At 32.7% G+C, this 72,089-nt stretch overlaps 2 protein-coding genes across 2 annotated transcripts; one reads left to right on the plus strand and one right to left on the minus strand.

Moving 5' to 3' along the window:
• Nucleotides 1-23,761: 23,761 nt before the first annotated feature.
• On the minus strand, nucleotides 23,762-41,381 carry LOC107851420 (meiosis regulator and mRNA stability factor 1). The gene is made up of 3 exons (XM_047401016.1): nucleotides 40,723-41,381; nucleotides 33,287-34,637; nucleotides 23,762-25,338 (listed from the first exon to the last, which is right to left on the minus strand). The coding sequence occupies exons 1-3, from the start codon at nucleotides 41,093-41,095 to the stop codon at nucleotides 24,174-24,176; spliced, it is 2,889 nt and encodes a 962-aa protein (XP_047256972.1). The 5' UTR covers nucleotides 41,096-41,381; the 3' UTR covers nucleotides 23,762-24,173.
• Nucleotides 41,382-45,489: 4,108 nt separating this feature from the next.
• Nucleotides 45,490-53,909, plus strand: LOC107851682. The gene is made up of 2 exons (XM_016696761.2): nucleotides 45,490-45,986; nucleotides 53,598-53,909. Exons 1-2 carry the CDS (start codon nucleotides 45,771-45,773, stop codon nucleotides 53,685-53,687), a joined length of 306 nt encoding a protein of 101 aa, XP_016552247.2. The 5' UTR covers nucleotides 45,490-45,770; the 3' UTR covers nucleotides 53,688-53,909.
• Nucleotides 53,910-72,089: the final 18,180 nt, after the last annotated feature.

Here is a 72,089-nt window from a genome sequence, read left to right on the forward strand (position 1 = left end):
CCTTCAAACATTCTAGGTCCCTTGCAAGAGCTTGCTTTGGAATCATTAGAAGATAACATGGCAACCTCACCCTTCTCCTTTTTAATTCTTTTTTTTTCAATAACACATTTGGAGATGAGATCATTAATTGACCAAGATTCATCCTGAGTATTATAGGCAGTTTTCATTTGGCTAAACTCAGAAGGCAAAGAGTTAAGAGCAGAGTGAACAATATAAGTTTCAAGAAGAGTTATTTTAAGAGTTTTCAGTTTGGACTGCATATGGACCAACTTAAGTATGTAGTCTTTAACACCCCCAATAAAGTCATACCTTATCCCTGCAAGTTCATTCATTAGATCTCCAATCTCAGCCTTATTGAATACAAGATACCTTTCTTCCACTTGGGCAAGAAAAATTTTGGCATTGGTAGTTTCAGGAAAGTCACTTTTAAGGTGCTCAACAAACGACCTCCTAAAGGCAAGGATGCATAGCTTATTAAATCTCTCTCACTTAGCATAAAGTTCTTTTTCAACAGTTGTACTAGAATTAGTAAGAGTTGGAGGCTCATCCTCACGCAAAGTTTGATTTATATAGTCATGCCCAAAGCAAATTCAAGATCATCTTTCCATCGCTTAAAGTTAGAGCCCGATAGAACCACAACTTCAGAATTGTTATTGTTCAAATAAATGGTAACTTTTCACAACATACATGAATGAATTTATCAATCTAGCAAGGTATAAGAATAATAATCTTATCACAACGATGAGTCCCACAGCATCAACAAGTTGCCCCCCGTTGGGCAAGACAAGAAAATATTTTCAATATTAGAAATCTATCCCCTTTGGGCAGATAAATTTACTAAAATCAAAATATTTTCACATAATGGGGCTCATCACAATACTAATTTAAAACACACAATAAATCTCCTTTGAGTAGATCATTGTATGTTCTAACTTAGTGATATTCCTCGAAATAGATTAAACAAGTCTCATAAAACAAAGCAAATAGGTCACTTTGGTGTACACTATTTACCCTATTTTACAAAATAAATTCAATCTCAAGGATTCAACATACCATTGCTTGATTTACTCATGTGACACAGTAAGTATCCACTCAATTAAAAATATTATAAATCTGATTTAGATACAATTCAAATGAAACTAAATTCAAATAGAATCAATAAATAAACAAATAGCAACTCGATATCTTTTGTAAACAATAGCTTAATTTTAAAAAAAATCGTAAAATAAATAACCTTTTATATTATTTAATCTAAGCATATGGAACTAACTAAATGAATGAATCTTTAATAACATAGCCACCAGAACACATTCTTAAGATGACTTTAGTTTAGCCGGCTTTACTTCAGCCAATATCAATAAATAAAATTAACACTCTATAAACAAGAAATGTAGCGGAAAAATACTTCAATAAGGCACATCTTTGATAGAATCTTTATCAAGATCATTTTTGGGACACAAATCTAGGTTTAACTTATTACTTTTCACCACAGGGACATCACCGGGCTTACAATTTTTCATTTGAAATCTTTTTCAAAATACGGTCAATATAGGTCTTTTGTGAAAGCCCCAATAACTTACGAGATCTATCTCATCGAATCTCAATGCCCAGAACAAATGATGCCTCTCCTAGATCTTTCATATCAAATATTTTGTTCAATGAATGTTTAGTTTCATGCAACAGTCCCAAATTATTACTACTAAGTAAAATATCATCAACATAAATGATAGAAAAATCTACCATAATATAAATATCAATTCAAGAGATAATATTACCATAAGCCTGAAACAATAAGACGAGTAGTCTAATGACAAATGAATAATACTATTAAATACTCCCACTAACCCAGCAAATCAAATGACTCAACAACACCCATATTCTGAACATGTTGCAATAAAGACTATGGGTCTTAGCCCCTGGTTAGTGGATCAACATGCATCAAATCGGTAGGGATATGTTCAATCACAGTGTCCTCCTCTTGTCTTTTAAGGTACGGTTTTGCCTTTTAAGATAGTGAAAAACTTTTGAAAATATTTAAATTTGCAAATACTAACGATATACTTTAAAACATATTTAGACACTTTTGACAAGGGAAATCATTTCAGATTTAAGTTTAAGACGGAGTGCATCACGATCATTATTTCCAGTTATTTTTCTCATGAATTGAGTAATAGGATTCAAGATCTATGTGAAAAACTCTGATACCAAGTGTTATGTTAAAATAGAAACACACTACAAATTCACATAAAACCAATAACACCTATAAAGTAGTGGAATATGGGAGAGGAAAGGTACGTACTTTTGTCCGTTATTGTATCACGTAACCGAAGATGAACAAGGCTGAGTTTTCCTCTCCTTTGCTTATGACGGCTGACAGATTATGAGAATACGTCTTATGTTAAAGTCAGGAAAGGAGACCTAGCCTTATATTTATAGGCTTAAAAGTCTTAACCTAGTGCACCCCCCATTTTGGGCTCACATGTCTACTACAGGCCTATACTATTGTCATCCCACATCAATAACATGAAATGGATACAGGCCCATATGGAATCCGCATGAATACGTGGCCTGTGTCTTGTCCACCAACTAATAACATCAACCCATTTTACTTTAACGTAATTAAAAAGTTAATATTAAGTCCACATAAAATAAATAATTCTAACAAGATTGTGAAGTAGTCTATTTTACGTAGTTGCATGCATTGCTGAAGATGAGCTTGTGGCATATTTTAAGGCCACGTTTCAACCTAATTAGTTATGGAATTTTTTTTATGGGGATTTGAACTAGACGACAATATCATCAGTCTGTTGAAAATTTATTGAAATAATTTTGAAATAGTTTTTTTTTTTTAAAAAAAAAAGTATTTGAGGGTGTTAAGCATATATATAGAGTTAAAACACTTTTTAGTTAAATAAAAAGTCCAAAATATAAATTATCAATGAAAAACATTACTAGCATCAAACTTTGGATTGTCGATTCTTTGACGAAAGGATTATCACCCAAAATATTTATTAAACGTGTAGAGAATGATGATGATAAGTAAGCTTAGATAAAATTACTCTAAGCATTATCCGTATACAATGGAGTATTACTTTTACACATTGTGTTAGTCTAGTATTATAGCACATGAAAGAAACTATGACAAGTAGGAATATATAACCAAACCGTCTTGACTCATATAAGCTAACTAGAGAACTGGGCCGTGCTTCGCGCGAGCATTAAAGTACTTGTGTTAGAAGTAATTTGATTTTTTAATGAACTTTAAGTTTGCTCTGTTGTTCAACTGCATTATTATTTCTTAATTTAATTATCCTATGAAATCATTTTGAAATGATGATAGAAAATGTAGCTTATCAAATTAAATAAGGAATCGTAAATTCTTAATTAATTGTTTGAATATATTCTCTAATAACAATTTTGTTTTATTATTATTACACTAAGCGGGCATCTGACAATAGATTTTGTTGGCACTACAATATATATTTTGGTATACTTTTTTGTGGATATGTATGAGATCTGTCGCTATATAAAATAATAGTAAAATAATATATAAATACATAAGCACGTCCATTGTCAGATTGATCTAATAGAACTCCTTTGTATATGTCATTTTTAATTGCTCTTGTTCCTTTTCAAATATGCAATTTGCTTTTGTATGATTTTTGCATATGCCACATTCATTTGTTATGTTCTTCAGTTACACCTATATCCAAGGATAAATATTCTGTTAATTGTATAGAGAAGTAAATAAAGTTATCATTAATAAGTTACCTTGATAATTATTCGAACTAATTTCATGTATCCACTAAGTCATTCATACATTCGCACACCCGCACGAACACCTCAAAAGAAGATATAAGACAAATCTTATTTGGTGTAAGGAATAAGAGAATAACTAATCGAGAGAGGATAACTACATATATAAAAGCTATAGCTTGGCATCAACTCGAAAATGGACTCAATTACTTCAAGCACTAAATGAAATTACTAAAGGGGAGTACAAACCCATTAATTACTTCCTTCAAGCCACAAACATTTATGAATATGGAAAGTGAATTAAACAGATGATATCCAAGTCAAATAAATTGAAAGGTGAGAAAAGGAAGTAATTGATTGCTCAATTTATCAATTGGATATAAGCTCAAACACCAAATGAAGATAATTTAAAAAAAATTATATTGCATAGAACAATTGGATAGAAGTCATCCTAATATGTCAACATTGTTATGATATATATCAATTATAATGAATGTCTATCAAGATCTATTTGATGTCTATCAGGATTTGATGTATTTGTCTTTTAGTGTGAAACTAGAGGCAAATTTCCCCTATAAATAGAAGGGATTTCTTCATTGTAAATCACCCCTTAAGAGAAGAAATAAGAATTACTCTCTTTATTCTCTCTACTCTTCTTCTTTATTCTTTCTTGTTTTATAACAAACATTGGATAATATATCTTGCTTGTAATTGATTTTGATTCAAGAGCCTAATATATCTCGCTTGACAACTTTTTGGTGCGGTGTATATGTGCCTATAGCACCACCAAACCGCAACAAGATGGGCCCCAAAGAAGGTTAGGAATTTATGTTGGGCCCCAAAGTATCTCGGTTTGATGAGATACTTTTTCCAAAATTAGGGGGAGAAGATAGTGATATCAAAAGAGAAATTTTATGGAAAAATCAATCACTATCTCATCTTGATCCACGTGCTTCTATTTCTGAGAAAGAAGTAAAAAAGATTATTCATCTATAGAAAATTGCAAATCAAATGCCTGACGCATTTACAGATTTGAAAAGGATCACTAAATCACATATTTCTGTAGAGAATGTCCCAATTCGAATTGATGCCCCTAAAGGACCATCCACTAGTGTCATAGCTAATGAATCTAAAGCATGCTTAAAGCGTGGCAAACCATTAGGTTCTAAGGATTGAAATCCTAGAAAAATAAAAACTAATGGTCAAGATGACACTACGAAAGATCCACATATGGAAGTTCAAGATTTGAGCAATGTTGATATCTCTGAAGGAATCAATAAGCCTGAGATTCAAGAAAATAAGGGACTATCCATAAATTAAAGTGATGTTGAAAATAATTTGAATCGATTTGAAATAATAGTGGATTATGTCTTTGCATATAATGTTTCAATTAAAATCATGCAAGACAGTGAGGATCTTGAACCTCAATCTGTCACAGAATGTCGACAAAGAAATGACTGGCCAAAATGGCAAGAAGCAATTTAATCTGAATTGAATTCACTTGCCAAACGTGAAGTTTTTGAACCTATAACTCAAACACCTGATGGTGTTAAGTCCATTGGCTATAAATGGGTCTTTGTGTGAAAAAAAACTAAGAAAAATAAAATACAAAGGTATAAATCACGCCTTGTTGCATAAGAATTTTCACAATGGCCTGGTGTCGATTATGATGAGACATATTCACCAGTTATGATGCAATAACATTGTGTTATCTTATTAGTTTCACTGTCCATGAGAGATTTGAAATGCATTTGATGGATGTGGTAACAGTCTATCTATATGAATCACTTGATGATGAGATATACATGAAAATTTTTGAAGCATTTAAAATGCCAAAAGCATATAGTTCAAATCCTCGGGAAATGTATGCCATTAGATTGCAAAGATCATTGTATGATTTGAAGCAATCTGGACGCATGTGGTATAACCATCTTAGTGAATATTTATCTAAAGAAGGTTATACGAATGATGAAATTTGCCCATGTAATTTCATAAAGAAAACAACGTCGGAATTTGTTATACTTGTTGTCTATGTCGATGACATAAACCTTATTGGAACGCCAATAGAGTATCAAAAGGCAATTGATTACCTAAAGAAAGAATTTGAGCTGAAAGATCTCGGAAAGACAAAGTTATACCTTACGCATTTGACAAACGACATCTTTGTTCATCAATCTGTCTACACAGAAAAGGTATTGAAACGATTCTATATGGATGGAGCACATCCATTAAGTACTCCGATGGTTATTTGATCACTTGATGTGAATAAGGATCCATTCCGACCTCAAGAAAAGAATGAGGAACTCCTTGGTCCTGAAATACCATATCTTAGTGCAATTGGTGAACTAATGTATCTTGCAAATACTACAAGTCCTAATATTGTCTTTTTAGTAAATTTTCTAGCAAGGTATAGTTCTGCTCCTACTAGGAGACATTGGAATGGGATCAAACATATAAACGGTATCTAAAGGGCACTACCGATATAGGCTTATTTTATTCTAAAGATTGCAGTTTCGATCTTGTTGGTTATGCTGATATTGGGTACTTATCTAACCCGCATAAATCTCGATCTCAAACAGGCTATGTATTCATATGCTGTCATATCTTGGAGATCAATAAAGCAGTCTATCATAGCCACTTCATCGAATCACGCTGAGATTATAGCTATTCATGAAGCAAGCCGAGAGTGTGTATGGTTGAGGTCCATAATACATCTCATTCTAGAAAAATGTGGATTGAAATGTGATAAAGTACCCACGATTTTATATGAAGATAATGCAGCATGCATAACACAACCTAAAAGAGGATTCATAAAAGGAGATAGAACAAAGCACATTTCGCCAAAGCTCTTCTATACACATGAGCTCCAAAAAAATGGTGATATTGACGTACAACAGATTCCTTCAAGTGACAATGTGGCTGACTTATTCACCAAGTCTCTTTCAATTGCAACTTTCAAGAAGATGGTGCACAAGATCGGAATGCAAAGGTTCAAGAAAGTTCTTATTAGGGGGAGCTAATACGCGTTGTACTCTTTTTTCCTTATGAAGTTTTGTCCCACTGGGTTTCCTTGTAAGGTTTTTAATGAGGCATCCTATATGCGTATTGTTAGACATTCAAGAGGGAGTGTTATGATATATATCAATTATAGTGAATGTCTATCAAGATCTATCAAGATCTATTTGATATCTATCAGGATTTGATGTATTTATCTTTTAGTGTGAAACTAGGGGCAAATTCATCCTATAAACAGAAGGGCTTCCTTCATTGTAAATCATCCCTTAAGAAAAGAAATAAGAATTACTCTCTCTATTCTCTCTACTCTTCTTCTTTATTCTTTATTGTTTTATAACAAACATTGGATAGTTAAATGATTTATCCACAAAGTTGATAATAATACATATATATACCTGATAAGATAGTGTTGTTGTTCACCCTTGGCTCAAATTATTTTGACTTGATAAAAAGAAATTCATTTATAGAAATATCAACAATATCTTCAGATAAATTCTTGATCGCGGTTGAAGTAATGAAAATACTTTTCATTGAGTTTTTGGTAAGTCTATATCCACTACTACTTTCAACAACTTTGAAATTCTTGATGATAAATAAAAAATCGTCACTAAACATGTGTTTGAATTGCTAACTTGATTAGCATGCACCAATTATCCTGATATAATAAAGTCGCAAGTTATTTGAGACAGAGGCGGATCTAAAATTTAAAGTTTGTGGGTTCCTTGCTCAAAATAAAAATTAAATACCGTTGGTGATGGGGTTTGAACCCACAACCAAGAGGCCTAACAAAAATTTAGCAAGCTCCATCTTTACCACTAGACCAATAAACACAATTCATTTATGGGTTCCCAACTTATAATTTTTATATATTTACTAGTTTTTTCAATATAAATTCAAGAACAGTAAGAAAGTTACTGGGTTTCCGGGAACACCCATATAATACTCTAAATCCGCCCCTGATTTGAGAATTAAGAGTACAACAAAGCTGCAAGTGATTTAAGAAATAAAACTTTCAGAAAGAAAATGTATTAAAACAAATTAAGAATTATATAATGAGGTAGCTTTTATCAGCAAAAAATATATACAAACTTATCAGCTCACTATTTTTCTTAAAATTAGAACATTGTATAAATCTCAACTCTTATCATTATAATTATGAAATAAAATGAAAATCAATTAGAAGCAAGACAATATGAAAAAAAAAATCAGTTCTTATCTCTATATATAACACAAAAAGTAGAGAATGAAAAGGCACAAGAATTAATTAAATGAAATTGAAATTGAAAATATATTATAAATGAGATGTCTTTCAACTGAAACTTGATTATTTCATTATTATTTTTTGAATGCATGTCTAATCTCTTAATGAGTAACAAATTTAGAATAATTTTAATATTGAAAAACGGTTCTTTTGTAGCAGCTTAATATAATTTAGTGGAGAGAATGAAGGGTAAAAGATGAGAAAATCACTTAAAAGATGATTTTAAAAGGTTGCATTATCTCTAGATTAAGGTGTTGCATGAAAATAGGTGTTTTTTGTGGGACTACCGTTTTTTTTTTTTTAAAGTTTAACTATGTTAATTATGTAGAACAAATAATTAAGTGGAGGTTACATATTGTGTAAATTATGGAGAACACATAATTAAGAGGCTATTTTTTTACCCACATAAAATGAAGAAAAAAAGTGGGAAAATTGTCAAAATTTTGATAAAAAAGATAAATAGCAATACTCAAATATTACAGTGCCATGTCATCGAGTTGAAGATTCTCTTTTATTGTTATATATTGATCTATTCAAATATGAATACTGTTTTCAATCAAAGAAGAATTAGCATTTAATTATATATAAAATAAAATGAAATATTTATTAAGTCATTAAGTGACGTGTGTCAAAGTGGGAGAATTTAAGATATGGTACACGTGAATCATGCTTATATCTAATTCAATAAATAATTAATTAGCAAAATTTCAATAGGATAAATTGGAGAAGTTAATTTTAGTCATAACTCCCCAACTACCCGTTATGATGGGGATTGAGATTATGCATTGAACTGTAGATCCTTTAATTGTCTTTAAAAGAAAAGCGAAATATTTTCCATCGCTATCATGAAAAAGAATACACAGAAAACAAAAAAAAAAAAAAAAAAAAGAGAGGAAAATATTAATCTTGTTATAAATGTATTTACATTATATTGAATGTATATCAAGAAGATGTAGTGAATATCTATCAATATTATAGTGAATATGTATCAACATATATTGAGTATCTATAATGATTTAATGAGAGTCAGATGGAATGCCTATCTTTTAGAGAGAAATTAGAAGGAATTTTCCTCTATAAATAGAAGAATTATTTTCATATAGCCGTCCAATATTTTTGATTGATAACTAGTGTTACTAGTTCAGGCAACATGTTCCACGCATTGTTCTTTTTTCTTTGTTTTGATGGATCAGTTGGGATTATAACAATTACGAAAAAAAAGAGAACAATACAAAATTTTCCAAGAGTTTTGTTGCCACCTACCAAGCTAATCACTTATATAATAAAATAAAGTGTCAATTGCTTTATATAGAGAGAGAGTGGGTCAACTACTAATGGTCATAGTTATATTTTTCCTTTCAGTTATTATATTCTGTGATTCTTTGTGCATGCCTTATTCTTTTATTTATTCTTCACTGTGATATAGCCCATAAGTAGCAGTTGATTGAAATTTAAAAGTACACATTCAGTTAGTACTATTTGAGGGCTAAAAGTATATCTTTAATTTCTTATCATTGGCTTGGATGATTATACTCATCTTGAGTGTTTTCTTTCTGTTCATTGCTCTTTCTAGATGGGATTTGAGCTCTTTCTGTCCATTGCTCTTTCTAAATTGGATTTGAGTCGTTTACAGATTATATTATAATATTTTTAAGGACATGAATTGACAGCCTTATTGCACTTTGAACTATAAGTTGATTAAGGGTAAGACGGTAAATTCAAAGTCTCATCGCACCAAAAAGGATAAGACATCAGGTTAGAGTCGCAATGCACAACAATGATATGATGTTGGGTTCAAGTTCCACCGATTTATGGCCTAAGATGTCTTTATATGGATAAGACTGAGTTTGAATCTTAATGCACCATATTTTAAATGAATAAAACGTTGAGTTTGGATCTCAATTCACCATATTGATGATATTATGATGGCTATGACTAAATGAGTTTTCAATAAAAAGTCATGAAATTTATCCAATTAAATATGCTTTATTCCCTAAAGTAAATGTGGTAGCAGTGTCATTATATATATGGAAGAAGACAAATAGTTAAACTTCATAGTAGTAAGACCCCACAAAATCCTAAACTCAACTCAGTCTTTTAAGCTTGCTAAGGGGTCCCAGACTTAAAAAATTCTAGCTAAGTATTCAGACTTAGTAGTATTTTGACCTTCATAAGTTGAAAACTCTATTTTATGACTCTTATGACCTTTAAGTATCGATCTTTAGATTGATTCATGATTAGGAATGTTAGTAGGTATCCCCGGACAAGTTTTGAATTTTTTGAACCTCGTTTAGACCATGTTTGAGTGACCAAAATAGTGAGTCGACGTGATCTCGACACGTTGTGTCGTCCCTCGCGCCGACAAATAATTTTTCCCTCAGCTCAGTGAAAATTCCAATGAACTAGCGTGGACTCGACGCGGCGCTTTAATGCCAATGATGCGGCACATCGGTCTGCGCGTCGACAGTTCGGTTTTCAGTCATAAAAAGCCGCGTCCTTATTTAGGTCTTTTTTTCCACCCCTATTTAGCCCTAAAACACGAGATTCAGCCCTCATTAAGCAACATACACTCACTTTCTCTCAAATTTCTCAAGAACAAGAACCCTAGGTGATTTAATCTCTAAGCCAAGGCTCAAGATTTCGCCATTGTTCTTCAAGAATTAAACAGCCAAGGTATGTCAAGTGTTCATCCAAGGGTTCCTTCCACCCTTGGAGTCCAAGAAACTCTTTTAAACTTTAAGTAAAGTGATTTCATGATTTTCATGATTTGGATTCAAGTGTATTCATGATTATAATGTTGATTGGATGCCTATTCCATGATTAAATGCAAAATTTATGTAAAAACAACTATTATGTATGTAGTATCATGTAAATTCGTGTTAAAGCCTTGAAATTGTGATGCTCATGTGTTGATTAGTACTATGTGCATATACAATGCCTTCCAAGTGTTTGATGAGTTGCTCATGAGAATTAAATAATGAAATTATATCATGTTAGCATGTATTCAAAAGTTCATGTTATGCAAGTGTTTGCTAGAATGTTCCAATGAATGAATGATGATCAAGTAGTTATTTATCGTGTTTCAAGATTGTGCCATGTCTTATAATTTATGCTATCGAGTCCTGGGGGTATTTAATACCCGATAATTTAGCTGATTACCTAGAGCCATGGTCAGTCTCACGATAGTACCAGTAATGTCATGATCAGTAGTACTCTCAGTCAGTTACAGAACTCAAGAAAAACCCAGTAATATTCAATTCAGAACTCAGTAGGCTCAGTCAGTTCATAGAAATCAGTCAGTAATCAGTGAACTCAGTCCAGTTCAGTTAGTTAACACGAACAGTAACAGTCCAGTCCAGCCTAGTACAGTTTAGAAATCAGTTCAATATCTTTTAGTTGGGAGTAGGATTTAGCACCGAGCGAGTGCAGGGATGACAGCTTCCCCGTCAGAGAGGCAGAGTCGCTAGCAGTAGTTCCTATATTCCAGAACTGTGTAGCTAGTGCAGGATGAGAATTCACCCGTCAGACTAGGCTTGACTACCTTCCAGGGGTCACCCGTTAGATTAGGCTTGACTCTACCCAGGTGTCACCCGCCAATTAGGCTTGGCATCCTGGTTTTTCTAGTAATAGTACCCGTGGTACGGTATTAGCACCCTTCCAACTGGGGTCACAGGTTGGTCTCCTATCAGCTCAGATTTGTGGTATGTTGGTTAGATGATTACCTCCCACAGTCTCTATTTCAGATTCAGACTTAGTATAGAACTCAGTTCAGCTCTACAGATTCAAGACTGTCAGATGCAGTTACTCAACTCAGTATAGAACCCAGATCAGTTCTTCAGAATCAGGACTGTCAGATACAGTCATCCAGTTATCAGATACATAGTATTAGTAAACTCAAATATCAGTAAATCAGTAATTCAGAACTCAGTATCCAGTGTTATCATGATCTCAGTTACAGTTTACGTATTCATGCATATACTCTCATTCAGTTATACTCATGTCATTCAGTCAGTATTGTTCATGCATATAAACCCATGCATCTCAGCCTACCTCACTTAGCATTCCAGTGCATTCAAAGTACTGACGCATACCTTTTTTTATGCTATAATGTCTTATATCATAGGTTCAAACGCACGGGCTCCCGATCATACTTAGCAGCCTGATCTATCAACAACAGACTTAGTGGTGAGTCCTCATAGTTTGAGGACAGACTTATTATTTCAGTATTTCAGTACTCAGTTTATTTCAGTAGTCGAAGTTAGTTGGGGATTTTTCCCATCAACTCCTTGTTCAGACAGTAGAGGCTTTTCAGACTAGAGTATTTCAACAGATGTATCAGTATTCAGTTTTCAGTATTTAGTATTTACTTTCAGTTTGAACCTTATGGCAAGTTTCCGCCTAGTTTTTGCATAATTACAATATCATTATTCAGTTATTGCAGCAGGTACCAGTCATGGGTTAGTTTGTGATCCCTTGGGATTATGAACACCGTGTAGCGTCCGGGGTACAGACTTGGGGCATTATAATAGTACTTCATAAGCTCATAAAGTAGTGATTACTTTGAAGTCTGGCAACTCTGAAAGATATGTTAGAGAAAAACTTTCATCATATGTATGCCTCGATTTGATTCTAAAATAGCAATATCTTAAAAGAGATTCTAAGCTATCATAATTTGATAGGCTTAAGACGTGATTATATTTTGTTTATGGGAATGAGAATTTCAATTACTATAAATACAAATCTATACTTTGGGGGTGAATGTGACTGTATTTAGTAAAGTTTATAAATTCGAACATGTTTTCAATTGTAAAGATATCACAGCCAACCTCAAGAAAAGATAGAATAATTGAAAAATTTAATATCACCAAGTTACGAGCATGAAGAGATCACATGCCACAATAAACTAAAATTTTATTGATATAAAATTCATGTCATAGTAAATCTAAAATTTATTAAAGCAAAAAAAAAGCACATGTCGTGGTAAACTTGGAGGTTACTATTATAAATAAGTTCATAAATTGACATGAATGATTGTAACATCTCAAAGGTATTCATATTGAGTATTAAACATATATTAAAGAGCTAGAAAAATTTTCATGAATTTTTAGTGTTGTTGTTCTCATGATAAGTTGGTTGGACCAACTGATGTTGGGATTGCATCCACTAAATTTTGAAAGTATTAAGGGTGAATAAGGGCTCGTTTATATGTCATGTGATATGTTGAAAAGATACATCAATAAGATGATCATATGTACATTTATTGTCAACCTGCGGTTTTACATTCATAAAGTTGCTTGTTTAATGAAATTGAGTTAAGAGCATAGTTTTCAGATTGTGTAATCAAGACAATTCATTTTGATAATATTGGTTTGACATTGAATGTCTTCGATAAATAGCTGAACCGCGGCTAATGAGAACAAAGCCTCATGTTGGTTTGAAATATGATATATTATATACAAAAGTAGTTGTGTGCATCAAACCAATAAACTGTGATTAATTTTCCCCCAAAGTTGGTTCTGAGTTAGAAACCACATATTTTCATCTAATAATTTTGATGTGCGATATACAATTAATGAATATACCATGATGTACAAAGATGGATTCCTCAAAGAAGATGGCGGATGTATATTAGTTTTTCTAACATAAGAGGGAGATTATAGGCAACTATGAAATATGTTAAGAATTATCAACAGATCCTCAATCAAAAGATAATTCAAGACAAATGCCAGAAGCATGTTCTAACTCAAACTTAATCTCATATTTAAAGTTGTAAGTGCTCCTATTGCATTTTCCTAAAGGACAAATTCCACGCATACATAAAGTTTGGTAAACCAGTTGGTTCCAAATGAAATAATCCTTGGAAAGTATAAGGAGCAAGTGATCATAATAAGAAGGTAATGTGCTCTTGAAGAGCCTACGACATAACATTTCATGAAACCTTATGAGAGGTTCAGATATCTGAAAATAATGAAGTGATGAGATCTCAAAATGTTATGTCATATTGTGAATCGATACAGAATGATATATATCATTGATGATATCTTTGATACAATATTTACGCACTATTGTAAATGATTACGAGGATCTGAATTCTACGTTTATTTAAGCGTGCTGACATAGAAATATTTATCAAGTGACATGAAAGGATGCATATTGGTAAGCATAACACTTATTTGATTTGCAGGCCAGACGCTTAAAAATGTCTCACATGAAATATTGAATATTGTCACTTGACAAAATTTATATGAAAACTTTTTTAAGGATTCAAAATGTTTGAAGAATATAAAAATTTCTGAGAAAGTTATTTATAATTCTTATATCACATAAATTTATAACTTGAAAATTATTGTAACTCTTGTAGAGTTTTCATAATTGATAGATTATCTGCTGAAACAAGTTGAAATGAGAAACATGCAAAAGTGGATTGGATCCTGAAGTACCATATATTGTGCAATTGATGCATTTACACACTTGCTGCAATTATGAGCATGATACAGATTTACTTTTACATGGAAATAGTGAAGTAAATCATTTTCATATTGCAATTGAAAGTCCTTGTATTAATGTGTTTATGCTAACACATATTGTTAAGTTTTTTAATACGCATGATATTCATATGATCGAGCTAATGGTTCGATATAGATATTACCTATTGTCATGATAAGTCACTATCATACTATGTATACATGACATTCATATTATGCTAAGACGATAGTTATTCATAAAATAAGTCAAAAATGTATGTGGCTAAGGTCAATGATACATCTCATTTGAGAAAAATGTGGTTTGAAATGTAACAAAGTACCTATGATTTTGTATGAAGATAATGCAACATGCATAGCACAACTCAAGGAAGGATTTATAAAAGAAAATAGAACGAAGCACATTTCGTCAAAGCTTTTCTACATACATGAGCTCCAAAAGAATGGTAATATCAACGTGCAATAAATTCGTTCGAGTGATCAGATGACTAATTATTCACAAAGTTTCTATCAATTACAGCTTTCAAGAAGATGATGCACAAGATTGAAACATGAAGATTCAAGATTCGAAATTGATGTTCTCATCACGGGGAGCAAACATGCATTGTACTCTTTTTTTCTTTCAAGGTTTTGTCCCTCTGTATTTTCCTTGTAAGGTTTTTAATGAGATAGCTGAAATGCATATTATTAGAGGTGTGTACTCTTTTTGCTTCACTAGATTTTTTTCACTGAATTTTTTCTAGTAAGGTTTTAACGAGGCACGTTATTTATCAATTAGACATTCAAAGGAGATTGTTATAATGTATTTACGTTATAGTGAATGTCTATCAAGATATAGTGAATATCTATCAAGATATATTGAGTATCTATCAAGATTTAGCGAGAGTCTATCAAGAGATGGAATGCCTATCTTTTGGAGAGAAATTAGGAGAAATAATTCATATAAATAAAGGAGTTCTCTTCTTTGTAAATCATCCTCAAGATCATCACTGAGAAATAAAAAGAAGTCTCCTCTCTTCTCTCCCTTATTCTTTTTGTTCTTACTTTAATATTTCATAACAAATCTCAAAAACAACAAAGAAAAGACTTATATTTAATTCAAGTTAGGATTCACAAAGAACACTATAGCTGATTCGATCACATATTCTTAACTGAATTGTTGTTTCTATAAATTAATATGAAAATCACGTAGTTTCACAATCTTAAATAATTGATAAATTTCATGTAAAATTATTTATGTACATATTATGTTATTGATAAAAGTCCTGACAAATTTCACATGATTCATATCTTTTAGACACTATTGCAAATAAATAAATAAATAAATAAATAAATAAATAAATAATATTCAACATTCTTGAATCTTTAAATTCAGATTTGAGCAATCTTACTTAGTTAGTAATTGATATTTAGACAATCTTTGATTGTCTGAAAGTTTTTGATTCTCTACCACTTAAATTTTCTTATTGAATTTGATACATGCATCTCTCATAGTTTTTCCTTTAAATAATCCCAAATGTATTGTTGTTGATTTGAGAAACACAATTCTCGTAAAATTAGTTGTTAAACCATCAGCAAATAGCGCAGCTTTCGTCTTGGTCTTTCTAAATTTCTTCCTTGTAAATCTTGGTAGTCATAGTAAATTGTTTGGCTGAAGAGAAACTTTATAATATGCTTTCACGACTTCCCAAAGATATAAAGCAACAAAAGTTAAAAGGCAAGTGAATTAGGTCTGATTGGATAACTATAAAGCACACAGTTCTCCACCTTCTCTCTAGAATACTAAAGAGAGAGAGAAACATAGTACCTGCCATAACTACCCATCTAAATGTTGTAACTGTACACAAGTACAACACCTTAAATTCAAGCAAATTTTTGACAAGATGGATAAAAAAAATGCATGTTCAAGAAGAAGATATATTGCAACAAAGTACGGACAAACCAAAGGAAGCATCATCACACAGGATACTATATCAAAAGTAAGTTTTCGAGATAAATTAATATTTGATAATAATTCTTCTTCCATAGATTCTATTCAAAAAGATTTCAACCTTATAAATCTCAACGAAGAACAAGAAAACACTTCAAACCATCCCTTTTTCATCCCTACTTCCTCCTACAACAAAGAAAGACTCTATGAGTCTTGGGAACAAGTTGTTATCATCAAGCCTCTTGGAAACAAAATAGGATATAATTACCTGTGAAACTACCTAAAAACCCTTTGGAACCTTAATGAAGACATGAACCTAATAGACCTAGGAGAAGACTATTACCTAATTAAGCTTTCACATCAACCAAACTATCACAAAGTACTTCACCAAGGACCTTGGTTCATAGGATCCTAATATCTTTCAGTCCGCAAATGGGAACCTAAATTTAATCTGCTAGCTGAAACTATACCCTATGCTACTATTTGAATTAGACTCCCAAGCTTCCCATTGAATACTATGACCTCGAAATCCTCCAAAAAATTGGGAATATGATTGGTACAATCCAAAAAATCGATAGTTGTACCAAAAATACTTTTCGAAGACGATATGCTAGATTTTGTATCCTAAACCAACTGAATAAACCTTTATCAAGAAACATTCTCATTGGATCCCACCTTCAAAAAAATTATTTTGAAAGTTCCATTATCCTTTGCCAAGCTTGTGGTTGCCTAGGTCATAATCTTTATCATTGTCCAAAAAATATTAGCACGATCAAAAATACCGAGAAACCCGAGACATCAAGCCATCAAAATAATTCCATGAAGAAGGGAATTAGCATGGAAAAAAAACTAAAAAATAAAAAGAAGAAAAAACAAAAAAGATGAAAGTGAAAAAAAAATATGTGGACCACCGTTAGCTACGGAAAAAAAGTTTAAAATAAAAATCAAATGCCCATGAAAAAATAAAAAAATATTGTTCCATTTAATTTTTCTAATACTTTCAATCATTTAGAAAATATTGAAAAAACTCAAATTGCAAATGACGTCTCTACTTCTATGTGTAATCTCACTCACCACTCAAAACCTCCTACTCTTCACTCCATCCATCCACAAAATCAATTGGAACAAAAACCCTCCACGTCCACTGCTAAAACCTACAACACTTCTAGTACCATGCAACTAACACCTCTTATGTATACCCCTAATAGGATAACTACTATACAGTACCCTAATCCTACAACTCCTACTACCAATCCTAACCTAGAAAATCTCCGAAATAATCATAGTATACTTCTAGCTCCTACTACCACTACACAGACTACGTGTACTTCATCTAATTCCCATAGCAACTCTATGTACTTGCAATCCAATCCCATTTACTCAACTAGCCCTTTCCCTAGTTCCAAGCAGAATACTACTACAACTATCACTTCCCAATTAAACTCCATTGACACTTATAGTACTAACTTTCCACGAGCTCCTTTAATTCCTTTCGAATCTTTCTATATTACTCCAAATCCTCTAAACCCTACCCGAGTCACTTCAAATCTTATAGACCCTTTTTCATAAAAAATTAGAGATGAAACTACCCATGTTTTTAATAATTGTACTCCCAATATTACTAAGGTAAGGACAAGGGAAGATTTAAAAATCTTATCACTTCCATTAATGAAAAAGCTCAAAAAATGAATCCCATAGAATGCCTAAGACATATGCGACTATAACTTCAATCATTAAGCCTACTACTATACCTATAGAACCTACTATTTCTTCTACTATATCTCAAGACAACACAATGAAAACCACCAAACTCAACTTACCAATTACTCAAAATGCCAAGAAGATACCCAAGAAAGAACAAACACTTCAACAACATTCCAAATCACCCTATAAAAAATAACATGCATGACCAAACATGGGATGCCCAAGCCAACCAATGGAACACTCTCAATCAAAATGTGTCGTCCCCACAATAAATTCCTCATAGCATAGAATATACCAGGTAAATTGGAACTTTCCGATGCCACAAAATTAGTTGTTACCTCTTCCATATCCAACAGCTTTAGATGAAATGCAATTGTTGATGAACATGAGCCATGGTCAGAACACGAACAGTTTCATCCCGATAAAATTCACGTCGCCGCTAGAGATAATGCCGAAATTAATACAAAGCTACCAGAATCTCTTGCATGCGCACTTCACTCAGAATCAACATCTCATTGAGATTGGACGAAATATGATATGCATGCAAGCAAACAACATGGTGTCGCAAATGAAAAGCTTGAACTTTATCTCACCCCAACCAACGAATTACTCCGACTGGTCACTGCTACAACTATCAGACACACTGGAGGACATTTACTCGCACGCCCATGTGGTTCCATAGATCAAATAGACACCAACCTAGACAAATTCATCGTCTCCTATGAAGGTCCCGGAGATGACACAAGAATTGAAGCAGGAGGAGCAACCAAAAGACAACGAACCAGAAATGACTCCCATAATATTAGAAGACTCTCTAACCTTCACTCTGCTCGCAAACAAAGAAGAAAGAATTCTGGTGTATGTTCCACCTCTACTATAGAAGATATCAATGAATTTACGATCGCCACCCGAATCACTGATGCACAATATGTAGAGTGATTACATCGACTCTATTAGAATATTCACTTTTCCAGAACCAATTCTCTTTAAACCTGGAGATGACCTTAGCTCCGGGAGGGTCACAACAACTACCAAGTTAGTTAGCAATGAGATTATAGTATGGAACTGTAGAGGGGCAAACAACCCCATATTTAAAAGGAATGTGTTAGATATGATTGCATTTAACAACCCTGCTATTCTAGCCTTAACAGAGACTAGAATGGTGGACCATGATTCTCTTTTGCAAAAACTACCCTATTCTGACATATTGAGGTACCCGCGTCTGATTTCTCTAGAAGCATAGCCCTTTTTTGGAATAGCAGCAAATTTATCATAAATCCCATGGCGCTGACAGAGCAAGAGATCTATGCATCTTTTAAGGTTAGCCCAAACTCAACTCCATGGATCATTACTATTATATATGCTAGAAATAGCTTCTTTTATAAAAAAATCGCTCTGAAAACCTTCAAGATATTAATAATTCTAATCTAGGGCTTTGGTTAATGTGTGGGGATTTTAACGAAGTAGCCAACTCTTCTAAAAAATTTGATGGAACCCTATTAACAATAACCGAGTCTCAACTTTCCTTGATTGCATAAATAATCTTAGTATGGTTGATTTAGGATTTACAGGACCTAGGTTTACTTGGACTAATATGAGTAAGTAAAATACGGGTATCATTATGGAACGACTTGATGGATTCTTATGCAATCCTAAATGGCTAGATCTTTACCCTGATTCTAATGTAATGCATCTTCCAAGAACACATTTCGATTATTTTCCTATAATGATTAATCTCATTAAGAATAGTGGCAAACCTAGATATGTTTTTAGGTTTGAAACAATGTAGCTTTGCCATCCGGGATTCCAAGAAATTGTCAAAACCTCCTGGCATGATAATTATAACTATCTAAATGCAGTTATAATTTTGCCAATAATGCAAACGACTGGAACAAAAAAAACTTTTGATAACATTTTTTAGAAAAAGAAAATCCTTAAAGCTAGAATTCAAGGCCTTCAAAGCATGAATCCTATAAGAAAAACTTCTTATCACCGTAATCTCAAAAATTCCCTTACTCATGATTTCAGTAACATTCTCTGACAAAAATAAGATTCTTGGAAGCTAAAATCAAGAGTCTAATGTCTTAAGGAAGGGGATGCAAATACTAAATTTTTTCATACTACTACCACCAATAGAAAAAGAAGAAATAAAATCATGGTTCTTTTGGACTCTGTGGGTAACTGGTCTTTTGAACCTATTCATTTAAAAATCTCCATTTTAAATAACTTTAAAAATCTCTGTACTACGGAGCAAACTAGATCCAATCTTAAGTATATCCCTTATGCTAGTAATTGTTTAACAGCGAACGATCATACCACCCTCAATTTAACTCTCACTATTGAAGAAATTCATAGTGCTATTAAGTACTTCAAACCTTTAAAGGCTCCGGGTCTTGATAGTCTACACCCAATTTTCTTTCAAAAATTCTGGGAAGATACCAAATTTTCTATAACTCAAACCTGTATGGATGCTTTCACTCAAAAATCCATCGACCCAAAAATTAACAGAACTAATGTAGTGCTCATTCCTAAAATAAATACTCCAGATCAAATCAATCATTTCAGACTTATCAGTCTTTGTAACACCGTTTACAAAATCATAACAAAGATTTTAGTCAATCGTATTCGTCCGTTCCTAGACAAAATCATTAACCCTGTCTAATGTAGCTTTATTCCAGGCAGACGAGCTTCAGATAAATCTATTATTGTGCATGAAGCAATCCACTCCTTTCATAAATCTAATAGTGGCCTTAGAAAAATCATGATAAAATTGATCTGAAAAAAGCTTTCGATAGAATGGAGTGGTCCTTTATATACTTCTCTATCAAACGCCTAAATTTTCTAAAAAAATTAAGTAACATAATCATGGATTGTGTCACTACTTCTTCTCTCTCTATCGTTGTTAATGGAAACCCTACAAATACCTTCAAGCCAACTCGAGGTATCAGACAAGGTGATCCACATCCCCCTATTTTTTTTTATATGTATGGAATCACTTTCAAGATTCATACATCAGACTATTGATGATAAAAAATGGACACCTATCAAAATCTCTACTTCTTCCCCAGCATTATTGCATTTGCTTTTCCCCGGATGACTTAGTCCTATTCGCAAAAGCAAACTTGGAAAATGCTAATACTATTACTTCTTTATTTCAGCAATTTGAGAACATATCGGGCCAAAAAATTAATTATAATAAATCTAAAGTTATCTTTTCTAAGAACGTTACTGTTGATACCGCTACTCCTATTGCAAAGTGCTTAAATATGAACACTTCCGAGAGCTTTGGTAAGTATGTAGGTTTGCCCATGACAAAAATCCACCTTAATAAAAATGACTATCAATTCATAATTGATAATATGATTAATAGGCTAAAAGGGTGGAAAGCAAAAATGCTAAATATAGCTGGAAGAACTACCCTTGTTAAATCGGTTCTCGCAGCTATCCCTAAATTTACTACTTACCAAAACAATTCACCACATCGATTGTATCCAGAGAAAATTTCTTTGGGGTACTACTGATGAAAAAAAGAAACTGCATCATACAAATTGGAACCTAGTCACCCTTCCAAAATCCAAAGGAGGACTGGGCATACATAAATTCGAGAGAAAAAATTCTGCTCTCATTTTTAGCCTTAACTGAAGGTTTCTTAAAAACAAATCCCAATTTTGGGTCAAAATACTCCAAAGTAAGTATAAAAATAGACGTACAGGTAACCATCTTCATCATATATCGTCTGACTCCTACGTATGAAAAAGCCTTGGTAAAATCAAAAAGTTTTTTCTCATGATATTTCTTAAAACGTAGGAAATCATAATAATATAAATCTTTGGAGAGATAGATGTCTTTATAACAACAATAACCTAAGAGAGCTCATCCAGAGACCCTTTTCACGATAAGACACCAACCAAACTCTTTCTCAAATCATTTCGAACGGTAATTGGGACACTTCTGATGTATCTGCACAAATACTGCCGAATATATTAAAAATTATCCATAATACTTACATACAGCAAATGGAGCCTAAACTAGACAAATTCTTCTGGAATGTTTCGTTTCTAGGAACTTTCACCACTTTCTCTGCTTATATGCTTTTTCTATATTCATCAAACAAATTTCTGTCTATTAACAATCCTACTAACCATTGAGTTTGGAAAACAAACACTCCTAATAAGATAAAATACTTTTTATGGCTCGCCACTTTAAATAAGCTCCCTACAGTTGAGGTTCTAAATAAGAGGAATGTAATCCCGATAAGCTTTTGTCGTACCTGCTCTACTATAACTGAATCTCTAACGCATGCCTTACTAACTTGTCCCAAAGCGTTAGAAATTTGAACCCACTTTAGGCTTTCTCCATCAGAAACTAATTTCTTAAGAGATTTCAAAAAATTTTGCCTTTCCAACAATACCATCAATTTGCACTGCAACATACCTATACCTCTCTCAGTTTTGACTCCCCTAGTTCTTTGGATCATTTGGAGGAATAAAAATGATTCTCTCTTTAAAAACGTGACCAATCAGCTAAATGTCCAAAAAATAAAATTGGAGGCTATTGAATACTTTCATTTAGGACACCCCAAAGGAATGTTGGACAATCAACGTAAAACCTTATCCATTAATGTCAAATGGATTACGCCACCGGAGGATACTATAAACTTAATATTGATGGAGCATACGACCATTCAACTAATTATGACGGCGGAGGAGTAATCATCAGAAATCAGGATGGAAGTTGTATAGCTGGAATGACATGCTCACACCTGGCCACATCGGCTCTACAAATGGAAACCTTAACAATGTATCATGGGTTACGTTTGGCTCTTGAAAAGAACTTGATCCCTATTCTTGTGGAAACGAACTCACAAGTACTTATTCAAATATTAAACTCAAAAAATGAGGATATCTCACATGTGATTTCTGATTGCAAATCCATCATTAAACTGTTGAATGAACCTGAAATTCACCATGTCTACAGAGAGGCAAATGCGGTAGCAGACAAGTTGACATCATATGGAAAGTCACAAATGCAATGCATGGAGAATAATTCAATAACTTACCCCCCCCCCCCCCCCGCACCACCACCACCACCTTTTATTTTGGAAGAACTTAAAAAAGACAAGACAATTTCAGTTTGTAATAACTTTTAAGTTTCCGTTCTAATAAAAATCCCAATTTCAAAAAAAAAAAAAAAAAAAGCAGCAAAAGTTATTTGTGCGAAATTATTTTCAAAAATTCATCTCTTTACTCAGTAGATTTCTCTCGAGAGATCTTCAAAAAGATTACTTTGATACCAAGTAGTGTTGATTTTTAAAAGAACATAATTAGCTAAAAATAATATTGGAAGATAAAATTGCTCAAGAATTATACCGGAATATGCAACAAAAGAAAACTATATTTTTCATTGATATAAAAAGTACATAAAGAAATAACTGACTTCACAAATTGCTGAAATTGGATGTACGATTGAATAAATGACACTCTCATATTTTGTCATAAAAGGACTTGAACAAAAGCACTTGAAATCCTAAAATGTAGCTACTAATAGGTTGATTTTTAGCAAAATTTTAGAGACAACACAGCTATCTTTTTTCTTTCAACAGCCAACCGAACATGGGATAAGTTATGCAACTACTATTTTTTAGCATCTTATCAAATTATCCTTAATGGTGTTGGTAACATAAAAATCCAACACTAGCAATATGTGAATCTAATAGTGGTATCACCAATGCAAGACCTAACAAAACATAGTAAATAGGAGTAGAGAAGAACAAAAACCTCTCTACTCTAAAATTCACTGATGTACTAGCCTATTAGAATCCAAGATAAATAACAAAATGATAGCAATGCGTGGCACAATATGTGTGCTATTTGCTAACTACCTATCCTATAAATTGATGTAATGTAATACGGCATATAATAGACCCTTGTGGTCCGGCCCTTCAACGGACCCCGTGCATAGCGAAAGTTTTAGTGTACCAGGCTGCCCTAAGCCAGACCACCAATGGTATTCACAACAATCAGACCTACACCCTCGTCTCAATTGACCTCGCACCTGACTTCTTTAGGTTACCCAATATATCATCAATAAACTTATCCTTGGTGTCCCCGGGTTGATCTGTCACAAATGAATAAGTCTTCTGTCTTCTCCCAGTGGGAGGCTTCTCCATTTGGTCAACTGATAAAGAAGTATCTAGTAATTTTGAACCATCAGTCGGAGATTCTACCATGCCATCAACATTTTCTGAGCCATCCTTTCTACCGTACCATGAATCAAGAATCTGTAACAATGAGCTATTTTCATCCTTCACTTTCGACTTCTCATTGTCCGGTTTTTTGGAAGATGAGGTGTCCTCATCGGAATCAGAGAAATCACGATCCAATGGGGCTTCATAGTTGCCATGTGTTAATTCACTTGATTCATCTTTGGCTTCTCCATCAGACTCCAATTTTATTATATTCTCGGAGGGGCCTGACTTAGCCACTGGACCAAGTTCCTCCCAACGGGAATCAAAGTCGTTCTCTTTCCCAGGCAAACTCGATGATTCGCTATCTAAATTGGTTTCAGTGCCACTGAGACCACTTTCTTGATCAGACGGGTCGTCTGTTTTTAGACCTGGACTTTTTGGGACTTTAATAGAGGGAAGAATATAAGTAGACTCTATTTTTATCCCAGGCATTATCTGAAGAAGATTACTTAACTTCGTGTAGCCAAGCTTATTTACATCCAGCAAGTAACCATACCTTTCTTGGAATAGAGACCTGAACAATTTGATGCTGAATCCTTCTGGATATTGCTTTACAATGTCATCCACCAGCTTCTGACAGTCAATAAGCACCTCATTTCTAGACTCACCGGAACAACTGTCCTGAATGACCGGCCGAGAAACTCCAGTGTGAGGGGGGTTTTGGTGTCTTCTCTTGCCATCAAGTTTCTGTGAGCTTTGCAAATTAGATGTATCCTTTGTATTCCTAAACACAGAACTCAACCCATTCAAATTGGAAGAATTACTTTTCATTGAAGCTCTGATAGCTTGCTGAGAGAGTTTGTAAGGGAAGGTTCGGGAAAGACATTCGTCCACCCATTTCTTATCTGAGATTAGCAAGTCTACCAGCAAAAGAGCATCATCTTCACTAAGAGAACTTAGAAACGAAGGACCTTCTTGTCGGAGATTCTGTGCCATCTTGGCCCTAAAGAAAACAACAGTAGTGCAAGATCAGTAGCCATTATGGAAAGACATAATGTGTGTCAAATTCAGAGAAATATAGTCCGGGTTGAAGCATAAAAGTAACAAGGAAACCAACTTTCTGGTAAGTATCCAGGACACCTAAAGGTGGTAATTGTAATAATCTTGAACGTAACAAAACCACTCAACTTCAAATGCAAACATAAGAAAGTGGGTACAGTATTTGGCACTGTAAAACACGATATCACAAATAAAATACAAGGAAAAGAAGTTCCAAGAGGTGATTTGCCAAACATTTTCTGAATGAGGATAACATTTTGCATAGCTAATCCAACCTTGGGTTTCCACAACATATAACTCTACTTTACTAATGCAAAATCAGCATAATGATTACACAAATCTGTTTCTGGTATAGAATTCTGCATTACCAGTACTGGTAACTTAATCAAGAATCAATGCATTTTTACTGAATTAAATAAGAATACATGTATTAGCAAATCTCTGTATAATCAACCTTCACCTGCTCCCAAGAGAGTTACTTGCCTGATTCCTCAAGCAGTCAAAAGGATTTCACGTCTCTTATCCAGTCCTCTTGGGGGGGGGCCAATGAGACAGACTTTTCAGGCTCAGGTTGGATTTTTTATGGGGCTACACATCCTAATATGAAGGATTCTTTTCAAGCAGTTAAAAGGTTTTCAACCTATATTGGATTGGATTAATGTATGGCCGCTACACATCCTAATATGCAGGATCTTTCTAGTGGTTAAATGGTTTTTAAGCGCCATTTGATTGGATTTATACATGGCTACACAACCAAATATCTGGGATAACGAGCCTGGCATTTTCAGGCTTGGGCTGGATTCACTTATGGGGCAATGCATACTAATATGCGGGATTCTTTTGCTTTAACCCATGTCCAAAAGAGACGAATTGATTCTGTGGCCAAGATCCAAAAAGGTAACTGCAACAATTTGGCAAAACCCAAAATTGATCACAGTTTGGGTCCAGATCCAAATCTTGATGTTATCACTTGTATTATTAATTGTATAATGAACTCTTCTCTATAAATAAAATTTTTTAGCAATAAGTACAGAAATCCCTAAATGAATGTTCTTGCATAACTAACAAACAACTCAAAAGTATATAATAATATCCAACAACTGCATGTGGCCTAGTGATCAATGAAGTGGTTGAGAACCATGAAGTCAAGTTCTGTTCCCAACAGAAACAAAAACACTAAGCGATTTCATTCCGTCTGTCCATAAGTATCTACTGGTGGGAGGTAGTATGAGCCTAGTTGAGGTGCGAGCAAGCTGGCCCAAACACGACAATTATGAGATGAAAAATCCAACAGCCATATTTTAGCCTCCACATTTTCACCAGGTAAAAGGAAAAGAAAGACAAATTGAAACAAATAAATTAACCAAATGATCATTCATTATGAAAGGAAAAACAAGCTTCACATTTTCACCAGACAAATGAAAAAAACAAATTGAAAAGCAAATAATAACCAAATTAGCATTCATCGCCAACGGAAAAACATGTATGCTGAGGAATAAAAACATGTTTGTTGAATTTTTGGGCACAACACAAAACTTGCAACTCTGTAAGGGGTCGTTTGGTAGAGTGTATAAAATCAATGCAAAATATAGTGTATTAGTAATGCTTGTATTACTTATGCTTGTATTAGTTATGCATGTATTATTTCTTATACATTGTTTGGTTTGATGTACAAGAAATAATACATCTTACATAATTTCTATAAAAGAAATGTTTGTTTACAAAAATACCCTTCTTTGATTTTGTACACTTTTTTGCAACAATTTTTTGTTGTCATCTCAAATATAATTAGTATTGTTGAACTAGTATATAGAGGTTTCGGATTAATTGCAAAACCTTCTTCTTTGCGTGTGAAATATTATACCAACGGATTAACATAGTCGAAACAAAAATAAAATATAAGACGTAAAATTAAGAAATAGTCTCAATTTTTTTTTTGATCTTTTTAAAGACACTCGAAGCAAAATAAAAATATAGTAGAATTATTTAAATCAATTATTCATTGTTGTAGATTAAAATGGTGGGAAAAAAAATTGTGAAATGTTTTGAAAAGATTCACTATTGCAAATTAAAATGGCGGAAAAGGAATGGTGAAATATTTTGAGAGTGAAATTGAGTGGTATTAAGGTCATTTAATAAGTTAATGCATGTATTAAAGACTTTGCATTACTAATACATAGAAAATGGGTGGTATTAGTAATACACACCTTAATACATAATAGAGTGTATAACTAATACTTGCATTAGTTATACATTGACTAAAAATTATACAACAACAAACCCAGTGTAATCCCATACAATGAGGTATGGGGAGGGTAAGATGTACGCAGTCCATACTGCTACCTTCGAAGAAGTAGAGAGGTTGTTTCCGATAGACTCCCGGCTCAAGATGAAGAACAGTAAACAAAGGGATGGATGGCATAATGGAGAAATCAGGAATAAGAAATAATAAAATAGACATCAGAGAAGTACGAACAACAAAACATACGGGCAACACGAAATAAGAAAAGTACTAAGACATAAGACAAAGGACACCTACCTAATAGTAAGCTACACTAACATATCACATCACCTATGAACACAGACCTAGGTTTACTAACCCGGCTACAAAGGAACTCACCTACCTGCATGCTGCACCCCACACATACACCTTAGCCATCTACCCTTATCCGCAACCTCCACATCTTCCTATCTACGGTCATGTCCTCAGTCAGCTGGAGTTGCTCCATGTCATGTCTAATCACCTCCCTCCAGTATTTTTTCAACCTACCTCTACTCCTTTTGAAGCCATCCAAAGCTAGTCTCTCACACCTCCGAACTGGGGCATCCATGCCCCACCTCATCACATGCCCAAACCATCTCAGTCTACCTTCCCGCATCTTGTCCTCTACTGAAGCCACTCCCACCTTTTCCCAGATAATCTCATTGCTAACCCTGTCTCCTCTAGTAAGCCCACACATCCAACGCAACATTCTCATTTTCGCCACCTTCAATTTTTGGATGTGAGGGTGTTTGACTGACCAACACTCCGCTCCATACAACATGGTCGGACGTACTGCCACTCTATAGAATTTGCCTTTAAGCTTAAGGGGCACATTCTTATCACACAACACTCCCGAGGCGAGCCTCCACTTCATCTAATCAGCTCCAATACGTTTAGAGACATCCTCATCAACCTCACCATTCCCCTGAATCGTAGACCCAAGATACTTAAAATTGTTCGTCTTACAGACCTCCTAGGAGTCCAACCTCACCACCCCTTTGTCCTCCTGTCTCAATTCACTAAACTTGCATTCCAAATACTCAGTTTTGGACCTACTAAACCTAAACCCCTTAGACTCAAGGGTTTGCTTCCAAACCTTCAGTTTGTCATTCACACCCCCTCGCGACTCATCAATCAACACTACATCATCCGCAAATAACATACACTAAGGCACCTCATCTTGAATGCTCCGCGTCAACACGTCCATCACCAAAGTAAACAGGAACGGACTAAGAGTCGATCGCTGATACAGCCCGGTCTCGACCAGGAAATGCCCTAAGTCTCCTTCTGCCGTCCTCACCCCGGTCTTTCCTCCATCATACATAATCATAATAGCTCTGATGTACGCCACCGGGACCCCTCTCACCTCCAAACATCTCCAAAGAATCTCCCTCGGGACTTTATCATACGTCTTTTCCAGGTCGATGAACATCATGTGTAAATCCCTCTTCATTTCTCTATACTGCTCCACTAATCTCCTCACCAGATGGATTGCCTCTGTTGTCGAGCGACCAGGCATAAATCCAAACTGATTCTACAAAATGGACACGACCCTCCTCAACCTCCGCTCGACCACTCTCTCCCAAATCTTCACAGTATGACTCATCAATTTAATACCCCTATAGTTGTTGCAACTCTGAATGTCACCCTTATTTTTATATAACGGAATCATCGTACTCTATCTCCAGGCCTCAGGCATTCTCGCAGTCTTAAAAATGTCGTTAAACAAAATAGTTAGCCACCTCAAGCCGACCTCTCCAGCAAATTTCCAAAAATCCACCGGAATCTCGTCAAGCCCCGTCGCCCTACCCCTCCGCATCCTACGAATGGCCTCTCTGACTTCCTCCACCGTAAAACGCCTACAGAAACAGAAATCGCGTCTCTCCTCCGAGTGCTCCAGCTCTCCTAACTCAATGCCTCTGTCTTCCTCCTCGTTTAAAGTCTATGAAAGTACTCCTGTCATCTTTCTTAATGTGGACCTCCTCCACCAAAACACTATCATCCTCCCCCTTAATGCACTTCACCTGATTAAGGTCGCGACCCTTTCGCTCCCTAGCCTTAGCAAGCCTAAACAACCTCTTATCTCCGCCTTTCTTCTCTAGCCCCGTATACAAGCTCTCAAACGCTGCCGACTTAGCAGCCGTAACTGCTAATTTAGCCTCCTTCCTAGCTACTTTGTAAGCCTCCCTATTCACCCCTTTCTCCTTCTTATTTTTACTCCCAATCAACTTCACATACGCCTCCTTCTTAATCTCTACTTTCTTCATCACTTCTTCATTCCACCACCAGTCCCCCTTATGACGACCTGCACGACCCCTCGAAACACCCAACCAGTCCCCCTTATGACGACCTGCACGACCCCTCGAAACACCCAACACTTCTTTAGAACTCTTTGTGATGCCAGTGGCTGCCCTATCCCACATAGTATCCACGTCCCCTCTGCTCTCCCATACCCCCATTCCTGCCACCTTTTCCCCCATCTCCAGTGCACTAACTAGCGTCAATCCGCCCCATTTAATTCTAGGTCGATCCTCCACGACCCTTCTCTTCTTGCACTTCTTGATAGACAAATCCATCACTAGAAGCCTGTGTTGGGTCGAAAGATGCTCACTCGAAATAACTTTACAATCCTTACAAAGTCCCCTATCCCTCTTCCTAAGCAGTAGAAAGTCAATCTGGGTCTTGGCGATCGCGCTTCGGAAGGTAATCAGGTAATCCTCCTTCTTCGGAAAACTCGAATTCACTACCACCAGCCCAAAGGCCCTCGCAAAATCCAAAAGAGCAGCTCCTTCGCCATTTCTTAATGAAACCAAAACCTCCATGCACATCGTCATAGCCACCTGGTAAGACCCCAATGTGACCATTGAAGTCCCCTGCAATGGCAATCTTCTCTGAGGTAGGCACGCTTCTCATCACCTCGTCCAAATCCTCCCAAAATCTCTCTTTCACCTCGTCCAAGCCCACATGCGGTGCATACACACTACATACATGAACCGTACAACCCCCCATAACCAACTTAATCTTCATCAACCTATCACTGACCCTCTTAACCTCCACCACCTGCTCTCTAAGTACCTCATCCACTAAGATACCCACTCCATTTTGACGCCTCTCACTCCTCGAGTACCACAGCTTGTACTCATCTACATCCCTAGCCTTAGATCCTACCCACCTAGTCTCCTGAATACACGCAATATTAATCCTCCTCTTCTTAAGAATCTTCACCAACTTTACAGACTTACCCTGGAGGGTCCCAATATTCCAAGACCCTACCCTCAACCTATCCTCTCTCGCCTCTCGCCTACCTCTCACACCCTTCACCCAACTCGCCCTAGCGCCCGACCTATACCCCACACCCACCCCAGCCCTCCCGTCCTCACCCCTTCCCAAAACAGCCACCACCCCCAATCCCCTCGGACATGACCCTATTCCACCATCAACCCCTCCAGCCACTACTCAAAAACCAAACAAAGCCCCAAACCGACGCACAGACAAACAAAGCAACTGGACGAAAACAGTAAGGGAAAGCCCGCCCAAATTACACTAATCGTCCAGGCCGCTAGAACAAACACAACAAAACCCGACACTAAGCAACGTAGCCAGTAACAACTAAACCACAGGGAACCGGCAAACAAGAAACAGAAAAGGGACAACAAACGGAAAAAAAAAAGGAGCAGAATAGTATAAAGAACCCAAAAACTGTAAGTAGTGATTGAAAAAGTATAGTATAAAGAGGCCAAAACTGTATGTAGAGATTCAAAAAGCAAAGTTTAGATGTCACCGGTAGTCCTGCGTTTTTGCTATTCCTGGCACTTTTGAAGTCAAAAAACTGGTCGCCGGATAAATTCGCCTGAAAAAAAAGGCCGTTGGTGCGTCTTCAGGGTGTCGACGGGGTATCGCCGGCGCGTCTTTTGTGTATTTTCGGGATCTAAACACCGGAGTACGTCATAGCACCTGCTTGACACCTACACCGTCGGCGGCGGTAACCCTAGTCTCACAGTGACGAGACGAGATAGAAGATAGTGATGGAGAGAGAAGATGATAGGGAGAACTGCGGGGAGAGGTAACTGGTGGGGGAGAGAGAAAGAGGGAGGAGAGAGTATACCTGACCTGCTTCCAGCGCGTCTACGCCTTCGCCGGCGCCAGAGTCTGCCGGTCCGATGAAGTGACGTTAAAAGGAGCGTTAGGGGTGAACGTTAGAAAAGAACGTTAAAAGGAGTCTGCCGGTCAAAGTCATAATATCTTTAAGCCTCGAAAAAAAAAAAAAAACTATTGTTTGAAGAGATTAGTTTGGAACTTTAGGTCTGATCTTTGCAATCTGACTAAAAATTGTAACAAATAAGGTATTCATAATACACATTAATTAATACATGCATTATTTTTGCCAATACACTCTACCAAATTACCCCTAAGGGTGCTAACTATACATACTCACCAACATTCACTTAATGTTGATTAATCAATAAACATATCCTTACCCAAAAAAGGAATTAAAACCTCTATGTCCAGCATAGGAGAAAAAAAGGAATCGCAGCCTCATCTTAACATTGTAACTTCATCTAAACCAACATCTTCAATCTGGGTGTTAGAAAGAGAGGAATAAAAAGCACCGGGGAATAAGTGAGTAGCAGGGTGCTGACAACTGATATGGTGGATGTTGTTTCATTGAGGAAGAAATGGAGTCGGGTGTTGGCTTGTGACTAAAATGGTATTTTGTGTTCAGTTCAATAGTCAATATTGGTAGAGTGGAGTGGAGTGAAACAGACAAAGACGGTGATGAGGAGGTCTTGAAGGTGACAAGGAGGTACACAACAGTGGAAATGGTGGAAATAGAAGAAACAGCGGCAGCAAAATAAGGAAAAGGGAAAAGAGAAAGAGAAAAAAAAAGGAAGAAAAAAAAGCAATGAAGGGTTAAGATTATACTAAACACAAATAATTGAGTGTAATTAGGTGTAACATCCAATGAGAAAATGACAACTGTACATAGCGTGTTTCTAACATTTCTCGCATTTCAAGAAGGTGAAATCAGTTTCTCTGCCACATCGCCTCTAAGGGGGATACTAATTCAACTCGGGGAAAAGGATAGGGGGTTGCCTGTAATGTTAAGAGTGCATAACTGACTTTCCTGAACAAGCTTAGGGTACCAACTTATGTATTTTCCCTAGAAGAAATAAAGATGAGAAATGCAACAGAAGATACAAAGAGACCACAAAAGATATTGATTACCAACATATTACTACATCTCAAAAGAGGAAAGAAAGCAGGGAAATGCAACTCGACACATGGCCGTAAGCCCGTACTAGGTAACACACACACAAATTGTTACCTTCCTCAAGGAAAATGAAAACACACAACGAAAAGACTTCCCAGTGTCTATGTCAAGGGGTTCATCATAACTAATATAAAACTTGCAATACATTCAATTAGAAGGGAAAAGTATTTTATCCAACATAAATGGACCAAAAATAAATTTTATCACGTAGACAAAAGGAGGCATTAAGTAACTGTGGCCCAAAAAAGGGGAAAAGCTAGCAGAATTATGAAGCAAATTGAAGATAGATGGACCAAATATGTAAATGCTTTCAATGCTTTCAAAATATGAAGGCAGAAAGCCTGTGAGAAGGTGTACCTAGTTCTTGATTGCAAGACAAGCACGGAACCATGGCTTGAAAGTAAGAATGATCCGAATTCTCTACAAAAGGATTCCCTTGAAAATAGTTCCTCTGTCCCAGGACAAAGTTCTAACTTCTTGGATTCTTCGTGGGATTTGAAGCCTGATTCATCCGAGATATTGGAGCTTCTCCAAGATCTACACCAGTTCTTAATCTGGTTAAGAAGGTTGGACTCCTGGCTACGCTTCTGTACTGTGTCCTCCGAATGCTTATGGGATAAATCTTTTGAACTGGTGTCTTTACCAGAAGCAAAAGAAGGGGAACCCTCCGATTGCTCAGAATTACTCTTTAATTCTACATCTTTTTCTGCAGTTTTTGAATTTACATTTGAGATCATTTCCCCTGAAGCAGTCTCCTTGTTCCCAAACCACCTTTTCCAAAACCTTTTTAAAAAGGCCATTTCAGTTGCAGAACCATGCTGCTCTGCAGTCTGCAATTGACCCTCACTTGCTTTAGCAACCACATTCTCAGGTGGGGACTGGTTAACTTCTGTAGATACCTCTTGTACTCTCTGGGGTCCCTGCAATTTTCTTAAAGATGTTGTCACTTTTTGTTCAGATGATTGAGGTAGCAATGGCTTCTCAGACTTGTCCTCCATACAATTGCTTGTCCCACCAAATTCTGCCTCTCCATTAGTTTCAGGCTCTGCATTTATGCCTGAATTGTCACTTTGTTCAGGAACTTTAGGATTGACCCTCCGTACCAAACAATTCCCATCACTTCCACAGTGGAGCTTTAAAACATTTGGCATGGCTAAAAGAAAACGAGAGAACTTCTTATATCCATAATAATCTCTGTCTATATTCAAATTACTTCTTACTAATTCTGCGCGAAGTGCTGTAATAGAAACTCCTTTGGGGTACAAATTTAAGAAATTGCGGATATGCCTCCCTATCGACTTCGGAATGGGCCGCAATTGTTGTTCCGAAACAGCTTCGGACACTTCCTTAGTGCGAAGATTTGTGGGTTGTCCCGTAACTGCAAAAGGGTCATCAAGAGGTGCTTTGTAGTGGCCATACCAAGAACCATAAGGACCATCTGGAGGCTGGTTAAAATGCTTTCCTGTAAGGTTTTCACCCTTCAGTAACGCATTCCATTGCCACATGATACTAGCTGCACTGCAAAGAACACTGGGAGCACTTTCTGGACTGGCTAGCAGAATGTTGTAGTTGTTCATTCTTAGCCTGTGTAATACTCCAGCAAAATCCCTGTCACCTGAAATAAGTAAGAGGTGTGCTGGTGGAGGATTTTGAGAAACCCAATACATCAGATCAACAAGGAGAGATCTGTCAGCACTGTTCTTTCCACCTGAAATCAACATAACAAAATGATTAGTAAAACAGTCGCGATCAAGGAATCGAAGATTAAATAACACACTACTTATGAGCCCAACAACTATCTCATTTTAGGAATTCTTTTAATCTACACTTTGAGGACAACATATAAATTTAAGAATCCAAAAATAGAAGTAGTTACAATTACAAGGGGGCTAACAGTGTCAAGAACAAAACTACTAAACAAAACCAGCATTAGCCACATAAAATTCTCTAACCCTTTTTTCTTAAATGCCAAAATTTGTACTGAAACAGGTCCGCGGAGTTGATAATCAAGCATCACACTCAACTGAGGAAAACTTATCAAAGATTTTATAACTGAGCCGGTCAAACATTGCGAGGAATACTAGTACAATTACGTAAGTTTACAACTTAATTGGTCATACAAACTCAATTAAGACTACTCATTGCAATTGAGTTAAGCAGGGAACTTAAGCTCCCAACGCTATACCACGAATTAAGGGAATCCATAACAGGTAATTTTTTCCTGATTATTGCACACAAATTGAAAAAGTTGAATTCCACGATTTAAACCGCTATTCGCCTCTATCTGTCTAACATGTGCAAAGAGGATTGTCAGGTATGAAATATGGAATCTCAGATTGAGAAGATGTGCTATTGCCTTCTTCTTGGCCCTATCCAAACTATCCTCAAATTGGGTCATTCAAAAGAATTAAACAAAAGCCTATAGAGGAATTGTGATAACCATCTTCAGCTTTCCCAAAGCATTTTATAAAAATTTGAAAAGAGGAGAGACAAAACTTTTACCTTTCAGTAAGCTACCACAAATCTTTTTTTACAATAAAAAAAAAAGGGGGGGAAGGGGGGGCTTCAAGCACAAAATCTTTCAACACCACAATTACACTGAATAAAATAATCTGAAACCCAGTGAAACCATCATTATCACAGACTAACTATTGACATACATCTAAAAAAAATGAAAATTATGAGCATTTTTTCATTTTTCTCAAGTAAAGTCCCGTTCTCCTACAAAATTCGTGCTTCGGTCATATAAACAAACACCATTCAAAATTGGTTGTAAGAAAGCCTCTCCATAAGAGATCAGAAAACTTAAATGACAGCATTAGCATCTGAAGCTGTACTGAAGGAAGCAATTAAAATGTCAAAAAATAGGATTAGGCACTGCCTCAGGAAAGTTCAATTACTTTTTAATAAGGAGAAAGAAAAACTAAATTTCGTGTGACTCTGTCTACTCCAATTTCCAATTATCAGGTCAGCTATGCCTGTTCAGATTCTGGAACAGAATATAATTAATATGTAGGAGAAATCGTGCATCAGCAACTGATTATACAATTATCTAATTGATGAAGCAACTTGTTACATTGATGGCATCAAGAAACGCAACGGTCACAAAAGAGGCATATAGTCAGCTCCAGCAGATTTGACTATGCTAGAACAGGGAATTAACTCACCAACCAGGTCCATCAGGTCCACTGTCTGAAAAAAAAAAAAAAAAGGAAAGACTGTTCTAACATAAAGGCTTCGATTATTACATTATTCAATTATCGTTACTATTCCGCTTTCGTGTATGCTATGCAATGATTCCTCTATTGGTTGTCCTGCCTGCTTTTCTATTGTTCTTTTGAAACTACTTGGCTATATGCTACTTGAGAGAGGGACTTTTGGAAACAGTCTCTCTACCTCCACGAGGTAGGAGTAAGGGATGCATACATTCTACCCTCCTCATATTCCACCCTGTGGGGTAACTGGGTAGGTTGTTGTTGTTATATGCTAACATAAAGAAACTGTTAGCTCCAATTACGGAAAAACTAATATGTTTGAATTTAACTAACAAAAGGATTTGGTCTTCTCTTGTTTCTTCATTGGGTCATGCCATGCTGTGTGATAGAGGTCTTTGAGAGTTGATGCTCATGGAAAGTGGGGAAGACCATCAAACAGATTTGGTTTTTGGTTCCTGCTTGTATTTTATGGTGTATATGGTTGGAAAGAAATCACAGATGCTTTCATGGCACCACAACTGCCAACACACTCTCAAAACCAGATGTTTAGTTAATATGTTTAGTTGGGTCAATCTCGCCCCTTAATCTGTCTTGACTCCATGGATTTTATCAGCTCCCTAGTTCTTTGCTAACTTTTGTCACTTTTCTGGGCTGATATTTCCATCTTTTGTAGATCTGTCCATCTTCTTGATGCTGTTGTTAATATTAACTCACTCATTTCATCAAATCAACATAAGTCCAGAAGCTGTTCTAGGAAACTAATCTATATGCATCAAACCTGTTTCACACTACTTGGCATTGCATATGTGCCTCGGCGTGTTACCAATACATCATCAAGCAATGCGAAAGAAGGTTTGATGCTAAACAGAGGCGAACCCAGGATTTGAACTTGACGGGTGCACCTTTATATTTAACATAGTAATTAATAGTGTTAAAGTTCAACATGCGGTTCTTTGAAAACTTATTAATTATAGTATTTTATAAGCAAACTTTTAATATTATTGAATATCATTAATTAGATTTGATATAAAAAAAGTGTGTTATCCATCATACTTGAATTCAATGCACTTTTATATTTTAAATAACAATAAAAAGTTTTTGAAAAATATGAAATTCGAGAGATTTGTTTGCTAGATGGTTGTACGGAAAACGTTTGGTTTAAGCCTATCTCAAACTTCAAATTATTAATTTTTTAAATAAAAAATAAGTCAATGATCAAAAAATAAAAGAAATAAACATTTACAGTACAAGATGGGGAGAATATCTACATTTTGAAGTTAGAGGGGAGCTTGAATTTTGAAATAAAATGAAAAATCCGTTAACAATGTCCACAATACACAAAAGAAAAAAGAAAAAGTGTAAAATAAATGATTACTAAGTAGGAAATTTTTTTAATCAATTGATATATATATATGTGTGTGTGTGTTTGCACTTAAAATTCCAAACAGAAAACAACAAACAGATAGTGTATTTGGCAAAAGGAGCAATGAAAAAATGTTGTTGTTGGGCTTCGAACCCGAGTCATCACGCAATAAAAAAAGACTTTAATTGGCATGTTCAACCATCTTGCCAATCAAGTCAATTGTTTTCGGGGGCGCACAACATATATACAGAGTTTTTCTCGAGGCTAGCGGGTGCAAGGTAGGTCCGCCTCTGATGCTAAACATTATTCAATTACAGAAGTAATTTTAAGCAGTTTCTTCATATTTCATGATGTTTTAGAATCTCTTTAAGACTTCTCTAGGAAGAGTTGAAGTTAATTTCGAGAGTTTCTTGAATGGCTTTTGAAGCTCTTAAATGAAGAAAGGAATATGAATATCGTGTTGGGGGAGTTGCAGCATTTCAAGAGTCGCAGAGATTTTGAGTATTGTAGGTGCATAAAGATTACCAAGGTTAAGAAGGTTATTCGTAGGACGAGAAGGGGAAGAGCGGTCAGGTCAGATGAGATCCTGGTGAACTGTTGAAAGAATGCAGGCGAGACAGGTACGAAGTGGCCGACTAGGTTGTTTAACGTTATTTTTAGGACGGTTAAAATGCCAAAAGAACGGCGGTGGAGTACAATAGTTCCGATGTACAAGAACAAGGGTGATATACAGAACAACAACAACTATAGAGGTATCAAGCTACTAAGGGGTCGTTTAAGAATAATGTAAAATATAGTGTATTAGTAATACCTGTATTAACAATGCTTGTGTTAGCTATACTTGCATTATTTATGCTTGTATTTTTCTTATGTAGTGTTTGGTTCGATGTATTAAAAATAACATGAATTACATAATTTCAAAAAAAAAAAAAATTTTTTACATAATACCCTCAATATATATGTTGAAAAGGATGTGAAATTTTTTTTGAGGGATAATAGTGTCTTTAAGCATGTTAATGCATGCATTAGATCCATTATATTACTAATGTCATGGATTTTGAAGTATTAGTAATACACACCTCAATACACAATGGGGTGTATAACTAATGCAAGCATTAGTTATACATAGGATAAAAAAATATACCAAACAAAGTACTACTAATACACATTAAACTAATGAATGCATTAACTTTCTAATATACTCTACCAAACGACCCCTAAGTCATTCGATGAAAATTTTGAGGAGTGGTTTTGAGATAAGGATGAGGAAGGTGTGTCTGTCTCCAAGAATCAATTTGGATTCATGTCAGGGTGATCAACTATAAAAGCAATTCATCTCATGGTGTTCATTGACCTAACAAAAGGCATATGACAAAGCCCCTAAACAGGTCCTTTGGAGATGTGAGGAGCCTAGGGGTGTAGTTGTGGCTTATATTAGGGTAATTAGGGACATGCACGAGGTATCCAAGACTTAAGTTAGTGCAGTGGGAGGTGATTCAGAACACTTTTCAGTCTTGATGGAGTTACACCATGGATTATCCCTTAGCTCACTCCTGTTTGCTTCAGTGAGGAACAAACTGACACGGCATATCCAATGGGAGGCAATGTGAAGAATGTTATTTGTAGATGACATAGTATTAATTGACGAAATACGCAGTGGAGTTAATGATAGGCTAGAAATTTGAAAACAAGTCCCAAATTTTAAAGGCTTCAAGTTAAGTAAGACTAAAATAAAGTACCTCGAATGCAAATGCAGTGACGTGAAACAAGCAGAGATGGCAAGGAAGTTCAATGCACAAGTCATATCTATGAAAGAAAGTTTCAAGTATCTTACATCCATAATCCAGAGTGACAAGGAGATTATTGAATGTCACACATTGTAAAGGAGCGGGAGGGTAAACCGAGGCTCACATCTAAGGTACTCTGAATAAGAATTTGTCATCAAGTCTCAAAGGTAAGTTCTATAGAGTAGTGGGTGGACCAACATTGTTCTATGGGAAGAGTGTTGGTTAATCAAGAATGTCGCATTCAAAAAATGAATTTAGCGGAAACAAGGATGCTCAAATAGATATGTGGCCATATTGAGAGAGATATGACTAGGAGGGAACTTATATGGAACAAGCTGGGGTGGCCTCCTTAGCGGACAAGATGAGGGAAGCAAGATTGAGATGGTTCGGACGTGTGAGGAGGAGGTGCATGGATGCACTAGTTAGGAGGTGTGAGAGGTTGGCTATAACAAGAGTTACGAGAGGTAGAGGTAGGCCGAATAAGAAAGGGGGAGGTGATTAGACACAACATTACACAATTTATTAGTCGTACAATCATGCTAGCCTAACAGGCAAACTTCTGATTTCATTTAGTTATAAAGGTTGCTCTACAATGTGTAAAATAAGCAATGTATTACATATTAAATTTGAATGCTTGGTTAAAAGTGCTATCTAAATTTTCAGCATTTTCCTATTTAATAATGCATCAATTAAAGGGAACATGGCCCGAGCAAATCTTCTGCATCCATTAACAGTGTGATCATTATTCGAAAACAAGGTTATCACCAAAATCAATATGAAAGCACATAATAACATCATACCCAGTGTAGTGTAATTCCACAGGTGGGGTTCGGGGAGGGTAGAATGTACGTAGACCTTACCCTTACCTCGTAGAGATAGAGAAGTTGTTTCTAATAGACCCTCAGCTTAAATAAAGCCCACCAAACAATTTACAAGTGGGGATACATATATGGGAGCAACAACAACATCACAACAATGCAAATCGGAGAGAATTACACAACAAACAAGAGAACTACTCCCTAACCTTCTATCCTAATCCGCTACCTGCAACATCTCCCGTGTAAGGGGAGCAATAACAACAACAGCAAAATAACGCGAAATGGAGAGTATTACACAACAACCACGAGAACTACCCCGAACCTTCTATCCTAATCCGCAAGCTCCAACCTCTCCAGTCATGTCCTCAGTAAGATCAAAGGACATCTAAAAAAAACAACTCCGAACCCCATACCCCAACCTCCACCCCCACCCCCCCAGAAAAAACACCACCGACCCCAAATTCAAGATCAACCATAAAAATGACAACTTTACCAAAATAAGTACACCCTTCGCCAAATTCCAGGTTCCCCCCACTCACACACAAACACTCCCCAAGATTCAAAATTTACACTCCAGGAACCAAAAATAACCATAAAATGTCAACTTTACCATTAGGAATATGAGCAAGATTAATCCCCGTAGAAGAAAGCGCTTCTTGATTAATCCTAGACAGCTGCATTACATCACCAAAAGCAGTTATCTGTATAGGACCCTTAATTCCATTAGCTCTAATAGCAGCAGTAATACTCTGTGCAATCTTGAAAACATTAACACCAGCTGGAGGAGCACAATTCTCAAAATCCCACCATACTGATACCTTCACATTACGGATCTCTTCTTCGTGCCGCCGACTCGGGTACGAAAACTGAACTTGATTTTGAAAATTTGTACTGAAATGGGAGATTTGAAAAAAGGTTCTTGATTTTGAAGTATTAGTGAAGAGTAATATTGTGAAAATGGGTCTTGGAAAAAGGGATTTCATTTTGCTGGTTTCGGGTTTGGATTTTGGAGGGCGTTGGGTGTTGAGGGTGTGTGTGTTTGATGATGATTATGGTACAGCCATAGCCATGGGAGTAGAATGAAAGCTATGAAAGTCGGTTGAGTGAAGAGTCTTTGAAGTATAGGAGAAAGTGCTTAAACCCTTCAAAAATCTCTGCACGTACACATCACGTGATTAGTTATGAAGTTCTCGTTTTACCTCTACTATTAATACTACTTTTCTGGGAGTCTAGTAAAACTGCTCACCTTGTTTATGGGGTACCTTCGGGCTTCGTTTCTAAAAAAGAAAAAAAAAAAAAAGTCTCTTTAAATTTGTATTTTAGATAATTAAAAAGACACTAATGTTGTGAACAAGTGGTTACCATCACTTACTTTGAACAAGTAAGTGGTTGCCCATCGTTTATTTCTTTTTTTCATTAATTTAAAAATTCTTAATCAACTAAATTTGATATTAAGAAAATTTAAAAAATTTAAAATTGAATATAAAAGCGTTAAAATAAGAAAAATTTAAGAAGTATCAAATTTTTACAAGTTTTAAATACATAATAAGAATGTAATCAATGATAGTGTAAAAATTTGACTTTAAAAATAAATATTGTTCAAATTGATGTATCTCTTTTAGCCTCCAACAGCAAGTGAAAGAGGTATTGCATGGCAAACGCAAAAATAATGATTCATCAACCACTCAAAACTTTTTGGTGGTAAAATATATATGTGCATACGCTAAAATATATGTTTATTTTTACATTATTATATTAAAAGTGTGAAGAATCTTTGAAAAGTGATTTGAGTTTTTTACACATTTTTTAAAAATTTCGACAATAGACAAAATTATTTAATTTTAAATAATCAAACATTATACGTGCGAGGCAAATGCGGCTAAACTAGTATATTTCTAAAAGTCTCAACAAGTTTACAAATTTCAAAAATTTCTTTTCTTTTAAAGGAATAAATAAGAGGTAAATTAGTAAAATTGCTCACCTTATTTATAGTACCTTCGTTCTTAAATAAGTGTTTCTTTAGATTTGTATTTTAGATAATCAAGAAGATACTAATGATGATCTTTCAATTTTTTTTCAAAAGAAAAAAGAGTTTTACATAGTCAAGAAATTATTAAGGATTTAATTTTTTTTCGAAATAATTATTATAGGTAAGTTGGTAAAGATGCTCTTTGTTTTCTAGAATGAGTTTTAACGGGTGTGTCTAAGTTAAAACATTTACTTATTTAGGATCAAATCTGATGAAGTAATTTCTTGAGGAACATATAAAAGAAAAAATAGACACCTAATATAAAATAGAAGGAGTAGAAAAAGAAAATATGTGTGATGGTTCCACATATATATTGAAAGGGCAACCAAAGAATAAATGTGAAAATAATTTATGACAATACTACACAACACATATGTTCTACGCACCAATATACCCTACCTTTGAAGCCTTTCAACTGTTGCAAGCCCTTAACGAATGGCTAATCATACATTTCATCATACAATAAAGCGATGAACTAATGTTTAGGCAACAATCCTTGCCCAAATACTAGTTTCTTCCGATGAACTTTGACATAAACTAGAAAGAAAGCTTTGTGAGCCTTCCTTATAACGATTTGCCAGTATAAATCCACCGTTACAATTATGTTATAATATTTTCATTTCCCAGCCAAGTACGTGCTTCAAAGATTTTGCTAATAACAAGCCAACAAGCTTGCCTTGGTGTTGAAATGTTTCCAAAGGTCTAATTTCATATGTCAAAACTATGTATTTATTGAATTCTTAATGTCTCCTTCTTGAAAAATATTGCCTAGAGTAACTTGAGAATTGCAGCCTCGTTCTAATTATAATAATCAATCAAATTCAGCTCATCTACTGCCTTTGATATACATAATATTTTTCAAGCTATTAAATTGAAGTCATTGTGAAAAAAGCTAAGTGTTGACCACCTAACTAAGGACCAGGCTCTCGAACACTTTTACAGTAAACGGTAATAATGATCAAAGATGAGTGAGCGCAGAAAATAAAGACCACAAGATATTTACGTGGAAATGTCCTTGCTCAAAAGAGTAAAACCATGTCGTACCTCGTAGGATTTCTCAACCACTTCATTATCTTTAAGCAACATTGAATACAGACCCCGTAGTTGCAAGAATTAGACTCCTAATCCTTAGACATCTTGCAATGATTATATTACAATGCTTTCCTTAGCAATAACTCTACTGCTACAAACTAATACAACTAACTCCAGTCGACTTGGTGCATAAACTAACTCTAGTCTTAGGATGTTCAACTTACATTGTCATCAACATGTAAATGATCCTTACAAGAATATCTAAAACAACTTTGCTAGAAAGAGTAGGCTTTCTCCTCAAGAACAGGAGCACAAAGACTAAGTACAACAAGAACTAAAAACAAAACAAGTTTTGTCGAGCAGTTCCTGTTGCAGGTAAGACTTTGATTGTGAACAAGAGCCTTCACTCAGTTAGGTAAGAATTTTTTGTATATTGAAAGCTAGGTTTTCATTGTCCATCATTTAGAATATATATATATATATATATATATATATATATATATATATATATATATATATGACACATTAAACCTAAGGACTCTTCTCATTGGTTGAGGTGAAAAAGGTTGAAACGTCTCTATAATTGTGTCCACCAACCTTTTACCAGAAGTATACACACAACTGTAATGTTGACCATAGCGAAGTGTACACGCAATCGAACCTGAACCTTGGAGGTATGTACTCATCATAAGATTCACACTGCATCTCTATAGGGACTAGGTCCCTACAATAAATTGTCCATCATCAAAATTAAGGACTTAACAATTTTCCTTTTTTTGATGATGACAAACCTATATGGGCATATTCCCATGACTTCCTTCTAAAATAGATACCATACTCCACACTCCACCTATGTTTTCCCTGAAACTGTGCCCATACACCACCTACGTTTTCTTAATTAGAAACTCCTCCTAACCAAATTACAGATTGAAACCTCTTATTTTCTCTTTTGACATTATCAAATAGAGAAACAACAAACCAAGCAGATTAAAATTATAAAACTTTAATGCATGGTCATTGAGGCAACACTGACATGAGTGTAAAGAGAAGAAATAAAAAAATAAATGATAACATCAATACACAAAACATTCATAATCCATAAGTGATGAGAGAACCATACACATACCTAATGAAAAGCAATAAAAACTAGATAGAAAACATATGCTACATAAAGGGAAGAGAGACAAAAAATGACAGACAAACAGACATAGGAAGGACTAGGTAGATAAGACTTAGGAGTAGGGGCCAGGTAGTTGGCAGAGAAAGAGGGTCATACACTCACTCTAGACAGCATGTAATTTTTTTAAAATTTGTTGAGTCATGTCCTCTACTTTAGCATCCAGAACTTGAACCCTTGCCTTTAAGGCATCATTTTCATCACGAAGTATTTCAGTAGCATTGAGTCCCTTTACATTCGCCTTTAGTAGAGCAACCTTTAGGTTGGCAATTTCAGCATCATTTTTAGAGACAAGGACAATCATATCCTTCAACTTGCTAGTTAACCTGGTTTGCATACTGATCAATTTTGAAATAACATATTTTGACTTTGAGATACCCTTTCATTCCACATATTCATTATCCTCCAATATTAACAAGGTAAATATTTGCTTAGAGGATCCTTTGATGCCTTTATTATGCGGAACTTTGAAGTACTCAAACATTTTGTTCAACATAGACCCATAAGCAAGTCCATGTTTCCCATCCTTTAAGGTCACCACTTTGTGCATATGCTCAAACATGATTGCACGAAGATTGACCTTTTTAAATTTGGTTGGAGACTCCATCATAAAAACATCAGCATTGGATAAGTCGGTATATTTTTCAGTATGAGATGTTGACACCCAAGTTTAACCTTCCGATACTCTTCTTAAGCTGCTATTTTACCAAAATTATTGATTTTCAAATATTAATATATTTTACATATTATCTTGATATCAAATAAATACCGACGTGTCACATTCATGATTTTAAATATGCAATTTATCTTTATTATTTAAGTTTATGTTTTATATAGTATATATAATTTATTAATTTAAATATAATAATTTTTACATAACTTTATCAATATTTATTAAATTATTTCCATGAATATACTCATAATTTATAAACACCTAATCTCTATTATTATTTTTATTTATTATTATTTTAATAATTTTACTTTTTGTATTAATAATTTATTGATATCTAATTTATTTCAAATTATTATTATCGTAGATTTTAAAATAATATATTACATATCGTTAATTTTATGTACATAATTTATTCATAATCAATTTAAAAATAATAATTTTATTTATTTTATTATTAATTTATATTACTATATTTATTAATTGCAGCTCAATTCAATTTAACTTTCTCATTTTCATTTAATTTTTAGCTCTCAACCTCACTCGTCGTCGCTCCACCACCGACGAACCCGTCGCCGGCCTCTCCTCCATCACCTCAGTCAGAACACCAGCATCAAAATCGCCGCCAGCTGCAATTTTTGCCCCAAAACACCGACGAGCTGCCCCAGTTCGTCACACCATCGGGATCATGAATCGATCGCCGCTTACATCCTCCCTCATCGCTATTTTTTGCTTTACCACCAGCCTTCCATGGCCGGTAAGAATGTCACCACCTTACAACTAGTCCACTGCTTCCTCCACATCACCGGCGAGAAAACCACCTCTAGCCTCCCCCTTTTTCTACTCCGCACTATTGCCGCACCACAACTCCATAGACGGAAGCCCAACGACCAGCAACTCCTCGCAGCTGCCGCCGCTGACCTGTCTTCGCCGGAAATTAATGGGTCCTCAAGAACCCATTCACAGGTTTGATTATGTGTTGAAATTTTTGTGTCCAATTTCAATTCTCTAGCCCTTTTTCTGTTTTTCTTTGATAGACTTTTAGATTTGAAACCAACAAATCTTGATTGAGATTTTATGTTCGATTCTTTGTGATTTGTAGTTGCTGATTTGCTTAAACTATCATGTATTAAAGCCCTAATTTTTTTTTATGAATATCAATTAACCCTAATTTCTAGTTGGATTCTGATTAGCATAAGTGTTGAATACTGTTTCACTAAAAAAAAAAAAAAAACAACAAATTCGACCACAAAAAAACGATCACGAAAATGTGGTCGCAAAAGTGGTCGGTTTTTTTTTTTTTTTTAAATATTTCTTTTTTAAGAAAAACCCAACCTCAAGTGTCAGTTTTAAATTCATAAACAATAATTTTAATAATTTTTATATTAATTATTATTCATATTAAAAATAAAAAAAATGAAAAAATACAAAAAGTATAAAAAAAGTTAATAAATAAATAAATTTTAAAAAGCGACCACAATAAATAAATCTAAAAAAACCGATCATATGTGGTCGTTTTTTTTTTTTTTTAAATATTTAATTAAAAAACGACCACTTGTGGTCGGTATTATTTTAAAATTAGATTTAAAATATTTTTAAAAAGCAACCACAAGTGGTCGGTTTTTAATTAAAAAAAAAAAAAAAAATTTCAAAAACCGACCACTTCTAAAATATTAATTTTAATAATTTTTATATTAATTATTATTTATTTTAAAAATAATAAAATGAAAAAATACAAAAACCGACCACATTGTATAAAAAAGGTTATAAAATAAATAAATTTTAAAAAATCGACTACATGTGATCGATTTTTTTTTAAAATAATTAATTAAAAATCGACCACTTGTGGTCGATATTATTTTAAAATTAGATTTAAAATATTTTAAAAAAACGACCACAAGTGATCGATTTTTAATTAAAAAAAATAAAAACGAAAATAATTTCCAAAAAACGACCACAAATGGTAGGTTTTATATTTTAAAATTTCAAAATATTAATTTTAATAATTTTTATATTAATTATTATTCATTTTAAAAATAAAAAAATACAAAAATCAACCACTTGTGGTTGGTATTTTTTAACAATTAAATTTAAAATATTTAAAAAAGTGACCACAAGTGGTCGCTTTTTAATTAAAAATTAAAAAATAATAATTTTCATAAATCGACCACTTGTGGTCGATTTTTATTAAAAAAATAATTACATGTAAAATCAAATATATATATTTTTTAAATGTCTTAGTGATTACACATAGTCAATAACCAATATAATAATAATAAAAATCTATCAATCTTAAATTTTGTAAAAAAATTATACTAAAAATATACCAAATAAAATAAATTAATTATGTTAAACATAATCTTTTACTTATATTTCAATAAATAAAATAAATATTTTCCTTTGTATATACGTTATATAACGTTAAATATGCATAATTTTTGTATAATGAATATGTATATATATCATACCGTTGAGATAATGATATTATGCTACTATTGCAGTTATAATAATGTAACGTACCTATATAACCGATAATTCATCAAAATATAATGAATGTGTTCTATTATGAGGTAATATAGTATATGTATGTATGTATGTATGTATGTAAATATAATGAATGTGTTCTATTATGAGGTAATATAATATTTAAGAGTTTGTATGTATGTATGTATGTATATATCTATCTATCTATCTATATATATATATATATGACCGTAGTGATCGATCGATGAACGATGTAGTAAAAAACTAGTAGAATCTATCCAAACATATTTCTGAATACCATGATTTGAAACGATAGAAGTAATAATATACTGTACGTCGAAGTTATATTAATGTAAACTAATCTAATCAATCGATAACTCATCAGAGTACGTATATAAAATACATCTTATTATATTATTGGATAGTATACTACTCGTATACTTATGTGATGTATATAGTACGTATTTAGAACTTGATATAGTCGATAGTGTGTATATGTGTGTGTATGTATAGGTATATATATAATATATACATATTATATAACGATGGTATACTAATGACATAAGATAAACCAATTGATAATTCAACTGAGTATCTGTGAAGTACGTTGTATATTATTATGGGATAGTTAAATCGGGTATGTGATGATTTGAAACAATTGAAGTAATAATATATACTGTACGTTGAAGTTATATTAATGTAAGCTAATCAAATTAATCGATAACTCATCAAAGTATGTATATGAAATACGTCGCATTATGTTAATGGATAATATTCCCGTGTATGTAATGTGATGTGTATAGTATGTATTTAGAACTTAATATAGTCGATAATGTGTATATGTATGTTTGTTTGTGTGTATATATATATATATATATATATATATATATGATGTAGTGATCGATGAACTATGTAGTCAAAAACTACCAGAATCTATCCAAACATATTGAATACCTTGATTTAAAACGATCAAATTAATAAGAGATAATACATCGAAACACCCCTCAACTTGTCAGCAAAACTTACTTTAGACCCTAAACTAATCAGACAATTATTTACCCCCTTAACAACTTTTAAGTAAATTAATTTCAACCTCAAAATCAAAATTCCACTATCACAACGGAGAGTGCACTACACACGCGCCATGTCATTGCCAAATCAGCGCTACATCAGTGCTATGTCATTGCCACATAAGAAATTAGAATTTAAAAAAAAAAATCCACACACATACTATTTTTATATATATTTTTAAAAAAAGTAAAATATATATATGTATATATATATATATATATATATATATATATATATATCCCCCTTTCTTTCTTCTTCACAACCCCCTCCCCCCTCCAACACAAATTGACGTTCTACGGATCTTGAACCAAGATAACCAACCATACCCACATCAAGAAAACCAATCAAAATTCAATCTTGAACACTTCAACGATCACCCAAAACAACAAAACAGATCAATACCCAACAAAACAAATCAACTTCAGAATCTACTTGAAAAACACATAGCAAAAAAATACCCAAATCAAGAAAAACGAACTCAAAAATAAAAACACTATACATAGTGGAGACCTGTTTGATTAACTGTTTATAGTTGAAAATTGATAGCGGTGATCGAAAATTAAGTGGTAGGGATCGTCGATTTGTGTTGGAAATGGGGAAGAGAGAAGCCTATGAACTAAAAAAAAAAAAGTTTCAGTTTGGAAAGTAGAAGAAGGGAGTGACAAAGACTAACGCCATGTGTTGTGCTTTGCACAATGACTTTTATGTATTTTTTGAGTTTAATTTGTTGATTTTTTATTTTTATATGAAAGTTTATTTTTGTATTATTTTTGTATTTTATTATTCTGTATTTGATTGAAGATTTTGGTGAATAGAAGTGGAAAAAAAAAAGAAATAAAGGAAGAAGAAGAAATAGGGGTGGTGGGGTGTGAGGAAGAAGGAAAAAAAAATAATGTGTAAAAATATTAAAGTGGCCCCACTAAAAAAATTTTATACTTTTTTTTCCACTAAAACACGCCTTTATTTGTTTTTCGCCACGCCAGCTCTTAAGGGGGTAAAATAATACACTTTAAAGTTCATAAGGGGGTAAATAATTGCTCGATTAGTTTAGGGTCTAAAGTAAGTTTTGCTAACAAGTTCAGGGGTGTTTCGATGTATTATCTCAATTAATAATATACTGTACGTTGAAGTTATATTAATGTAAGTTAATAATTAAATTAGTCGATAACTCGTCAAGTATGTATATGAAATACGTTGCATTATACTATGGGGTAATATACTCGTGTACGTATGTGATGTATATAGTACTTATTTGAAACTTGATAGTCGATAGTGTGTACATGTGTGTCTGTATAGGTATGTATATGTATGTACATGTATGTATATATATATATATTGTGTAGTGATGTACGTAATACATAGTTAAAATTAAAGCTAACAAAATATATCAAGTTATATATTGAATATACTGATATCACGTGGTCGATCAAGGTGATATATAGTATACTGTTTAAGGTATAATAACATAAGATAAGTTAACCGATGTATATTATGGGGTAATAAAATGGTGTATTTGATCGATGTATGTAGTACGTATTTGGAAGCATGATAGCCAATCGAATATATGTATATAACTGTATATCTCGTGTAGTGACGTATACAGTAATCAAAATCTAGATAACTGAATCTATTTAACTGATAATCCAATTGAAAATATAAATAAATTATTTTATTACTTTTTATTACCAATTTTTATGATTTATCAATTCAAATATAGTATTTTATTATTTTTTCATAAACATGCACACTCACAATTATTTTACAAAATACATTATCTATTATTATTATTATTATTATTATTATTATCATCATCATCATCATCATTATCGACAATTTTAAAATAAATATTCATGCACACTCATAATTGTTGGTGAGGACAAGAACATATTATGGAAAAACGACAGCAATCGGATCTTTTAATTATTACTATTATTATTATTATTATTATTATTTATTATTATTGAAATAACAATCATTTTTAAAATTTGCGTATTCTATAACTCAATTATGCCAATTCATAACTCACAATTTACAAATGCATTGTCTTTATTATTACTACATTGATAATTTTATATAACATTATTTTTACATGCTTAGTTTATTTTGATATCGATGTCTTATCATTTTTCTCATTATTATAACATTTATTAAAATAGCGGGTCTAATTCAATTCAATTTAATTTCTCAATGTGTTTATTTTCTAGCCATTTTGTACACAATTAATGTTAATTTTAACCAAATTGATATTAATTCCATTTTTGACCCCTTTTTAAAGTAATTTTAATCTCAGTTGTTGATTAAAATTGATCCAACAGTTGATGTTAACACCTAATTTTGTACCACAATATATCAATTTTAGCCTAGTTTTATTCAATTTATTATTAGTATCATTTCGATCATTTATTAATTCAAATACAATATTTTATGTAATTTCATTAATATTTATTAATTTTTTTTCTTCGCATAAATATGCACACTCATGATTTACAAATATGTCGTCTATTTATTGTTATTATCATTATTATTTTTCGACAATTTTATAAAATAATTTTACGTAACATTAATTTTACACGCGTAGTTTATTTTTATATCAACATCTTATTATTTTTTAGTCATTATTACATTTATTAAAATAAATGCCTAATTTAAATTAATTTTTTTTAAATTTATTTAAATTTTAGCCAATTTGTATTCAGTTAACGTCAATTTTAGCCAATTTGAACAAACCATAATCCTAACTCTCACTAAAAAATAATCGTCTCTCTTATCTCTCTATCCTTTCTCTCTCTCTAAGGTCCCTCCCACCCCCGTTCCACCACTCCGGTCGGTGACCCTTACCAACAAAACCATCGATGCCGCCAACCGCTCCCATGCAGCCATCAACCGAACCAGCACCGTCAAGCATCAGTAGATGCCGCCATCGAGATAGCACCGGCAAAGCACCGGTGGATGCCACCATCGAGAGCCGGAGTTACCACCGGCGAAAAGCCACCTGTGTCAACCGTTCCACCGCCATTCCGCTCTCCCTTATTCTTCTCTCCGTTAGCTCTCTTACCTTGATTGATTTCTAGTTGCTGCTTTATCATTTTTCGTTATTTTCAGTTTTGTTATTTATAGTAATCTTGAGATTGAGAGTTTTTGTTTTTGATTTTGAATTGACATTTTAAGTAATCTTGAATTGAAGGAAATAGTACTATGTAAGATATAGCTAATGTTATATTCCTTAAGTTAAAATAGTATTAGCAGAAAAATTTATGGCCTGGGATTATTTAAACTTTGATCTTACGAGTTTGGGTTGCCTTCCATGTATCATAATATGAATAAATTTATCCTGAAATCTATTTTGGTGAGTATTTTAGAGTCATTGAGATAGTTTTATTAATCTTAACAATGCCTCAAGGAATATACATTTTCATTGATTACGTGATGTTAAGTTTGCTTCATTTTACACCTACTATTAGACTAGAATAAGTTTGACTAAGAGTAACTTGATTTTCTTTTTTTGCTTTATAATGCTTCTTGAATGCTCAATGGATCAGTGACATTAATTTGAGGATGTAATGTTTTGTATGTTAATCTTAGTTTTGTTATGGAAGTTTACTGGTTAACTTATTATTGGTGTACATTTTAATATTGAAGAAATTATATTATTAATGTGCATTATCTTTTTGTGTTAATGGGTACAAATTTGCAAGAATATGATTAATGAAAGTTGTAATGAGAGAGTTACACAATAATAGGAAGTAACATTAAGTTTTTAGACCTACAAAGTTAATAGGTAAATAAAGTTTTGACTTTTGACATATAAATTGTCATGAATGTGTAGAATTTACTTAAGTGTGGTCACTTGAGAAGTGTATTAGTTAGTCGAAAATGTACAAGTGTAGTTACTTGAAAGGTGAACATGTGTTTTGAATTTAATTAAGCGTGGTCATTAGAGAAGTGAATAAGTGACTTGAAAATGTTTAAGTGTATGTACTTGAAATGTGGACTTGTGTTTTGAATTTAGTTAAGTGTGGTCATTTGAGAAGTGAATTAGTGAATCGAAACTGTTTAAGTGTAGTTACTTGATAGGTGGGCTTGTGTTTTGAATGTAGTTAAGTGTGGTCACTAGAGAAGTGAGTTAGTGAGTCGAAAATGTTTAAGTGTAGCTACTTGAAATGTGGACTTGTGTTTTGAGTTTAGTTAAGTGTGGTCACTTGAGAAGTGAGTTAGTGGCTTAAAAATGTTTAAGTGTAGGTACTTGAAATGTGAACTTTTCATTTTGAATTTAGTTTAGTTAGGTAACTTGTGAAGTGACTTAGTGACTTGAAATGTTTAATTGTAGTTACTTGAAAGGTGAACTTGTATTTTGAATATAGTCAAGTGTGGTCACTAGAGAAGTGAATAAGTGACTTGAAAAGGTTTTAGTGTATGTACTTGAAATGTGGACTTGTGTTTTGAATTTAGTTAAGTGTGGTCACTTGAGAAGTGAATTAGTGAGTCAAAATTTTTTAAGTGTAGTTACTTGAAAGGTGGACTTGTGTTTTGAATATAGTTAAGTGTGGTCATTTGAGATGTGAGTTAGTGACTTAAAAATGTTCAAGTGTTGGTACTTGAAATGTAAACTTTTCATTTTGAATTAAGTTTAGTTTGGTAACTTGTGAAGTGAATTAGTGACTTGAAAATGTTTATTTGTAGGTACTTGAAATGTGAACTTTTTATTTTGAAATTAGTTTAGGTTGGTAACTTGAAAATGTTTAGGTACTTGAATTATGGATTAGTGACTTTTGTTTTGAATTTAGGTACTTGAAATGTGAACTTGCATTTTGATTTTAGTAAATTGTGGTTACTTGACAAGTGAATTAGTTACTTCAAAATGTTTAAGTGTACGTATTTGAAACGTGAACTTTTCATTTTGAATTAAGTTTAGTTTGGTAACTTGTGAAGTGAATTAGTGACTTGAAAATGTTTAGGTGTAAGTATTTAAAATGTGAACTTTTGTGACTTGAACTAATTATTTGAATGTGATTGATTGTGTAGATGGAACCTGATTATAGCTCGATATATCAACGAAATATTGATAATAGAATGGTTGAGGCTGAGAATGAAGATGCGGATGATGAGTTGTAGTTTTTAGTCTTTTGTATGTTTTATAGTTTGGATTTAGAACCTGGATAAATTTTGTAAATAATTTGATTTTTAATGTTTGTATTCTTATGGTGGTTGGTTGATTGTATATTAAATGATTGGTGGGCTGTATTGTAAATAATTTGATTTGATTTTTAATGTTGTAAATGATTGGTGTATTGTAAATAATTTGATTTTTAATATTTGTATTTTGGAAATTTTTAATATTTTTTTTTTATAAAATTATCAAAAAAATCGACCATATGTGGTCGGTTTTTTTGAATTTTTTTACAAAAAAGCAACAACATATGGTTCCTTTTTTTGAAAATTTTTACAAAAAATCGACCACATGTGGTTCCTTTTTTAATTTTTTTTTACAAAAATCCTACCACATGTGGTCCTTTTTTCTTTAAATTAATTAATTAATTCAATTAAAAATCGACCATTTTTTAATAAATTAATTAATTAATTTAAAGAAAATCGATCACTTGTGGTTGGTTTTATTAAAATTAATTAAGTAATTTAAAAAAAAATCGACCACTTGTGGTCGATTTATTTTTATTTTAAAATATTTTTTTTGATTTTAATAAAATAATAATAAATTTTAAAAATATACATATATTTTTTTAAAAAAAAATCGATCAAATATGGTCGGTTTTTAAAAAGCTGCCACAGTTTTATCGACCACACATTTTGGTCAATTTTTTGGTCGGAAATTAAGGAAAACCGACAGTGGTCGGTTTTTCTTTTTTTTTAGTAGTGTTTGCTATTAGGTTCAGATTTAGAATTTCTTCATTTAAAAACCTTTGATATCTTTGATATTTGTCTGATCATTCATTTGTGAATTGAAATTTGATTGTGCTTTCTTTTGTAATTGACATACTGACGAATAATTACATTGGTCGAGAAGAATCTTTCATGTTTCTATGCTCTTTGTCATTCATCTCCATGATTAGTATTGACAACCTAATTTTTTAATTGATTCGCGTTGAGTTTGGACTTCATTTGCATCTTGATACTCACCTTTACTTTGATTATGATTGATTTGCTTTCCATAGTAAAATATAGTGAAATATAAACTGCTTCTACTACTCATGTATTTACGGCCCAGGGGACATGTATGTTGATTTATTTATCGATTTTCATATCTTATTTATCTTGAAAAGTTTTCTTAGTTTCTTATTTATGGTAATTATGTCACAATTTACTACTCCAAGATTTATTCAGTAAAGGTAATTATGTCACAATTTACTACTCCAAGATTTATTCAGTTTACTATGAAATTGAAATTATAAATTGGATAGAACAATTATATCTAGATAATTACCCAGATAGATATTATTCAGACTAAAATGTTAGAATATATTAGAAAAATTAGAGAAAACAAAGTGACCTATATGAAGAAATTAATTATAGAAACCGACCCAAAGAAATAATAGAAAATCTAAAAGAAAAATTAATATGGATAAAAGAAACCTTAGAAAATTTAAAAAAAAAGTACAGATAAAAGTTTATATAACATAAAAAAACTCATTAAGAGAAAAAGAAACAGAGATAATTAATAGTATTAATAACATTAGTTCAGATATAAATTATAGTACAATTAGAATAGAATATTACACAGAAACTAGTAAACAAGCAACTACTTTAGAATAAAATGATAAACTATGAATATTTAAAATATGGAGACAAGATATGAAAGAAATAAGATTAGAAGAAATGCTTATGAAACAGAATTACGATAGATCTATTAAAGTTATCCGCACCCCCTACAATTGGTATCAGAGCCTATGCTAATTAAAGTTACGGAAGTAGTATATAATTGAATTTATTTGATTAATTTATGATAAAAATTAGATTTAGATATCCACCAAAACAATTTTTATAATATTTGTTTAGATGAATAACGTACAAAAACCACAACAATATAAAGAATTAAAACAAATAACATCTGAAAAATGTAAAGAATTAAAAATAAGGATAGAAAGACTACAATATAACATAATTGCCGGAGCTAGTAAAAACTCAGTAAATGCACAAAAAGAAAAAATATCAAATTTAGAATCAACAATAGATAGTCTAGAATATATATATATATATATATATATATATATCAACATAACCTATATACATTTAAATAAATTGAACAAAGAAGAATTTATAATAGATGAAAAAACATATGAAAATCACGAAATATTGAAGATAAAAATAGTATTTTCTAATCTAGGAAGAAGGTATAAGAAAATAGGTGAACATTTATATTTAATGTTAGAAAAAGAAGAATGAAAATTAGAAGATAAGTTGGCAGCGATGGTAAGAATAGAAAGAGAAAACGAAGAGATAGACAGAAGAAAGGAAATAGATAAAATAAAACAACAGAAAAATAGAAGAAACTAAAAATAGTAGGATTGTTGAATTAGAAAAAGATCTACAAATGCTAAAAGATTTATATGAAAAGAGACAAAAAGAAAAAGAAGAAAAAGATAAAGAACAAAAATTATTAATTGAGATAAATCAATTTAAAGAAAAATTATAAATAAGAAATAAATAACTAGAAACAAGTGAATTAGAAATAAATACAATAGATGTTGAAGAAACAGATAGTTATGATTCGGAAGATAGTGAAACATATACAGAAATTCTAAAAAACATAGGAAAACTAGAAATTAATGAAAAACAAGAAGTAATTAATAAAGAAAATCTAGAACTAATAAATATATAAGTAAATACTCTAGATAAAAATACAATACCTAGTACATCAGAAATAAGAAAACCAACTTATAATTACAAAAATAAGTTTAAAAGATATAATCCACAGGATGAATATAATAAACGGACACCAAAACAAATAATTAATTACAACTTTTTAGATTTAGACTGTGTAATAGATACAAATAAAACAATACAACTATGGGTAGGATACATGTCAAAACAATTATATGATAATAAAATAGATACAACAAATACACCAGAATATATATAAAAGACATTAATAGGAACAGTAAAATTATGATTTTTAAATCTAGCCGAAGCAAGTAAAAAAGTACTAAGATCTGATAATAAATAGAAGGAACATCAATACCTACTAAAATACTACCAACAGAAATATTGAAAAAATATGAAATAGCTATAAGAGTAGAATTTAGTAGTATAACAACAGAAGAAGAAGAGCAAAATAAAGAGAAATATACGAATAGGAATTTAATGTTAAAATTAGTAATATGTAATATGTGCTATAGAGATGAGTATAAATCATTAGTATTATATTGGAAAATATCAGGAATAGAACTAACCCCAGGAAGTAAAATATTTACAGCAAGATGTAAAAATCTATATGTATTAACAACAAAACATAAAATAATAGGAAAAAATAAAATTAATAAAATATAAATAGAAAGTCTTTTGAACAATTTGTAAAAACAATTGATAATAATGATTATAGTTACAGTGACATAAATATGGAAGAAGATTTAGAAATAATAAATGACAGAATAAGTACAACAAAAAGAATAGCTCATGAAAAACCAGAATCATCAAGCTCATAAAAAAGAACAAGTTATGAAACAACTTCAACAGTTAATTTAAATCAATATTATATAACAGGAACAATAAATGAAAAAGAATATTTAATACTCTTAAACACAGGGCAAGAAGAAAATTATATGGCAAAATATCTAGTAAAAAGTGAAGAAATAAAATCTAATAGTGATATATGCGCAGATCTATCAAGGAGTCTAATAAACATTAAAGATACGACAGAAAAAGAAATAATAATAGGAGTCAGAAAAATAAAAGTAGAATTGAAAATAAAGGAAGAAATGCAAAAAACAGACATAATATTAGGAATAAAATGGTTAGAACAAGTAAAATCATACAATATAGAACATACACAATTATCTTTAACATATAATAAAGAAAGATTATTCATAAAAAGAACTTTAACATGATATGAAAATATATGTACTTGTAAAAATAATAGTAGAAGGATATTATAACAGGTTTTATACACCTATGATAGATACAGGAGCAGGAGAAAACTTATGAAGATACAACTGTTTACCAGAAAGTAAATGGGATAAATTAAAACACCAATAGTAATCAAAGAATTTAATAATGAAGGAAGCTTAATTACATATAAAGCTAAAAATGTAAAAATACAAATATGAGATAAAATAATAACAATAGAAGAAATCTATAATTATGAACTAACATCAAAAGATATGCTTTTAGGAATTCCATTTTTAGTTAAATTATACCCACATATAATAACTAAAATAGATTGGTGGTTTACAACACCATGTAAATAAACACTAAGCGCAAAAATAGTTATTAATAAAATAAGAAAGAAAACTGAATGGATAGAAGGAAGTGAAAAAATTACACAAAAGTTAAAAAATATAAAAAATACAGAAGACACAGTAGAACTAGTTGTATTTTCTATAAATAAAAAAGAAATAACTATATTTTCAATAGATAAGGTAGAAATAATAAAGAAAAAATTAAGATAATTATATAGTAAAGATCCATTAAAAGGATGGAAAAAACATAAAACTACTATAAAAATTGAATTAATAGATAAAAATAGCATAATAACTAAAAAGCCATTAACATATAATTTTGACGATTTAAAAGAATTTAAAATGCACATAGATGAATTATTAGAAAAACAGTATATACAAAAAAGTAATAGTAAATACAATAGTTCAGCATTTATAGTAAATAAACATAGTGAATAAAAACGAGGTAAAAGTAGAATGATTATTGATTATAGATATTTAAATGCAAAAACTATGACATATAATTATCTAATACCAAATAAGATATTAAAAATAAGACAAATACAAGGATATAACTATTTTAGTAAATTTGACTGTAAATCAGGATTTTACCACTTAAAGTTAGAAGAAGAATCTAAGGAATTAACCACATGTACGGTACTACAAGGATTTTATGAATGGAACGTATTACCATTTGGATATAAAAATGCACCAAGTAGATATCAACTTTTTATGGATAGTTATTTTAAACAATTACCTAATTGTATAGTATACATAGATGATATACTACTATATACAAAAACTAAAGACGAACATTTAAAAGTATTAGAACAATTTGCAAATATAATAGAAAATTCGGAAACAAGTTTAAGTGAAAAGAAAGCCGAAATTATGAAAAATCAGATAGAATTTTTAGGAATACAAATAGATAAAAGTGGAGTAAAAATGCAACAACATATAGTACAAAAAATAATAAATTCAAAAGAAGAATTAGATACAAAAAAGAGAGTACAATCATTTTTAGGATTTGTAAACCAAATAAGAGAATATGTACCAAAATTAGCAGAAAACCTAAAGCCTTTACAGAAAAAATTAAAAAAGGACGTAAAATATAATTACAACGAAGAAGATAAAAAATAAGTCCAGAAAATAAAAATACTTTGTAAAAAATTACCAAAATTATAATTCGCAGACAAAGATAAAAAAAAAAAATATATATATAGTAGAAGCAGATGCAAGTGAATATAGTTATGCAGGAGTACTTAAATCTACATACGAAAATGAAAAATTAGAACATTATTGCAGATACTACTCAGGTATGTTTAATGAAATAGAAATAAAATGGGAAATAAATAGAAAAGAATTATGTTCGTTATATAAATGTTTATTAGCATTTGAACCATATATTGTATATAACAAATTTATTGTGAGAACAGATAATACCCAGGTTTGGTGGTGGCTAACAAAGAAAATACAAAATTCAGTTACAACAAAAGAGATTCGGAGGCTAGTATTGAATATATTAAATTTTACATTTACAATTGAAGTAATTAGTACTAACAAAATGTTATTGCAGATTACATATCAAGACAAAGCTACACAGACTGATATAATAGAAGATGATGCTTTAGAAAAGATACTCAAAACCCTAACTACGCTTTCAATGAAAGTGGACAGTATGGGTAATGAAATAGAAAAACTAAAGACTAATGAAGTTAAACTGAAGTCTGAAGCTACAAATCAGCTAACTCAGCAGTGTGCAGAGCTATGTTGATCGGAAGATATTAAAATTCCAGAGCTAAAAGGAGACGTTGGGACACTCCATAAAACCCATAACGTTGATCAATCTACAATTACAAGTACACGCAAAAGAGTTAGTGGACAAAGATACTAGAACATGAACACGAATAAGATATTTAAGAAGCCATTTATACCAAAAATACAAAAAGACCCCTTGTACATACCCCACAAATTACCATATATCGAGATAGTTTGAACCAAGAGAAAAAAACTTATAACCATCTAGCCCGATGATACATAGAAAATATTTACAAAGTACAAACTTTTCTAAACCTTAACCCCAAAGCTACAGATAACCGAGAACCAAACAAAAACTATATAACCCAAAGATTACAAGGTCATAACAAGCTAATCGCACTACCCAAAACTAACCCAAGTTTAATAAAAACTTGTTTCGACTATGGATTATTAAATACCATTTATACCCAAGATGGAGAGGAACTATCAGCTATGGAGGAATTACATAAAATATTCACCACTTATAAAAGAGTAACCAAAGGAAATCTATTTTATATAAAGTTTTATACTGCACCAGCAGAGATATTATACGACGAGATCAAACCAGTTATACAAGTTGTAAAAATAGGATTAACCAGAGATATAATTATACCGAAAGATATTGTACAGCAGCCAGAGATACCCAGAATTGAGATACCTAATTTCTACGCAAATAAACGACTTATTGGACTAGCTACAATTATTCAAGAATTAGCAAATAATTATATCAATGAAAACCCAACATAGAACTATTATTCAAGATACCATAAAATGATTTATTTAAATTCAAGAGAACTACGAAAAACAGATATGGAAGATGTCAGACAATGGGTAATAACATTACTTAACCCAGAAAAACAATCTACTGCAAGAGCAATTAAGAAAGGATTTATTTCAGACGGATTATTAACAAGATATTGCAAGATAATTGGACATAAATATCCAGACCATCAATGTTCGAGATGTAAAGGAGAAGATAACGTTATACCAGACGTACAACTAGAATGAAGATAAGCATGCCAGATGGAAAGAAGATAGAAAAGTAGCAAAAAGAAGATAAAAATTAATGGAGCAATAATAGAAGAAGACAGAGCATTAAAGGAAGAAAGCGACATATGGAGAAAAAAAAGCTAACTTTGAAATATGAAATACGTAAATCATGTGAATAACTTTAATAGCTTTACTATAGACTTTTTGACTTTTCTTCTATTCATTTATTAGCTTTTAGCACTTGCCATTATTGGCTTTTTTAGGACAAATGTATAGAGGAAATGTGTAAAGATTTATTAGGACAGGTGTAAATAGGATAGCCTCCTTTTTTGATTTTTTGTAACATTAGGAACCATGCAAAGCATGTAAAGGATTCATTATAAATAAAAGGTACCGAAGGCAGAAAAAATGGGAAGCCTTCATGCGTTGAAGCAAACACTCTTCTTTCACAACAAACTTTTAAATATTTATTAAAAAACAGGTATATTTCAATGGAAAAATCTATGGAGGAATAAAGTTTAGAATTATCATACCTACCAGGAAAGGTATATTCATTTACTATTATTAATAGCTAAATTCATAAATTTCTAACAATCATGATATGATAAAATAAGTCCATGTTAGTTGCTTTATAGTAGAATTATTCGAAAAATAGCATGTTAAGAAGTTTATTAGCAAAGTGAAAAAGGAGAAAAATCCCTAAGAACTATGTCATCCTAAAGGAAAAGTATCCAGATTACCATGCTAATAGTGACCGAAGAATATGTTGTTTAAGAATAATCTAGTATATAGTAATCTAAAGTGATCATATTTTGTTATGTGTATGATTGAAGGGAATATTTTGAAAAAGCATCATATGAAAAGTGAATACTTATTTATCTGACGAAATGGTAGATAAATTTAAAATACCTGTTTTATATGTACTTAAGGATATAGAAATTACAGATATAAGAAAAATCATATTAGAAAAAATATTTGATAAATATTTTATGACTAGAGTAAATTATATACCACACTTATCTAACTACTCTTACAAATGCTTATATACCAAACCTGCATATCAACCATGATAAATTATGTATATTTAGAATTTTAGAAAATGAATATGAAAAATATACAATCAATAGAATAACAAATGAAAACAAATTTAGATGAATATATGAGGACTAAAGATATAAAATATATACAATTTCTCAGTGAAAATATAGAAGAATTAATGAGATTAAAACAAAAAACTAAAAAATATTATAATAATGTATTTAACCAATTTTAAATGACAGATAATCTTAAAATATTAATCTTATATATACTTAGAAATATAGAAATTATAGATATTAAGAGAATAATATTAGAAAAAATATTAGACTATGAAATTGAAATTATAAATTGGATAGAACAACTATACCTAGATAATTACCCAGATGGATATTATTCAGACTCAAATGTTAGAATATATTAGAAAAATTAGAGAAAAGCAAAGTGACCTATATGAAGAAATTAATTATAGAAACCGACTCAAAGAAATAATGAAAAATCTAAAAGAAAAATTAATATGGATAAAAGAAACCTTAGAAAATTTAGAAAAAAGTACAAATAAAAGTTTATATAACATAAAAAACTCATTAAGAGAAGAAGAAAGAGAGATAATTAATAGTATTAATAACCTTAATTCAGATATAAATTATAGTACAATTAGAATAGAATATTACACAGAAACTAGTAAACAAGCAACTACTTTAGAATAAAATGATAAACTATGAGTATTTAAAATATTGGAGACAAGATATGGAAGAAATAAGATTAGAAGAAATGCTTATGAAAGAGAATTATGATAGATCTATTAAAGTTATCCGCACCCCCTATGTTCCTCTTTTGTTTTTGTATATAGTAGTTTATCATCTATGTATACTATACAATTAGGTAATTGTTTAAAATAACTATCCATAAAATGTTGATAGCTACCTGGTGCATTTTTATATCCAAATGGTAATACGTTCCATTCATAAAATCCTTGTGGTACCGTAAATGCAGTTAATTCTCTAGATTCTTCTTCTAACTTTAAGTGGTAAAATAGATTTTCGTTACTGTTATAAAATAAGAAAGAATAAAGAAGAAAAGTAGAGAGAATAGAGAGAGTGATTCTTATTTCTTCTCTTGAGGATGAGAGATCATAAGATTGTAAATACAATGAACAAAACTCCTCTACTTATAGGGAAAATTTACTCCTAGTCTGGGTAAAAGACGGATGCTTCAAATCCTAATAGATATCAAAGTAGATCTTGATAGACATTCACTATAATGTAAATACATTTATAACACTCCCCCTTGAATGTCTAGATAGATAATGTGACTCGTTAAAACCTTACTAGGAAAAACCCAGTGGGAAAAAAATCTAGTGACGGAAAAAGAGTGCACATCTCTAACAATACGCATAAAGGCTGTTTCATTAAAAACCTTACAAGGAAAACCCGGTGGGACAAAACCTTGAAAGAGAAAAAGAGTACAACGCGTATTTGCTCCCCCTAATGAGAACATTCTTGAACTTTTGCATCCCGATCTTGTGTAGCATCTTCTTGAAAGTTGCAATTGGAGAATATTTGGTGAATAAATCAGTCACATTGTCAGTTGAACGAATCTGTTGCACGTTAATATCATCATTCTTTTGTAGCTCATGTATGTAGAAAAACTTTGGCAAAATGTTCTTTGTTCTATCTCCATTTATGAATCTTCCCTTAAGATTTCTATGTATGCTGAATTATCTCTGTATAAAATTATGGGTAGATTATCATATTTCACACCACATTTTTCTGGAATGAGATGTATCATGGACCTCAATCGTACACATTCTCAGCTTGCTTCATGAATAGCTATTATCTCATCATGATTCGATGAAGTGGCTGTGATAGACTGCTTTGTATATCTCCAAGATATGACATTACCATTACATATGAACACATAGCATATTTAAGACCGAACTTTATGTGGGTTAGATAAGTACCGAACATCAGCATGACCAATAAGATCGGGACTGCAATCTTTAGAATAAAACAAGCTCATGTGTTTTATCCCATTTTGATGTCTCATAGTAGGAGCAGAAATATACCTTGCTAACAAATTGACTGAAAATGCTATAGGTCGTGTAGTATTTGCAAGGTACATGAGTGCATCAATTGCGCTAATATATGATACTTCATAACCAATCTAATTCGATATATTTCAAATTTCAGTAAATAATCTATTGCTTTGAAAACTCTCCAAGAGTTCCAATAATGTTCAAGCAATAAGCTTATACAATATAAGGATTATAAATAAGTTTCCCAGAAACTTTTATATGTTTCAAGCAGTTTGAATCCTTAAAAGTTTTCACATAAGTTTTGTCAAGTGACAATATTTAACATTTCATGAGTGACATCTTCAAGTGTCTGGACTGCAAATCAAATAAGTTTTACGTTTACCAAAATGCATCCTTTCATGTCACTTGATAAATGTTTCTACGTCAGTATGCTTAAATAAACGTAGAATTCAGATCCTCGTAATCTTTCACAATATTGCGCTAGTATTGTGTCAAAGATATTGATGATATATCATTTCATATCGGTTTATAATGCGACATAACATTTTGAGATCTCATCACTTCATTATTTTCAGGTACATAAACCTCTCATAAGGTTTCATGAAGTGTTATGTCATAGGCTCTTCAAGCGCATATGACCTTCTTATTATGATTATTTGCTCCTTATTTTATACAAGTACTATTTCATTTGGAACCGATTGGTCTATCACACTTCACGCATGCATAGACTTTGTCCTTTAGAGACATAAAATAGGAGCACTTGCAGCTTAAATATGAGATGCATTCGACATTTGACTTGAATTATCTTTTGAATGAGGATCTGATGATAATTTCTAACATACTTCATAGCTGGTTATAATCTCCCTCATATGTTAGGAAAGCTAACATATATCCTCCATCTTCTTTGATGGATCCATCTTTGTGCATCATGGTACATTCATTAATCGTATACCGCACATCAAAACTATTAGATGGAATAGTTGTTTCATGACCTTGAACCAATTGAGGGGAAGAAATAATCATAATTTATTGGTCTAATGCATACAAGTGTTATTGTATGCAACATATCATATTTCAGATCAACACATGAAACTTTGTTCTCATTAGCGATGATTTAGCTATTTATCGAAGTCATTCAATGCCAAACCATCATCATCAAGATAACTTTCTTGATTGCACAATCTAAAAATTATGTTCTTAACTCAATTTTGTTGAGCAAACAACTTATGAATGTCAAACTGCAGGTTGACAATGAATGTACATGTGATCATTTTATTGATGCATCTTTTCAACATATCACATGAGAGGTGAACGAGCCCTTATTCACCTTTTATTCTTTTCAGATTTTGAGGGATCCAATCCCAAAATTAGTTGGTCCAACCAACTTATCATGAGAACAAGCAACATTAAAGTTCATGAAGAATTTTCTAATTCTTTAATATATGTTAAATACTCAATATGCACATCTTCGGGATATCACAATCGTTCATGTCAACTTATGAACTTTTAATCTAGTAAAATCCAAGTTTACCATGATATATGCTTTTGCTTTAGTAAATTTCAAATTAACTGTTACATGAATAAATTTCAGATTTACTACTTTAGAAGTAGATTTCGAAATAACTCTTCTCAGTTATTCTGCCTCATTCAAAGGTGCGTTGTGATACCATCACACTCAAGTGTACATTTGCATTAATAAGTTTCTCATTCCCCAGGAATGGAATATAATCATGCCTTAAGCGTATCAAATTATGATAGCTACTACAAAATCAAATTGAGGCATAGATATGATGTAGATATTTTTTCTCTAACATATCTTATGATCATAATATGCGTGTGAAAATATCATCACTTTTGATGATCATTATCATATTATCCCTCCACGCGTATATTCGTGCATTTAATCACTTGTCTTCTTTCAGACATATTATGCACTGCTACTAAATACACCTTAAGAACGAAGTAAGTTGTCATCTTTTAGACTTATAATATATTGCTACCACATTCACTTCATGGAATGGAGCATATTCAATGGGTTGAATTTCATGACTTTTCATCACATACCCATTATTTTTCCTAAGCCATCATAATATATCAATATGCTGCATTGAGATTCAAACTCAACGTCATATCCATATAAAGGCGTCTTAGGCATAAATTGATGGGACTTGAACCCAACATATTATCATCTCTTTTGATAATATTGTTCTTGAGAAATAAATTCAAAATATAAATGGTTCCAAACCAATTATTTTTCCTCAAATCCAACAATAGTTATATCATTAATAGAAAAATACAAATAACATAAGGAATTACTAACCTTGACCTTTAGATTTATAATCTCACCTTATTTGGCAGAGTCTCGTGCGAACATATCTCAATTGGTAAGAGACTTCGTGCTGATAACGTGTTATAAAATAAGAAAGAATAAAGAAGAAGAGTAGAGAGAATAGAGAGAGTGATTCTTATTTCTTCTCTTGAGGATGAGAGATCATAAGATTGTAAATACAATGAATAAAACCCCTCTATTTATAGGGAAAATTTACTCCTAGTCTGAGTAAAAGACAGATGCTTCAAATCCTAATAGATATCAAAATAGATCTTGATAGACATTCACTATAATGTAAATACATTTATAACAATTACTTGATTCTTGAAAATATTTCTTTTCCTTCTTCATTTATCCTAATTGATTTTCCTGAATATTTTCATTCCCTTAATAATATACCACTCTATGCTTATAAAAATAATCCTTCTCTCCTCTTTTTAAAATAACTTTTCATCCTCTATTACTCTATATACAAAAAATAAAGAATTCTCTACACTTAAATATTTCTTACTTTTTGGACTTGAGGCTGCTTCGGTCACTTTGAAAGTAAGGTTTTCTTAATTGTATTCATTTATTATCATCGCTAATCAGTTAGTTTTCTCGAACGATGCATTAGTTTCTTTTGTATTATTTTATGTGATTATGCTTTTTACTTCGATTTGTGTACATTAAATGTATGATGTCATAAGCCTTCTATTCGTTTTTGTGCATTTTCTTGACTTATTGGGTGTTTATGCTATTCACTTTCGTCGATGTGACATGTTCTCTTCCTCTATTTGCAATTAACTATTTTTTTTCACTGAAGTATTGTTGTATGTGAATTTAAAACGACCTTTGCGTATCTCATAACCCCTTCGGCGTGAGCCTGACTGGGATCCTTGAGATCCTTAGGATCTCGACAGCGCCTAGGATTGGTTATGTGATGCCAAAGGTATGTTTTGGATTCGAGTATTAATTTGTTGGTTTTGCTTATCTTTATAGGTTAATGACAAGCATTCAAAAGAGAGTTTCTTTTGAATTTTGGGATATTTTGCAATCTTTACTTTATTATGTCTTGTTTATCTTTCATTTGCTCATTCTTTTGGTCTGTAATAATATGTATGAACATTGAGTCGTATAATGAAATTATAGGGGACTGCTTGTAGGGGTGGGGTTTATACAATTTATTTATTTACGTGAATCACTTAAGCAAATATAATATAGGAATAATAATAAACTTTATATCACCTAGAACTCATGTTTTAGGAGTTTTAATCAACCTTCGACATATTAAGTTCTAATTTGTCAATTTAATTTACAACATGTTTAATTTATTTTAACAATTTTTTGACATGTTAAACATATTTTCAGTTTTTATTTTGTTTTTTACAGCATGCTCATATAATTTTTCCCACACCTTTTACTAACTTTCGGCCTTTAAACTAATTTTGTGCACTACCAAATTAATTTTCAGCAACTAGATTTTAATTTCCATCAACTATACTTTAATCTTCAGTATTTAAATGATTTTTCAGCATATTTAATAATACTTCTAGCATTTCTAGAAATTAAATTTTGACTTTCGGCCTTTAAATAATATCTTCAATACTAACTTTTCAATTCCAACCTTTGAACGATATTTTCAACATCTAAATAATACTTGTAGCAATTGAATTGTAATCTCCAGCAAGTTAAATAATTTCAGTATTTAAACATATTTTCAAACACTTTTAAAAGATCCCGGTATTTTATCAATTTTTGGCATATTTTATTTATATAGTAGTTAATGAATTTGCAATGTATTGTTTTAAAGTGAATAGTCAATTATCTTTCACTAATGAACATTTGTCACCAAGGTATCATGCCTATAGGTCTTAATTACATTAAATAATAATTAATGATTGTTTGGTATGCTTATCATCTAATCAACTCTTAACTAATTAAGAGGCTTATTTGAGATCATTACGTGCTACTTGCTCGTCCAATGTGTTTTACTTGAAGTGAACCTTGAGTCTAACTAAGAAACTTAATTTTCTTTGTCTAGACCCCAAATTCAAATTAGAAAGGTCCAATACCTCTTGGACATTAAGTTGGTACGGATAGGCAGTTTAGGGAGCACTAGTTTTATCATTTCTTTTAGAACGCCTCTAAGTTTACTAAAAAAATTAGGTGGGGGTGGTTTGACTTTCGAAAATGATGGAAATTGATCCGAGCATGATTTGACAATACGACATCCGACATTATCTCCCGTTAATAAGCTAGGTGCTGATCCAAATAATACTAATAAATTCTTGTCCAACCCTTGAATTCGTTTATTTACTTTGATTGTTTTAATTATTTGGGGTAGTTTAGGTTCGCTTATTAGATATTTGTTTTATTAATTGTGTCACTTCCGTCTTCTTGCTTATCTATTTATATCTTTATTTGTTTTACCACTTATATAATTAGTAATTTAAAAAATAATCAAGCTGCATGTCTATTATTTTTACCACTTAGTAACATTAAATTGATAAAATTTAGTGACCTTTATTTTATCAAGTAGAATCCCCACATAATATACGAATTTGGCCGTGAATCATATTTGTGGACCTCTAAGGATGCCTAACACCTTCTTTCGAGGTAACTTGAACCCTTACCTAAACTTCTAGTGACGTAGACTAATTAATTGATTCTTAATTAGCCTATAATGGTGACCTAACACATCTCAATTCGTTAGGTGGTGACTCTTTACTCTTCAATAATTCAAAGGAGTTGTCACATCGAATCCCACTTTTCACGAGAAAAATGGGGCGCGACACAAGGTAGAAGAACTTTGTTTCGCGAATTCACAGTAACTGAAACTCCCCTTTGATAGACTTCTTGTGCACCTTTTTTATGTTTAGATTTCCAGCTTCGCAATGTGCCTAAGAAATTATAACGACACGAAAGTACATCCTGGTCGCCACACGGTGCTTACAGTCTAGAGAGACCACAAGGTAATCCATAAGCTGGTACCTGCTGTGAGCACTGAATAAGATAACAAAGAAAACATGTGCGAAATTTAACTGAAATACCATAAGGTTTTAAAAACTGAAATCAATACTGAAACATGATGTTAACGTCTGAAAACATACTGATAACTGACTATCTTGTATGTACTAGTCTGAAAGCCTCTAACTGAATAACTGAAGAGTTGATGGGACAAGTCCCCAAGTAACTCCGACTGTCTGCTAAAACTGAGAAATTGAAATAAACATAGTTGGTTCTCGAAACATGAGGACTCACCACTGCTGCTGCTACTTGTGCGTTGGGATAACTAGGTACGATCGAAAACCTGAGCATCCGAATCTATGATATAAAGTATCATAGCGTAAGAAAAGAGTATGCGATCAGTACTTTGAATGTACTGGTATGTTAAATGGGGTAAGGCTAAGATGCATGGGTTTATATGCATAAATGATAACCAACTGAATGAATTGCATGAGATAACTAAACATGAAGTAATAACTAGCTGAATGATATGGAGTGACTTAGAAAGCAGCATGGAGCAGAGACTGTCTGGTTACCATGAGAATATTGAATATAGATGTGTGAAAGCTGTAAAATCTGAGAATGCATAACTAAGCATATAATACATGTATGATATAGTTTGTAATTGAAATACTAAAATCTGATAACTGAATAACTGATAACTATATGCTATGGTCAAGCAAAACTGAACTGAGTTCTGAACTAAATACTAGAACTAAAACTGTGGGAGGTATTATCTAACCGACATACCCCAGTCTGAGCTGATTGGGGTCCAACCTATGACCCCAGTTGGAAGGGTGCTAATAACGTGCCATGGATACTAACAATGGCTGTGAGTCAACCCTATCTGGCAAGAAAACATTTTGTCAACCCTCACTGGTAGAAAAACTCATGTGAAATGTGTCAACCCTTATCTGGCAGGAAGATATCTCAACCTACGCTAGGTACGTCATTCTATAACTCAGGGATTGCTACTAATGGTCAAGCCTTATAATAACAGGAATGTTCGCTCGGTGCTGAATCCTAGTCCCAACTCATCTAACACTAATTTCTGGGCTGACTAAGCTTAACTGAATTGGTAACTGATTATGATAACTAACTAAGTGGTAGTACTCATGGTTTATCTACAACTATTCTGAGACTTCTGAAATTTTGTAAACAACTAAGTTTTTGGGTATTCATAACCCCCCAGGACTCGATAACAACAACAATAGGGACACATGGAAGCCTTGAAAGCATGGAAGGAAATTATTGTTCACAATTATTCACTTAAGCGTTTCATCAAACACATGGGGGTCAAGACTTAAACATAAGGACATTTCTAGACATTATGAGATAGCACGATCACATGACAAAATCATATACTGAAGATTTATTATGAATTCTCATGAACATGATATGAAAATCACAATATTTAAAACATACAATAATGCATTCCACTTGAAAACACATTCCAAAATCTTAACTTGTAAACATGTAATAAGTAGTCATTGTTCAAAACCCATTCATTTAGGTATTTCATTAAACACTTGAAATTCATGGTTTAAACTAAGCATGCGAATAGTTTTAAAACTCGTAGTAATAGCATGATTTCACTTTTAAGATCACTAATTAGGGTTTAAATTCAACAAACAACCTATTCAAACATGTAAGGTTTAATATCACTAATACTTTCATGGAAACATGATAAAAATTTAAAATTCATGTAAGTTCATGGAAAAAACTCATAAAATATGTAATAAGGGCTGCTTCTAATGAAAACAGATTGTAAACATCATGTATAATCAAAATCCATAAAAGCTTCATGGAGAGAAATCATTATAAACATGTAATTTCACGATTTAAAACATGAGAGATGGATTCTTGGACTCCATGGGTGAAAAGGGCTCATAGATGAACATCTAACATACCTTAAAGCTTTGATCTTGAAGGAGAATTGACTTTTCTTAAACGTTCTTGGATTGGAAATAATAACTTCTTGGCTTTCTTGAGAAGGGTTTGAATCTTGTTCTTGGGAGATGCTTTTGAGAGAAAACCCTAATTTTCTTGTTCTTAAAAGTAGAGAGGATTGAGATATGTTTAAAACTGATAAAATATGGATTATAATGCTTAGGGTACAATTTATATTTGCGGGGTAGGTTTTAGGGTGAGAAAAAAGACCAAAATACCCCTAAAGAAATCAAAGAAATTGCAAAAAATCTTTAGTTGACGGCCCGTCACTTAGGTGATGGCTCATTACTGAAGTCATCAATTTCGGGTTGGTTTGGGCCCTTTTCTGGTCATGGGTGACGACTTGGGCTGATAAGTCGTCACATAGGTGACGGCCCGTCAGCTCAGATCGTCACTTTGTTGATAGGCTGACAAGCTGGAGTAAAATGGACATAACTTTTCGCTCTGATGTCGGATTAAGGTAAAACCAATTGCATTGGAAAGAAGATTCAAAGATCTTTAATTTGATATAAGGTAGGACTCATAAATCATTATGTACGAGGAGTAATGGTAATTTAAAGTTGACCCAAGCTGAATCATTCACTAACACTTAACCAATAGAAGTGTTCTCAACTCGTCTTTGAGTTTGGAGATTTTTATGACTTTGACTAATATAAAAGGACATTTTCACACTATAGAATTGATCATCACACATATCTAGGCATGAAATCATTGGGTTTGGGTCTGTATACTTAGAAACAATGGTTTGAATTCTAGCCCAACAATATGGGGTGTTACAATATCTCCCCTTTGGGAACATTCATCGTCGAATGAGGCTGGTTAAGCTGAGAACACTGAGGAATTGAGGTTACATGCTGAATATACATGCTGAAAACATAATTACATAACTGAGTCTGAAACATGACACTTGCCTGAACTGATTCGTGAAAGCATGGAATGACATGAAAATGATATAGCTGGAACTAAGAATGGAGAAGAAAGGTTGTTATCTTAAACTGAGT

Source organism: Capsicum annuum, chromosome 12 (assembly GCF_002878395.1).
Source record: "Capsicum annuum cultivar UCD-10X-F1 chromosome 12, UCD10Xv1.1, whole genome shotgun sequence".
Taxonomy (NCBI): Eukaryota; Viridiplantae; Streptophyta; class Magnoliopsida; order Solanales; family Solanaceae; genus Capsicum; species Capsicum annuum.

Coding starts and splice junctions, on each gene's coding strand:
- LOC107851420 (XM_047401016.1), bottom strand. CDS start 41,095: ATGAAATCCCTTTTTCCAAGACCCATTTTCACAATATTACTCTTCACT. Junction 34,638..40,722: donor TCTTGCTCATATTCCTAATG/GTAAAGTTGACA, acceptor TGTTGATTTCAG/GTGGAAAGAACAGTGCTGAC. Junction 25,339..33,286: donor GTCTTGCAATCAAGAACTAG/GTACACCTTCTC, acceptor TGTTTTCTTTAG/GGCCAAGATGGCACAGAATC.
- LOC107851682 (XM_016696761.2), top strand. CDS start 45,771: ATGGCCGGTAAGAATGTCACCACCTTACAACTAGTCCACTGCTTCCTC. Junction 45,987..53,597: donor CCTCAAGAACCCATTCACAG/GTTTGATTATGT, acceptor TTGATTGTGTAG/ATGGAACCTGATTATAGCTC.